Raw genomic sequence first — 72089 nt, 5'->3', positions numbered from 1 at the left:
ATGAAGAGACAGTTGTGTCAAGACTCATTTTATGCGCAAATTGAAATGTATCTATTAAGACCTGGAAGTAGACCATATTTGTTAAGTTCACGTACTTGCAGAAGTTTGTGAGTTCACCATAACATTTATTACCAAAAATTGCTATAATTTTTCATTAAAATTAATGTAGGTTTTAATACTCGTGATCTGTTTTTTGTTGTTTTGTTTTTCTTCACTGTTAGCCGGGCTGACTTAGTAAATAACAGTAACATAAGGAAGTGATGCTGCATTACTTTTTCTGTCAACTGGAAACAACAAGAATTTTTGTCCAAATAGAATTGCGCACCCAAGATCTTCAGTAGAAAATGAGCCGAAGTAATAATCTCTTAGTGCAGAATAGTCTACGCTAAGTAGAGCATTACAGTAAGGTTCAGAAGCTTTTGGACTGTATTCCTTTCCCAACATGCAGTGATCTGACTTTTTATAGTTGAGGGACAAAGAGAAGTGAGATCTCAAGGGCACTTACACTGCAGCCATGAGGTGTCTCACTGCATTTCACACAGTGAGTTCAAAATTACTGTAGGTATTTCTCTCTCAGCTTATGACAAAAAGATCATTTCAGGCAAATCACCTGTTTAACCAAGGCCACAAGTATGTTTATCAGCCCCACCAGCTTCATGCCACCCCTGGCTGCACTCTCTGTGCAGCCCAGCTGAATATAAACATGAGCTCAGCCATGTGATGCCTGTGCTGTGGATGCTCTCTGAGGGCAGGCCCAGCTTCAAGATCACAGAAGAATTTTAGACTTTCTTACTTCCGCAAGAAAGGAAGTAAAAAATCATATCTTGTGCAATAAAAATATTTAACAAAGGTGGAAACAACTACACGCAAATGAATGCAAACATAGAGTAAGCATGTGTCTATTTGACGAATTAGTGCCATAATAAGTATTATGTCCACTTACGGTGTCATTCTTTCTGGAAAGCATAGAAGGTGAAGGGCAATGTCCTGGTTTCATCTGGGGCAGAGTTAGTTTTCTTTCTAGTAGCTGATGTGGTGCTGTGTTGAATTCTGAGAGAATACTGTTGCTAACACACTGGTGTTTTAGCTGTGGCTGAGCAGTGCTGTGCAGAGCCAACATTTCAGCTTCTTTTACTGCCCTGCCAGCAGAGGGAGCTGGGGCAGCATCAGGAGCTGTGAGGGGGCAGAACTGGGATAGATGACCTGAACTGACCAAAGGGATATTCCATACTGTATGGCTGTTTTCAGCAATAAAACTGGGGAGTGTTGGCTGGAGGGGCTACTGTTCTTCATGGACTGGCTGGGCTATGGTCAGCTGGCATCGTGCATTGCTTGATTTTTATTCCTATCTTTATTGTTAATTTTTTGTTTGTTTGTTTTTATTATATTGAACTGTCCTTATCTCAGTTGTGGCACTGAGTGACATGGTCAGTGGGCATGGTGGGGGTGGGCTGACAGTTGTACTAGATGATCTGAGAGGTCTTTTCCAACCTTAACTATTCTATTATTCTATAAGATCTCTCACTTAGGGGAAGTGAATTAATTTCTGTGTGATGCTGAGCTGCCTGCTGAGTTAAACCACAACAGGCAGTAATATCTCTCTACCTTATATATCATCTTAAAAATCAACCAGTATGTTGCTGTCATTTGCTGTATTGCTTTTTTCACAGTGCTGGAGCAACATGGGGTTTCACAGTAACAGAAAGAGAGTTTCACATTAGACAAGGGTAATGAACAGATTAGAACACCTTTGGGAAAATGGGTAGAGTTTGTAGCATTGACAGTAAGATCCTTTTGTAGTCCACATCCACTCTACAAAAGCAAAGAAGCCATTTCTGAGAAAAGAAAAAAGGAGGAGACTCCAAAGGAGCTTAGGCTGAGGCCAGATTTGAAATGACAAGTCGTACAGAAAGAGAGGGTTATAGAGAGTGACTTACTAGGTCTTTTCCTATCTCTTTCATGATTTCTCTTCTGTAAGCTTTAACTAAAAAATTTCTTCAGAGGTTTAAGTTATCATTGTCATTTAGAATAAAGGTATGATGCAGGTAAACTGCATCAAGTAAAAACTGTGATTCCTTTGGACAAGTCAAATTTCAAAATAAAAATGCAATTGAAATCTAAACTTGAGAATAACCTCAGTTCTCTCTGGCAGCTTTGATAAGTCCAGGAAATCAGATAACTGACTTTATGAAAAGAGATTAGTATTGGTACCTCTTTGGTGGATAGCAAGGAAATATCTGTAGGTAAAGATTTGGCCTCTGGTCACTGCCACTTTACAAATGAAACAATGAACAGTTTAAAGATTCAAAGATTATGTGTTGTTACATCTCTGAAATTCTGTGATACAGGAAGACTGCTTCAGTCAAATTGTGTGATCTTGCCTATCAAGAACAAACTACAGTTGAACTGGGAGTTTCAGGAAAACATTTAAAATCACCCATTTTCCCACATTCACAACCAGAAAATCAAACCTGCAGGGTAGATTGAGAGCTAAATGGAGGATTATAGTATCCAGAGATGACTACTGAAGCAAGGAGTATGGTATACTCACACCTAAACAAAAGGCATGAAGATCCTTACAAGCAAGGTAATCCTTGGTATCCTATTTGCTCTTGCAAGTATACGCCAGCAGAATCTCAAACAATTCGCTACTTCCTTGCTATCTTCATTTGCATGTTTGTCTTCAAGGGAGAGTCTGGATGGTCAACAGCTCAGTCAGTGTTAAGGGAAATGCAGGAAAAAATGGATAAAGTATTAATCACCATGATGTTTCTATCTTGCCACTTTAGGGTGATCTACAAGTTGGATGTAAGCACTCGAGAGTTGGGTGTCTTTTTCTGAACTGATTTCCAAGTTCGGTCTGTACAAATAAATTCCTGCAAAGGTGTACGGGGTCTACAGGTAGACTGAACTTGTGCTGTTGGTCAAACAAAACCACCAGTCAGCACTGCTGACACAGAAGAAACATTATGGGAGCTTCTGTTGCAACACTCTCAGCCACAGCTACAAGTCAAGAATCACACTGAATTTTAGCCCACGCCTTGGTCTCACTAAAATGAAGCATTAATTTAGCCTCAGATTTCTCTGTGTTAATTCTAATGCTTCTACTTCTCTCTAATGTCCATATTTTACAAATAGGCCTCCAGCTATGTATTTACTGCTGCCTATCATTTCAAAGCTGAATACAGACACAGGTCAGCTGAAGAAAACAGTCTGTAATGCGATGCAATATGTTGCATAAAAAAAAGACTTTAGTTACTTTCTGAAGATGATTAAATTCAATGGATGGCAAAGATTTGAAAAAAAAGTACAACCCTGGAGGTAATAGAACTTCTCATTTATCTCTCCTGTTTGATCATTGAATCACGTCTTGTGATCTGGCTGTGGCATAATAGTAAAATTTTATTCGGACTGTGAAATTTATGTACATTTCATCTGTCAGCTGACATTACTTCTCAGTGTTTTACTGTGTCTACCAGATATATCTCTGTAGTCATGTATCCAGCTAACAGTTCAAGCAACTATCATTTCAGATTAAGGTGATGAAGTGAAAAAAATATGAGATTACTAATCAAATGTTTTTCAGCATTTGTGTAACTTTCTCCAAACAAATATTCAATTAGTTTATTTAATCCTCATTATCCTTGTAAAGCAGGGGATGATCATCATCTTAATTTTGCATCAGGAGAAATGTCAGGATCAAAGGTTACATCAGTGCTCAAAATCTTATGAACTTGCTTGGCAAGCCTAACTCAAATCTGTAGAACTTTATGATTGATGTCCTTCCTTGAGGGCAAAGAAGCCGTCATACTAACAGAATAATGGCTTTCACAGTATGGAAAACGCAGCATAAAATTTGTTTCCTTATATTAAGTCCCTTTTCACTTTAAACTGCATCATTTAATCCCATTCAGAAATTTGGCAGTGTCCAAATGAAAACAAGTTGAAGTTCCTTGTCTCTTGAAGTAGAAGCAACTGCAGAACTTTATTCCTCTGATGACTGGTCCACTAGCTTCCAAACTAGATTTATTTATAGCCACTTTACAATCCCTTATTCCCGAATTTACTCAGTAACCCTCATTCTCTGGTAGTTATCTTTTCTTCATACTCAGACACAGCAATCAAATGACCTTCTGTCTTCATACTGGTGGGCTAAACCAGTTTGGTTCTTTTAGTTTGCAATAAGGATCAAGGCTCCTCATTCTTCTGATGTCAAAGAGTTACAAGCATCTTTAATGCTTTTGTTTATACATAACAAATCTAATTCTCAAAAGTACACAGTGTCCTCAATGCTGTGCAAATGCCAGTGACCATGAATATGCCCAGTTGCCATCACTAATGAATAGTCACAGAAAAAACAGCCCTACAAATGTCCTGACATCAGTTTATTCCCTTACTTTGTAGGCAATGGGCCCTTTTTGTGGTGCTGGCTCACAGTGAGCAAGGCAAGTTCTCCAATGAACAATGCACTGGTGTCATAGAGCATTTCTGGAGTATTTTTTCTTTGAATGAATCTTCTAGCTTTCTAACACTGTGAAAAATTCAAATAATAATAACAATAAAAATATAACCTTATTGTTAATCACAGGTGATGCCATGTATTTTGTCTAGGAAAAATCTTCTTAATAGTACACTGAATATTAGAAGAGGACCAACACTATAGGAGATATTTCTTGTTTCTGTCATCTTGTCTACAATGTTTAATTACTTTCATTATTGCAACCTTCTGAATTTGAGCAAAAACCACCAACAACTCAACAATGACTTCTTAAATCACTATACTATGACTTAATTATGACCAAATTTACAGAAATGGATGTAGATAAATATATAGGGATCTACTATATAGGGTGCAGCTATTATTATGTGTGTTTTGTGTGTCTGTCTGTATTAGCAGAATGTCACACAGTGACACAGCCACAAGCAAAAAGAGCTTGAGTGATTTACGAGGAAAGATGATAATGATATGATGCTCTACAAAAATAATCTAATGAAAACTAGGGATTTGTATTTCCATGCGTGTTCTTGATTTCAAACTAAGTGGAGTTCTGTAAGACATACCTGGAAGAACTCTTTTCCCTAAACATGCTTTGCATACAGAGCAACGAAAAGACAACAAAATCACAATTTTATAATTATTTGTTCAGAACTGGGTCAGAAACATATCCATCTAAGTCCATCACAGCTAGTTGGAATCTTTTTATTAAGCCTTGTGGATTGATTCAGAGTGCATGGGTAAATGTACAAGAAGAAATGGGGTAGACAGGAGAGCATATTGATGATGACGAAGTAAACACATACATTTTTAAAGATACAAAACATTTTTTTGTTATGTTTTGAACTTTCAGCAAAATAAGAGTTATTTCAAAATGATCTGGAATCTCTCATCGCATATTGCAGTAGTAATAGAACCTTCATTTCTTCTCATGAAGCATAATGTTACTATAGAGACCGGTAAATGTATTTCTGCCTCTGTCAGTCAAGATCCATCAATCACACTGCAAAGCCCTGAACAATTCTGACCTACTGAAATGAGAAAACAGAGGCAGGGTCCATTTTCTTGCTGTTCACCAGGTTCTTTGCCTGTTCTTTTTTCTCATGCTGCTTTAGTAAATTCTTCTTCCCTAAGTTCCTTTTAGATAGGAGGAAATTACTTCACATATGTTGCCATTTTGTATTTTGTATGTGTTTTAGTAGCGCTATTTAAGGGCACTGAAGACTTGGCTTGAGATAAATATGACAATCGATCTTTTTTATCCACAGCAATAAACCCCGTTGAAAGCATCAGTTCTCTCTTAAAACAATGTGCAATGAGAACATATTAGGGTTGTTTGTGCAGTGCTTTCATGTGCACAGCCAGACTCCTGGAAATTCAGCAGTCATGCTTGTTACATTGAAGTAAATATAACAGTTTCTCCAAATTTGTTTCCTCATGCAAAATAACTATTCCCAGTTTATAATTCCTGCAGCTTTGGTCTCTGGTTTTGTTCACTTTATCAGAGTGCATTTTACACGAGGACTTATCTCCAGAGTACTTTTAAAAGAGAATTATTTGAATAGTACGCTGTATTTATGAAAACATGATAATATTTCTCAGATACTGAGCTGTGCTCTTTTGTTTCTGCCATCTCTGATTCTCTACCGTGGAACAACTTTGTTAGCATTATGTTGGTAACAGTTTATTGATTTGCTTTCTTCTTCTCTCTACTGTTCTTGGGATGCTCCAGCTGTTCATTAGACTGCCTAATGGCCTCATACCTCTGTTCAGCCCCATGCATTTTTAAAGTCTAAATTAGGTCTACCAAATAGCTCATGATTTCATTTGGGTGGAAGTGCTGAAAGTTACTGGAAAACAACACAGCGCCTCTGGGGAGGCATTTTGCTAGGGAAGGAAAATAGGGTTGCTTGATCCAGCAGAACACTTATGCTTCTTGTCCTCTCTTCTGAAAAAGCAGACTCAGAAACAGGCCCTAAACAGAATTTTCCCCACCTTTCCCTCATGGTTGTCTGTCTTATGTGCCTCCTGGCTCATACTCATTGTAGGCAGAAATACTGGGCTTAGGGGTAGACCACAGGAGTTTTTAGTTTGTAAAAAAGGTGTGTTATGTTTCATGCTATCACGAGCCAAAAAATCCCTCCTACTGTCTGTCTTAATCCACATTGTAAATTCCTGGGCCAGGAACTCCACCTTGGTCTACAAAACATGGGACAATCTACAAGTCACGAACTCTTGAGGCATATTTATGTTATGTTTACTTGAACTATTGTAAGAATGATGGAACTATGCTGACAAGACTTCCATCAATATGGAAAACAATCTTCAGCCTCCTGTTTTCCCTTGGCACCTCACCCACACAGAAGATGTGCTTGCTGTTCATGGTGGCAATGGTGAGGATATAGCCAGCACGCTGCGTGCAGCAGCACTCTAGGATTGATTCTGGAAAGGGAGGCTGTTCGGAAGGCAGGCCAGAAAGATATTATAATAATGAAGTGCAATCACAGCCAGATGACTGGGAGCAAGGCAATTAACAGCAGCTGACAGCTTAGAGTCAGAACTGATAGCAATTTTTCCCTCTGGCTGCTCCCATAAAACCAAGGCAGATGTGGTATTTATTGCCTGTCCTCCCGAACCCCTCAGGGTTTCTGGAGTCTTCTCGGAAGTGTATAAGGAGCTGTGGCTACAACAATTATCCCTTATCTGTCAACATCCTGCAACCAATAGGATATTTGATCTGCATTTGTCGACGCGCAGAAACAAGTCATCAGAGGAAATGGGGTTTCTTATTTCAGTTATTGTAGAGACAAGTAGAAGCATGTGGAGGAAGTTTTTCAAAGTGTAGCAGTGAGATGCTAACTCTGTTGGCATTAGAGTTTACTAAATTTAATGGGAGCCACAGAAGAAGTCAGTTAATATTTATAACTCTACCACTGTTGTTCATTTTAAAATTACATCCCACAACAGTAAGCCTGGCAGCAGCAAGAGCAACAAATGAGTTGGGTTCCTCCCTAAAAAAGAAGTACTATAAAAAAATAAGAAAACAAAAAGCCAAAACAAACAAAGTTATTATTAGGGAAAAAAAAAGCAGCATTTCTTCATTTGCATCTGGTGCAGCTCATCTTTCTCGCTGCTTTTACTCTGCCCTGATGAGGTTGCATCTGGAGTACTGTGTTCAGTTCTGTGCTCCTCAGATCAAGAAAGGCAGGAAACAGCTGGAGACAGTTCAATGGAAGGCCACAAAGTTAGTGAGGGTTCTAGAGGAAAGGCTGAGAGATGTGGGGCTTTTCAGCTTGGGAAAAACAGAGGAGATCTTACGAATGCTAATACATATCTAATGGGTGGGATTCAAGAGAGTCAAGGCCCCTTTCAGTGGTGCCCAGCAACAGGAAAAGGAGGAGTAATGGACACAATCTGGAACATAGGAAATTTCACATGAACATTAGAAAAAAAATACTTAGCGGGTGACAGAGCTGCCCAGAGAGGTTGTGGAGTCTTCTTCTCTGGAGCTGCTGAAAACACACCTAGATACTTTCCTGTGCAACCTGCTCTAGAGAACCTGTTTTAGCAAGCAAGATGATCTCCAGAGATTCCTTCCAACCTCTACATTTCTGTGATTCTCTGTGATTCTGTGATTCTCCCTCCTTCCTTGCTGGGTTTCATCGGTGCTTGTTTTTCCTCATCCTTCCCCCGGATTCCTTTCCTCACTCATGTAACTTTTAAGATCCCAGAGATTTCATCAGCTAAAGATCCCCTCAGTGATTTGTCACAACCTATGTGTGCTGTCATTTCTCTAGTGGCAATTCTGCTTCTGGGAAGAAGAACCCACAGTATGACTGCATTACAATTAATTCCTTGTGAACTTAATGCATCCTTATACATCAAACTTAATAAGCATTTGCTTGAATATTAGCATATTTTTAGCAAAAAGAAATAGGACATGCATTTCCAACTTGCCTTGGATAGCAATGCATGAAGCTTGAGCTCAGGCTGTACTTCCTTAAGTTCACTAATCCCTTCCTTAAATGCACTAATCATTTTCAAATGCACTATCTGCAGTAAATTGCTGCTGTAAGAAAGTAGAATCTAAATATATACATGAGGAGACACACATTGAGTAGATATTAGGGTTCAGCAGATACATCTATGCTATTCTGATGAAACAATCAAATTATCACCCACCAGTCACTTTGAAAAGATCAAGACGATGAAAGGGCAACAAGTGTTAGTGGACTGTCCATATGACTGTTCACCCTGATTGATGATGTTGTAGTTGTCACATTATATGGTTTTTCATCACAAATCAAATGACAAGTTATGCTTTCCTTTGTTAAGCTGTTATCAAAAAAGCCTATTCTTGTTAAGACATAATGTTGGATTCCTTGAATGGATCGCACAGCTATTTACTTAGTTTATTAGCATTTCAAGTACAGCATCAAATCACCAGAGCACGACATGCTTAGAGTGCTTGAACATCCCAAGAAATGAACTGCCAAATGAACTACCTGCTTGGGTAGACACATTCATTTAAGAATAAAACTGCCTTTGGAATGTTCCCTTGTTTTCTGTAGTTTACTGAAAGCAAATTTTCAGTCTGTCAGTCCATTTCAATTTGAGATCAGTGACAGTTACATTCCCTGTTTAGCTGTCTGCAGTTCAGTGTTATTCACGCAAGCCAGTATGAAAAGACAAGCACTCTTAAACAAATGAAAACCAATGCTTTATTTACAGGAAAAAATCTGTACACTGTGCGTACATAAAAATATACAAAATCATAATAGAAAATATAAAAAGTGTTAAAATGTATACAAACACTTCTTAAAAATGTGACTCCTGTAAAATCTTAAGCTTTGTTATTAGAGTACACATTCGTTTAAAAAAATCATCATACAAAATAATTCTCAAAGCTATTAAAAAAGTACACAGTCTATATTTGAATAGTTCAATGACTACATAGTCTAGGAGTGATGCGATGATATGGGTAAACGTAAGGCTTTTACACACAACTCTTATTTAAAGACCAAAACTCTGAATCTGATCACTAAGCCAGAGAGAAGAAATTTGCAGTATCAAAGCTCATTTAAGGACGCAGGCATGCCCAGACACGGGCTACTTTAAATTTCAACTTAAATCAGGTATCCTCCTTCTGTGTGAGAGAGAGGATAGCTTCCAGGAAAGAGCCCGGTGCTTCTACTACAGGTTTCCGAATCACCTACTTCAAAAAGCAATTTCATTTATTTAATATGTGTGTCAACTTTAAAAAGCATGTCAGGAAAAAGAGGACCCATTTATTTTTGCAGTCTATGTGTTTGATATTCCTTTCATGGTACACCTGCGTCACCTTTCAAGTGGCATTCTCCATCCTTAAGAACTGCTGAGGAGGAAGGGAATGAAAAAATCCCTATGAATTGTACTTTTATTTGGAACTACTTGGTTCAATCCAACTTTAAAATGAGTATGCTCAGTCTGCAAAACCATTTAGTGTATGTAGATACTACTCTTCATTTTAGTAAAACGCTCTCTTGGTTTTGTTGACTTTGCCAAGAGGTCAATAGGAACAAGCTCCAGAATTTGTTTATCTGTACAGAGAGATTGCAGATCACAGTGTGTAAACAAGCTCCTTCTCTTTCAAGGTACAATTTCTTTTATCATTGTAATTTCCCTAACTTAACCAGAGTTTCACTAGCATAAAACTGCACAGTGAGGTAAAAGAAAAAAAAGTAGTATTCAGTAGTTTAATTAAGAATTAAACTGAGCTGAACTGTGAGTCTACGCCCAGGTAATCTTTAGAACTATAAAGGAATGGAACAATTAGTAATTTACCTATAGCAGAAAGATTTTGGCTCAAAATGAGGCAAAACCTGTCCTATTTTTTCTTTCATAAACAGAAGAATACCTTGACTTAACCATTCAAAGGTCGAATGCATAAAATGATAGAGCACCACATGTCAGAAAGACTAAAGAATTCACAGTGGAGCTTAATGAAATTCAAAATAAACTCAGCACGTTTACTTAAGATGCTGCTGTGTTTCTGCTTAGTTTCAACTGAGTGCAACTTTTGTCCACAGTACCAGGGCACAGAAAAGGGGCTCTCTGGCTTTTGAAGGCAATTTATTCCTATTTGTCAGTAAAACTCCACAAATTTGAAACCTGAATCACTGTATCAAGTCTGAAGGGAGCTCAGGCACCAACTAACAGAGGTGTTTGCTTTGCTGATGGCATGTGTCAAGAGCTGAGTCAGTGCAGACCTCCCTTGTCTTGGTACCATTTCTCTCTGCTAGCGTGCAATAGCTGCACAGGAGAGCTATGAAGCCATGCCCACATCTACTTCCAAAAACCCTGTGATCTGGGTGGGAAGATGCATTTTCTTTCACATTGTCTACATTTAGTAAGTATCTATAAACAGCACTCTCACGCATCACTGTTATTAAAAGACACACAGATTCAGTGTTACTACACACTCATTGCTTCAAGTTGACTGGATCTTTGCCCTTGTGAAGGACGGTGAAATGCCCACAAATGCAAGAAATACTTGGTGGGCTCCTATGAAAGCCACCAATGCCAAAACCACAGAGAGTGTAGGCACTGGTGATAGCAGTACCTCTACAGGTCCTTCATGTTCCCTCTTCATTTCCACCCCTTCCCCTTTTGAACGAAGTGGAGGAGAACCCTCAGTTAGCAAATCAGTTGTATTTGCACTTGCATCAAAAAACAAAGGACAAGAAAGACAGCAGGGGAACAAAATCTCTTTAAGCAGTCATCAGCTGTTTGACCAGACAGACCAATGTAAAATCACAGTGGAAACCAGTGCTACAAAGCCACTCTAGGGATCCTTGAGTTTTCAAGAAGATGGGGATCATAAATTGGTCTTCTACCCTTTGCAAGCAAGTAAGTGCCAGCAGCACAGTTCTGTGGCATCTTCTGAGGTGATGGTGCCACGGCATCCACACTGAACTTATGGTGGAGCAGTGACTGCTATATAAATCAGAATACATCAAATTCTCCTGGAAACAGTTGCACAGATATCTCAAAAGGTTGAAGAGTGTCAGCATACCAGCAAAGAAAAAAAATCCGCTGAAAGGCCTTAAATGTGCAAAGTCCAGTACAGTGAAAATATATAGCTTGTTTTCTGGTGTCTCAGACCTGGTTCTACATCATGACTTAAATGATGCATTAAGTAGGTATGATAGCCCTTGCTGCATGGAACTCTGCAAAAACCACCTTGTTCTGTGCAACAGCTATGTGGACAACTTACTGAAGAAGTAATACAACATAATCTTGCTATGGATAGCTGAGTAATACAGTTACTATTTTTTTTAATGGAAATCAGAGTTTGAGGTTAGTGGTTGCAGACCAAAGTGATATGCTTTTTTTCAGAACTTGAGAATTTCCTGCTTACAGAAAGTAGCAGTTACTAGTTCTAGAAAGGTAACCATCTTCCTTCCGTTACACACATGTGGCAGCTAACCCAACATGCTGGAAAGGCAGATATATTCGGTAGTACTTGCTCAGACTTCAAATGTTTTGCAGGCACCTTACCAAACATACTAAAAAATAGAATAGTAGGTTATTTATCCTCCACAAGATTAAATAACAATGTTATTAAGAATAAAAGTTGCTGACATACATCAGTAGCTAATATATCCAGAGTCTGAAGCTAATATAAATAAAATCTGTTCCTTTTTATATGTACCAAAATGATTAATGGACACAGTTACACACAGAATGTAGAAGTACAGTTTTTAGACCATCTGGACATATTTCCTGTCAGCGAGAGGAATCTTAGAGGATCATAAGGCCCAAATTAAGAAGCTACATGGGAAAAGAAAGCTAAGCCCCATGCAAGAGATATTCTTTCCTTTTGAGGAGAAAAAATCATTAGACCCTAAGAGCAGAGGGAAAAAAAAAAGACTCTGTGATGATGCTTACATTGCTATCAAAGTGGAAATAGTCATTCATACCATTTGCACACTCACTGTCTCACTGTTGCATAAGACAAAACACAAAAGATACTTTCCAACACAAACTCTCAGTTGCTCTTTTCAGTGCCTTTTTGAACTGTCTGCCTTTTCACTGAATGGACATGAAGAGGATACAGCTGTGTTCTACTAAATTTGACCTATGGGAAAAGGTACAGTCATGTGAAAAAAAAACAAACACCGCCATCAATGGAAAGAAAAACAGCACACAAAAATCCTCCTGCCACTCAGGAGGCAATCTGAAACTGAAGTCTTCATATTTTAGATGTCTTAGCGTTCACGTCGATTTTCAGAATTGCCTTTAGAGAATGTTCTCATTGTGTGTCATGAAGGAAAATATTAAATGATCTCCACATGCTGTCCACAGTCAGTTTGTTTTTGCAGGCATTACAGCTTCTCTGGGGTACAGCTTTTCAAACATGCAGTAAAAAAATGCTGATATCCTCCTCTTTTGTCAAACAACTCCCATACTTTCTTAAGAGCAGTAAGTTGTGAGCAAATGAATTTGATTTTGATCACAGTGAAATACCTCACAAATGATGTCTGTAATCCTCAGTGCTATCTTTGCTGCAGAAAGGTGAGCTCCCTCTACATTTGCTTGCAGCGCAACTTGTGTTTGCTACACAGTCTCCCTTGGCTTTCTCTGGATAGTTTTTATCTGTGCGTAGTGTGGGAAGGCATCATTTCCCTCTCACTTACGCCCTCTTTGTAGGCCTCTCAGGGAAAATATTTTTCTGAACAGGTTATCAATGTTTGTTGCTTCCTACAGTAACGAGAAATTTCTCTTTTCCCTGTACCCCGCTCAGTGTGAGCAATGGGATGTGACACCAAGGGTGCATCCAGTGATTTAACTGATTTAGCTGCATGTTTTGCCATCTACATCTGCACTGATTTTATAGCCACCATAAGGCCTCCTGTACAGTTAGAAGCCCGCGAGTGAACCAGTGTATGAATAGGAATTAAAAGACTCCTCTAATCAATGAATATTCAGCTCAGAGTAGCAATTACTTCATTCTTGGAGAGTGTGAAAATCCCATGGAGCCATGAGAAATGCTGCATTGTTCAAATGGCAGCTCTGTACACGAGCGATACAGGCTGCTACACAATGCCAGATTTAACAGTTAAATAAGTTCATTTAAAAAAAGTTACAATCTAGCATATGTGGCATAAGAGACCACTGACGAATTCCGACGGTCACACCCACAACAATACATTATATTTCGGCCTAAGTATGTCCTCTGCACCTTTTGTAAGCTAAGCTTTTTGTTTTCTTTAACTATTTGCAAAGCAGTAATAAATACTCAGGCTCAGAAAAGAAGTATTTCTCATGCCTGCTACTTAATTACAATTTAAAGACTCAAGACTGGATTGGTCTAAGATACATTTTTCAAGTATTCTCTCCTTGTTTATAGTACGACAGTAGTACCTTATTGCACATTGTTTGTGAAGGACTCTCTTCTACAAGGGTGGGAAATCATTTCGTTCTGGGCATTTGACAGACTTGAACCCTGGCAAAATGACCTTCCCCTTTCGGTACAGATCGTCCTGCAAACCTTTGTTCATCCTCTGCACCAACAGCTTCTCATAGAGCAGCGGGTGATAAGCCCCTAAGGTACAAGCTGCATCGTAGTAGAGTTCGTGGTAGTGACATAGGTCGGTCTGTCGGACTGAAGGGATGTATTCGTACACGTGCACTTCGCTACACATGGACATCATGATGAGGATACCTGGAGCAAAAAGTGAAAACAAGAGTGAACTTATACAGACTGATCCCTATAGAGTTGACAAGGCAGTACATGAAGCATAAGGACGAAGTAAAAGGCCTGTAAGTGCTTGCATAGCATCAGCCTCCTTGAGGAAGAAGACTGCTCTCTCCCATCTCCCTGTTTTCCCCACCCTGTCCACAAAATATCCCACACAAGAATCAAGGATCTAAAGCAGCTGTGCACTAAGCCAACTGATGACGTTTCATAGTTTATCATGAATTCTTGAAATTGTTTACCAAGACAGACTAGGTATACACATTCACTTGTACAATTCAGATTATGCATACATGCAGAGCAGTTGCCTGATGTTTTTAAGGAGCTTTTCTTTATATTTCTACCAAACACACAGCTAAATTCTGGCCTGTTATGCACAAGAGAACTAAAAAATTTCCAGTTATTCCCTTTCCAGCCAATGCTGTGCTTTAAGATATATTTGTCTTGCAAACGTTTACATACATTTTTATCTTCAAGGCTCTGGAGAATCTAGGAGAATACTATTTGCCCTTTCCTTTTTTTGTATATAACGGCAACGAGAAACAAAAACTGAAAAATGATCCAGTATCACCCATGTTTCCTCACTTGGCACGTTTTGAATGGTTGCTTCCAATCATTGGCAATACTGGGGTACCAGTGTAATCACTGAAACATCTACACCTTTTATAACGTTGGTCTTTTTTGGCCTGGAATTGAAGCAATTCCCCTTTTTCTATTCACCTGCTTCTCTATAGACAGGAAGACATTGCAAGGAAAGCAGCCTAAGTACATGCAGAAGAAGCATCAACCAGTATTGGTGGGTGAAAGTCCAGAGCTTTCTCAGAATTTTCTGGTGGACTTCATGGAGAAAGACTCAGAAAGGTGAAGTCCCTCTTAGAGCAGTGTCTTCAAGAGGAAAAACCTCATTCCACCTTCTGTTCAGCAAGGAGGAACCTACAAAATGCTAACTCACTCTTTCTTGCCATGTCTGAATAGCAGACAATCACCTGCATTGTCAATAGCTGCATAGAAAGACCATAAGGAAATGTTTAAAGCCCCTGTTTAAAGCCAGCCAAAGGTTAGCTTTAACCTTATGTGCACTCCTTAGATGCTGTTGTTACTCTCCTTAATCCTGTGTTTGGGATGAAAAATAAGACCAATAGAGGATCTGGAGGAAAACAGGTGCTTAGGCAGACGTTGCTTCCCCATGGTACAACTGTAAACCTGTACTACTAGAAGGTTTTTATAGCTCTGAGAGAAACTTATATGTAGCATTTGCACATTTTTGAAGGGACTAATATGATATATTGATCAATAGCACTGCCTAAACTGCAATACTTTCACATCAACTTCACATCAGTTTACAAGAACCTCTTCCACCTCTTCCATTTTATATAACATATGAAAGGAAAATGATTAAGCCTTGTTGATACTTTTTTTTTTTTTTTTTTTTTTTTTAAGATGCAACTTTAAAAATCAAAACATATAGAAAATTTATTGAAACACTTCTTGCACTGCTGGTAACCGCATCTGTTGAACATGACCGCCAGCTCTCAGAGGAGACAGCTGGACTAATTCTGCTCATTTTGCAAATACAAATGAGAACTGAAGTCATTGGGGGTTTTTTTTCATTACAACAGTTTTGGAATCAAAAAGCATCAAAGGTGTTTTGGATGATTGTCAAAAGTGAAATGAATTAACATAAAAAATTATTTTGCTTCTTTAATTAAGCAAAGCTGTTTTCTGAAGCTCAGTTTGCAGTTTGGGAACATTTCAATGGCTTGTTAATGAAAAGAACCTTATGTTCTTCCTGCTGTGTATCATTAGATTATCAAAATGATATTTTTCCTCGCCTGATGCGTGAAGTAACTGAAAACCAATTACTTCTGTGATTAAATCTTCTTTTATCACAAATAAAAGGTTCTGAAAACATCTCACATTCTTCTACAGCTTTAAAATCTACACAGCCTATGGCCTTAGAAAGGCAAAGCGTATCAATTTCAAAGGAAAAGTCCACAAATTTAAGTGAACTTTAATCTTAAGCAGCAAGATACACAAATTCAAGGTGAAAAAATGTCTACTTTCAATGTGGGTAAAAAGCACAAGCCACACTGCCTTGCCTCCATACTCTTACTGAGATGCTCTATATTTCTAGCCTGCCTAGCAAATATATCTAGAACTGTTTGTTTGTTGTTTCAGTTTTACAAATGCTTTCGCCTGCTTTTCCACTGTGAACCTCCTTCCTCAACTGATGGAGAGCCCACCTGCCACTCCAAGGTAACCGTTATCCAGCTGAATCAGAGAACAGATGGTGGAAAGGTGTGCAATAATGAACCATGTCCAGAAACAGACCATAAAGTCACTTCTCTCCTGCACCCAGAGTCAAGCCTGGAGCCAGCTGCAAAAGCTGTACCACCACTGTAAGAGGAAAATTGATTCTGATGGAAAATACAAGCCTTAAACAGAAAATGTCTGATTTCACTGTCACGTTACCCAGCTAACCTTAAAATTACTAGAGGAAAATGCCATTTGTGGGATAAGAAAGCTGTCAAGAACAAAAACTGAGACTCTGTTATCATTTCCTTAGTAACAGCAAAGATGGTATGGTTCATAATGACAAAATTCCAAGCAGTATCATTGACTTTCCTGTAAATTAGTTAATGGAGCACTCAGAAATGGTAACGTTTTAGTTCTCAGTGACCTGTGGATCTGTGTCCTCCAGAATCAATCTAAAAGATACGTACTATCTAATTTAGCTTTTTGCTTTTCCTATGTCATTCTACACAGTCCATTCTTTGTGGTTTCAGATTAGGTAAATCAGATAACTAATTTCTGGCAGTCAATTCAATTTTTTTGCTTGTATTGGCAGTCAATTCAAATTTTTTGCTTGTATTGGACAAGGATGTTTTTAAGGATTAAATGGTGACTCAGAGGGCTCGTTTCTGAGTGGTAACAGTTAATTTACAGCAACACCTTTGCATTTAAATCTAAGGTAAACGAACTGGAAGATGAGTTTGACAATGCCCCATCCCTGGAGGCGCTCAAGGCCAGGTTGGATGATGCCCTGGGCAGCCTGAGCTGGTGGGGGGCAGCCCTGCCCAAGGCAGGAGTTTGAGCTGCTGGGCTCTGAGGTCCCTTCCAACCCAAACTGTTCAGTGATTCTATGAATCTGTGAATGACTAGAGACTACCATACACTGAGGTGTCTTTGGGCCACAGAGGTTTATCTTTCCTGGTGGAAATGTGAGTAATCCTGAGACTTACAGACCTGATGCACCTGTCAAATGCACAAATCCAGCAAAAACAAAAAAACAATGGTCAGTGCCAGACTTTTTTTCTTTAGCATCTTTAACACCACAGTCAAAGAGACCAATAGTGTGGTACAGCCAGCACTTTCATCCCAACAGCTGATGAGTGAGAACCCAAGACACTCAGGATAACACATTTGATCTACAGGACACACAAAAAACACCCCCCCAGATGCTCTTTCTTGGGGGGCAAAAAAAAAAACCAAAAACATTTGTGAGCTGCTTTCTTTGTATGAATTGAGTCCTAATTAAAATAGAAAACAAATAGGTTCAGTACTGTTCCATACCTTCTAAGATATGAACTTCCTCCACATGGGAATACCTCTAGATCTTATTGCCATCTAAGTTTACAAAAAACATCTTTAATACAATAGCAGCACTTTAAACCATGAGGACATTCGCACTAGTACTAGGATGGATTCAGTTTTTCTCTGCTCTCTAAACTTGCTCATGTTATTCTGCTTTCCTTTGAATGTCCAATCTCATTTCCATTTGTAATCTCAATTATCTTTACACATCTTTTTGTGTTATTGCTTCCCTGGTTTCTCCTCTGCAGCTGAAATTTTCTCCCCCACACACTGACTTCAGTTTCCAGGTTTCCCTTCTTTAATTCTTTTCCGTGTGCTGCTCAGAGTACATCTATTTGCTTCTTTCATCTATGTAATTTTCACATCACTGCCCAATGCAATATCATCTACAAGTTTGTTTCATATCTCATCACTCCTCCTTGATCATCACCATAAAGGATAAACAAATTTTCTGATAGCCTGTAAGGCAAAGAATTTCCATATAATACACCCAAACACTGGTCTCTGTTCACAGTCCTTAAGTTAGCTTTCAGACAGTGCACAATTACTACATATAAAACAGAACCAACTGGCTCACTCAGCACCTAAGTAGATGTTAATGGAAGATGGAAAGAGAGTTGCTATCCCATAACCTTGTAGTCTGGGCAGAATTAATCCCACAGAGATGTACATTCGCATTTCCAAGCAGTCTGGTCTACAGTCCTCTTTAAAGACATTGACAAGAGGCAGGCACTTCTGTGGTAAAATTCATCAGACTTATTTTAGATATCTGTTTCATGATGGGATGAAATTGATCCTTATAAGTGTTGTTTTTTCTCTTCAGTGACTAGGTAGAAAGTGAACAGACAGTCTGGTTCTTGATATCTGTACCTTCTCCCTTCTAGATCTAAAGCTCTTTAGCTTAGAGAAAAATCATGTAAATACTTTTTTCAGGAACACTGGATGAAGAAATGAAAACAAAGTGTGATTCATCTGACCAAATTTGCCCAATGATGCAGACATCTACACCTCAAATAGCTATCACAGATTCCTTTGCTGTCAGTGGAAGAAAGTGCATTCTCGGGATGCAGTGCCTGTCAACTCATCCTATAGTAAGCACTTAAACACGGATCATGTGAAGACGTTCCTTCCATGACGATGGGAAAAAAGGAATGGTAGCACAGATAACTTGTATTTCTCTTGTATTATACCTCTCTCTCAGTACAAGCCAGGAGTTTTACACGTAGAAAGGAGCACAGGTCTAACAGCCATATTTACCCTTTGCTCTGCTGTGTCTGAGGCTGACAATCACACTATCACAATCATAATGTGGAGGCATCTAAAGCTAGGACATATGAATCCTGCACTCTGACTAACCTGGCTATGGACAGAAATCAGTTTTATGTGCAAGGACCAAGCTGATGGGAGATGGCCTTTTTTCACTCATAAGGATGTATGGGAATCAGAGTGAAAGGAACAAATAACAAAGTGTTTAGGGAAGACCAGAGGACAAGGCCAGATTGGATGGGGCCCTGGGCAGCCTGGTCTAGTGTTAAATGGGGAGGTTGGTGGCCCTGCATGTGGCAGGGGGGTTGGAAATTCATGATCCTTGAGGTCCCTTCCAACCCTGGCCATTCTGTGATTCTGTGATATGCACGACTTAAGAAAAAGTAAAACAGAAGGAGCTATCTACAGCAGGCAAAGAGCAAAATGGAGAAGTACTCCTTAGAAAGGTGAATACCAAGTAGAATTCATGGGACACACACACAAAAACGCCTTTATTTACTGAATAATCTCAGTAAAATCTAGATTACCTAGATTAATCTAATTAATCTACTAGTAGCAGTATTACTACCATGCCTAGGGAACTTGATCAAGACCCCATTATTGTACAAAGAGTATAAAGAGTAGAAATGCTGTCAGTTTGAGTGATGAAATCACAGTGTGGTCTGGAGGGACCCATGGATTACTTCAGAGGGAAAGGGATCTCCCAAACTTGTTGAGTCCAATCTCTCCCATCAGATCAAGTACAGCTCTGAAGTTAGATCAGTTTTCTCGCAGCCTTGCCCAATTCAGCACTGAGTATCTTTAAGAATGGAAATGAAACTCAAATATTTTCAAAAGTTCACTGAAGCATTCAAAAATAACATGATAGGCATGATCGTGGAATCAGCAAGCAGGCTGGAAAATGACTTTTCTTCCAAGTCTGATGATTATGTTTTAATAGCTAGATCTTAATTATCCAATCAAAAATTCATAGAAAGGAAAAGGTCAAGCTATCTTGTGTAATTTTAGCTTTGGCAAACGTGACTGGTACAACCATACATTCAAAACTGCAGCTGAAGATATTTCTTCATTGAAAAGAATATTCTCTTTTCTAATCTACGGTAATACCCTTGTTGGATTTTCCATCTTTCAGAAACCCTTTTAGGATTACAAATACAAGATGGAAAAATGCATAATAATTCTGCTTGTGTAGGGGAAACTTGTTTTATAGGAATCACTCAAAGATGTGCTTCATTAACGTTTTATAGGTGAATGACAATGCTCCTAACTACTGTGTTGAAAAAAATACAGGACTGTGAGCCTTAATTTGTGAAGTATGCTACAATATATTACTCCAAAGAAATGACGTTAGAGAAACAGTCAACGTGCAAGTTTCTTAAAGCAGCACAATATCAGATGCCAATGAAGTATGGTGGCTTTCAAAATATGATATATTAATATTTCTAAGTCCTCAGAAGGATGTGTGTCTTTTTTTTTTCTTTTTTTTTTTCTTCTTTTTTTTCTATTCAGCAGACTTTCATGATGTTAGGATGCTTAGGGTATGGTTTAACTCAGTCTGAGTGGCATAAGTAAATTCCTGGAATTTTACAATCTGTGCTGAAAACATTTAAAACAAAATTAAATTATTTGCATGGTTTACAGAAATAAATTCCAACACAAGCCATTCTGTGACTCTATGACTCTATGATTATGGATTCTAATCAAAAGGAGAAAATGTTTCTTAATTTGTTCTTGGTGATTTTAATGACCCAACAGTTATCCAATTTCCAGCATGGATCTTTTGTACAGTACAATTAGGCTTTGTGGTTAGCACACTAATTTAAAAATGTTCTCTAGATTATAAGAAAATAACCTATAGCTTAATGTACCTGAATTCAACAGATGCTGTACAAAAGCATCTAAATTAATGTACCACTCAAACATTCAGCAAAAGTTCAGCATCACTTTAACAAAATTTAAGAGACTCTGGAAAAATATGAATAAGCGTAATCTGATTATTACACTCACAGTGTGACTCACTTCACAGACAGCACAAGTTTATTTACAGGAAAGAATTAAAGCTAGATGCACCAATATGTCTGTGTTTGATAACACAAGCACTTGAAAGCATTACAAATGCACATAAAGTGTTTAGAAACTATAGTTCTCTATATGCTAGGCTACTTCTATCAACTCTATTTTTTTACTCTTGAGTAAACAAAGTAGCTTGTTGGATTTCAGATACCACAGGAAAATCTGTTACTCCTTGAAACAGGGCCAAATTTGCCTCAGGTATTCTTTGGAACACACATAAAAAGAAACTTTGAACTTTTAAAACTATTCTGTTTCTTCAAATGGGTTCTTTTACACCTGTTGATGTACTACGACAAAACTAACTGAAATAGAACATTACCTAAATTTGCAAAAAAACAAATACTTATTAAGGAATTTAATAATTACCAAATGCCTAAGCCTAACAAATTGTGTAATACTTGTCATCTTAGATGTATAATACTCACATTATGTACTAGAGCTAGAAAATGACATATCTGTCACAATGTGGAATGCAAAAATCTATACATTGATCACAGTAATATACTCTGTAATATGAGCATAGACTGGAAAATATTGACCAGTAACATCCACATATTTTTTAAAATATATTTTTAAAATATATTATCTAAATTTGGGTGATGTGCCAGAATATTGAAGATTTTAATGTGATTTGGTTTTTAATTTTTGGGTTTTAATGTGATTTGGGTGAAGAGAGAAGTCTGTTTTTTTATGTCTGTAATTTAAGATAGTAGGAGTAAGTAAGGAAGGAAGTAGGAGTTTAAGTAAGGGAGATGCTCAAGCTCTGTAATGTTTTTAATGTAAATGAAAAGAATTATGTATTGGAAAATTATGTATTGGAAATATTATTTCTCTGCATAAAATACTGGAACAATACTGAGCTGAAAAGCACCATTCAGTTCTTCAACCAACCACTGAAGAACAGCTGATTAAGTAATAAAGTGATAATTTAAGTGATAAAGGCAAGTCTTATTAAGTCAAATCGTTTCTTTCAGCTCATGGAAGTGTGTTTTTCTAAGCAGAGCTGGAGATGAGCTGTACTCTTCTATTCAACACGCTCTCTGAAGCCATTTTAAATTTAAACTCTTAGTCATATACTGAACTGCTACTACTGCAGTGTAATGGTAGTCTTGCTTGTATGATTGTCTCAATGCATGCACATAAAGACTAAATATTAATGATATTAATGATGCAGAACTGTTTTGAGTCTGTAATGTGAACTGTAAAGCCTCAAACGAGCCTCTTCCTTCTCCTAGCAATAAATTAACCTGGGCTTGGTAATCATTTTGCATTCAGTGGTTCATTTATTAAGCTAATAAAACGCAGAAACCTACACAGACCACGTTCAGATTTGGGAGTTAAAAAAGCCAACAGACTAACACTGTCAAAAAGACAAAAGCTGCTGAAAAAAAGTGACAGGTATACAAATGTGAATTTCAGGTAAAATCACTTCTGAAGAGGTGAGTTAGAAAAATGTGCCAATGGACTACAGAAAGCAGGAATTCATACAAAGGGGTCTTCATTACAAAACTGTATATAATCCAGATTACATGAGATTTGGTGGCTGGACTCCTACATTTCATCATGTCTGAAAAATATGCAGCAGTTCACAGTCCAGGACTGGATGTAAACATATCAATATTCGTTTAACAAACCCAGTTTTCAACCAAGTGTGAACTAGTGTTGCCAACTGCAAAAAGTCACCAAGGCAACTTGTTGCCTAGGGCTAATGCAAGACAATGAGAACACTAGGCAGTCTTTTGTTCAAAAGCATGAAGGCGGCAGCCGCAGAAACAATGCAAAAATATTCGGGAAAAGGATTCTCAAAGCTCATCTAAGATTAGATTAGGGACACAAAGAGTGAATAATTTATAATGAGGAATGACATTAGCTAAGATATGACATGCCAAAAGACAAAGTTACAAGCTAGGAAAAGTCTTCATCAGTGTCTTGCAGTGTCTCAGAAAACAAACCAAAAGACTCCCAGATTAAAACAAAAGATTTATCTTCCCTTGGAGCACTGATCCCCCAAAAAACAAAGCAAAACAAACAGAAAAATCAAACAACAAATCTATGTTCTTGGTCATTATTCAAACCCCTCGAGGCAGCTCCACTAGAGAATGACTTGTCTGTGCCATACAAAGATGACATACCCATAAAGTAACACACTACAAACTGGATGCAATTTGACAATGCGTTCAGTCTGTTTTCAATGATGTCCTGAACTTATACCTATCATTAAGCTGGACAGGAAGCATTGTTAAACCAACAGCAAATTCAATGCAAAAGACTGCAGTCAGATATTTGTAGCACTGCTAAGGTGCAGAATGGCATCTGTGATGGATGGGTTGCTGCAAGGTGACATCTCGCTTGGAAGAAAACTGAAAGCAGGAACATCTGCATGCTACAGCCTGATGCCATAGAAACTGGATGAAGTTGATGTGTATTGGGTAGTATTCATTTCACCTGATTTTAATAAAACCTCCATAGTATATGCATTATAGTTTAGCATTTCAGAAGTGGCTAGAAGCAGTGACATATGTAATTACTGCAAGATTTAAATCTGTATGAGAATGTACATAAAATGTGATATTATCAAAGCATTCCAGACTTGTGCCTTATTTTCAATGTAGCCTGTAGCACATTCAAGCCTGCTCCTCCCCACAGACCCTCCACACCCCTTTCCTCCAGCAAAGATGTGCACTATTCTTACCTCACCTTAGCCTTGAGCTACTGCAGTGCGGATGCCTCAACTCAACAACATACTGAGCTAATACAGTGGGGCCTGGGGGAGCTTGGGGCTCCAGGACAGAGTTATGCTGAAACAGAGCAACCCATAACCCAAAATAAGCACAAAACTTGTCCTTTTCAGCTCCTATGCAGTGAAGTTACCAAGGAAAAGGTTCCAACTCTTCCCACTCAGGTAACAATATGTACAAGACTACCTCTTCCCCACAAATGAACCACTTGCCCCTTTTCCGAAAGGATTAATAATATTGTGACTTAAGTACCTTCACATAGCTATTTAACAGTGTTAAATGATTCTCCTGAATCTCTTGAATGTTAAAAGATTCTCTCTACTGCTGAAGGATGGGTGACTCAGTGCTGCAGAGAAACACCGTGAGAACACTTTCCATCCCAAATCCTCCCTTTGGGAAGACTCAGTTTCTTGTAAATAATACTAAGCAGCAGAAATGGATATAAATTTCAGGTTCAAGATGTAATTGCTGAATTCTCTAAGACCACCCTAAAATGTTCCTGACATTCCTGATGTATCCACGATTTAATTTTTACAATTTATCCAATTTTGTAAACTGGGACTAATAAATAGGAAGAAGTTTGATAGTCAGAACATGTTTCGTACAGGTGCACTCAGTTGTGTCTTTCAGCTTCAGTTCCAAATGGATATTTGCTGCATGAGTTGTTGAGAGATACCTGACATGAAGACCAACATGACTTTTCAGATTTCTGCTGAGCTGCATTATATGCTCTATGCTTTGTCTTGCCCTTCGAAAGGATATAGTTGCTGTTCCTGTGCTCTCTCCCAGTTTTTATTATATTATATGTGCAATGGATTGACATCTATTCAATAAGGTTTCTAAAATAGGAAGCCTTTCCCTAATGACACATTTAAAATGCATCTATCAAAATAGTAGGTAGTTATCAAACGAGGTGCGTATGACTCTCAATGAGCATGTCTTACTGTCTTATTTTCTAGAAGCTAATATTAGCATTGCTAAAATATATAAAAGTTTACTTTGGACAAGAACCAGATAGATAAAGTAGTATATTATAAATAAATAATAGGCATTCTTATATTATAAATAAAATAGGCAAATAGCCTAATCTAAATCTCCACACACTTATTACATGTAACTGTGCAGCTTTTGTTGCCAATGTTTTTGCTTCTTTAGCAGTTAATGTTTTCCAAGCATTCTCTGCTTGTAGTATATTTTTGTCAGGAACATTTAGGTTCGGGGTTGAAGATCACTGTTTTATTCTTACAGTGAAATTAAATCATGTTTCTTCAAAGAAAGCTTCTGAAGTGTTTCTTATATACTGTGGAGAGTACAGATTGACAGCACAATGATCCTCTCCACTATTCTTATGATCAGCAGCTGTTATCCTATTTTTATCAACAACTTCATTACTCCAAGAATTGCTTTTGCAGAATGTGAATGCTGCTGATGAGATCATTCCACATGAGCAGACTTCTCCTTATGAATTTCTACACACAGGCACCAAAAATCTCACTTCAAGAAGTAACCCACTGCAAAGCCATCCTTCCCCCACACAACCCTTTTCTTCTTTCCACTCATGATCCAGACAAGCACAGCCAACTCAGGACATCAATGGACGCTTTTTCAGGCACCTTTATGTTATCCCTCTCAGAACCTCAAGCACTCTCCCTATAGCCCTTGGTGAGCTCCACAAAACCATAGGATGCCACTACTGCATACGAAGCCTAGTATGAGTGCTCAGAAATGGTCTTCCCATAGCTGATGAAATGTCATATATCATTGTTTTTAGATTCAAATGAAAAGACAAGTTTCCAAGGCAGACAATGGCACTTGGAGTTCTATTGATTCCTGTGCCTCTAGATGCATAAATAAGGAAGATCCTGACTCGGTTTTGCTCCTCTGAACTACATGCGTCCTTTCAACATTCACAATAAGGACTTGCTATGTTCCAGATAATGCTCTCATTTACGACATTAGGCAGCATGAACTGTGGTCTCAGTGCCAAACTGTCCCCCAATAAATATTAACAAATGATGGAAAAATATGATGAAATTCTATTGCTTTGAGGGTAAGAAGAAAGGGAATGCTTCAGCCTCTTACAGACTTCACTGGAAGCTGTGACAGGGAAATTTCATTCCTAGGCATGTGCATGGGATTACAGTCTGGTCTGTCAGACTGCATCAGTGACTCCACCCTCACAGCATGATGTGCTGCATGCTTTCACTAATGGTCTTGAGCACCACTGTTATATGATCTCAACAAAGAACTTCAGAATTGAGTTGGTTGTCAATGGATAAATTAATATGGAATAATATAAATTTCTCATAGATGCGTGTATTTTAGAAGTATGATACATATACTATGAATATGAAGAGTGAGAAAGCAGAACAGTAAATTCACCCAACTGTTTTACAGTTCTCATTTCTTGTATTTTGAATAGCCATTATTCCAGTTTCGATCAAGAACAAAAAATAGATGTACATACATGAGATACTCATGAAACATACACATTTATAGTTTTGTTTTTATCTAACATAGGACTGGGCCCATCCTTGATGCACCTACCAATAAAACCTGAAGAAGGAGGGTTGGGCTGTATTTTCTCTTTAGTGTTCTCCTGAATGATGTCCCAGAGCTGCCATATAAACTTTGGATGGAGAATGTAAAAAGGCTGGTTTGGATTCTTCCTGCGATGCTGTACATAGGGAGTGAACAGATTGTAGTCCGGCTTCTTATACCACTGGGAAGAAAAAAGCAAGAACTTTCTTAAATCTTATGTTATCCAATGTATTTTGAATGCTACATGAGAAACAATGTGAATGAGCTTGAATGCCCTGGAGGCACTCAAGGCCAAGCTGTATGGGGCCCTGGACACCTGAGCTGGTGGGGAGCAGCCCTGCCTTTGGCAGAGAGTTGGGCTGCATGGGCTTTGAGGCCCATTCTAATTCAAGTCATTAGTGATTCTATGAAGGCAGCTGGCATTGGTGAACATTTGTCCTAGAAATCCTCATTCTAGGCCACTCTTCTGCCTTTTTTCACACAGAGACATCCAATAATCAACTAAGTGCAGCAGGACAAGCCAACCCCGACTCCCACTCAAGCCCACAAGGCACATCAAACATCAGCACGTGAAGCAGTCCTGTGACAGCCTATGCAAGAAGCAGGCAGTTTCTGGCATCTGCTGCCATGGGAGTTGAGCAGATGAAGGTTTCTTCCTACTTACAGCCTGCTCAGCTCCCAGCTCCCCCTGCCAAGAACCATCAGATCAACTGGTCCACTGGAGCTGCAGCACTTGCCTAGGCAGAGGCTCTCCAAGTGACAACCAGACGAACGTTGGCTGCTCTCAGAGAGGAGCACAGATGGCTGTGGGGGAGCAGATGCAAAGGGGAACTGGTAGAGGGAGGCCTGGGGCACAGGGAAGGGGCACCAAGAGAGATTGTTACTGAGTATTTCGTCTGGGAAGGTGGGAAAAGAAGGATGCAATTTGTCACCTTTCTTGATAAAGCCTCTTTCTGAGATCTAGCAATATCCCTCCTTTGCAAATATACAGAAAATTCACTGCCACATAAAAATAGTAGCATACCTAAACGAAAAAAATCCACACCATTCATCTATTCTAGTATCTCAGAGGAAGCCACTCTAGTACAAGTGCTGGCTACAAAAAAAGCATTTTAACCAATAAGCTTATTTTGGCCAGTTCAGGCATAAGTAGTGAACCCTGCTCCTCAGAGAATGACCTTGAAGTTCACTGTGGTGAGAAACAGGGAGACAGGAGTACTAAGTAGACAAATTTTGCCCAGTATTTTGGGACTGACTGGGAAGAAAGGAACAAGGAGACATCTTACCACATTCAAATTCGCAGAGTAGGGCGCAGGATCCCAGGCTACTAAGATAACATCTTTGTACAAGGAGCTGTCGACAAAGTGATGGTTTGGGTTGGTGAGAATCTGCAAATACACGTGCAAAAAAAATGCAGTTAAAAGCAAATGGGACCCAGTAAAAGGGCAAAACCCTACCCTAAAATAAACAGTCATCCCCACTCTGCTCTTTGTTCTAATTTAATTTGGCTTTAAGCAACTTGTTCTATTATATATATATATACATATATATGTATATAAACCCTTTTATACATAATACCCAAAAATAGTTTTTATACATTGTTGTTTTTATACATACATATATATATATACATACATATATATATATATATACACACACATATATACATACAAAGAGCCTAGCCATAAACAGCACTTATGACAGTTTGAAGTAGCAGTACTCTGAGTTACTCTCCATCTGTGATGTGACGAGACCACTTGAGATTCTGCATAATTGTACATCAGCACTACTGCGTGTTCTGGAACATTACAATGAAAGCTACGATATTTCACACTGCCTGCAGGATCCTCTTTTTGGACATAGACTAGCTTTCTTTGAAGAGATGCAGCCCCAAAGAATACCCTTGTCTTTGTATTTTTCTTTTATTCCCCCCCCCATTGGTTGTTTTCTCATTTCAACAGCAGCACAGTGTCATGTGAAGTACCTCTGAAAAGGAAAATTAAACCATGACAGTAAAAGCTCGCATACCTAGAAAAAGAATTCCAGGAATAGACGTGTGATAGTACTATTTTTGAAGTAACTGTGATATTGCTCTAATCTACTGCACTCTCATAGCTTCATCCCACCTTTTCTAGTACTCTGCTGGATCCTCCCACCCCGATGGAAGTTTCCCTTCCACTTCTGCTGGCTTCTTACCCAGACTCTCTGTGTCTAACCAGATCTCTCTGAGCTCTGGTGCATCCAACCCAATGGAAGGACTGAACTGAATGATTTCTGCTCTGGTTGATGCAGCATGAATTTAGCTCCAGCTGTTAAACTAATCAACATTCCAGACAAATTCATACTAATTTTCATTTCCCTTTAGGATCCAATGAGCCATATTTGATTATGCATATTTTTCTTCAGAAAAATAATATTGTTGCCATAGCAATATTCTTTCTACCATAAACTTTGAGCTTAATGACTTTGCACCAGCCTTCTACAATAAGAACAGAATTAGTCTTGCTGCCATCAGCATCCCTAACTCCATTTCTCAGAGCAGTTTTTGCCTGAGAACATAAACTTCTTTTATAAGACTACAGAGTAAGCATACCAAAAGGTCAAGCTTTTTAGAGCTCAGTTCTACAGTTATCACACAAAGGAGCTCTGCTTGCCTTTCAGCAAGCAAGAGTCCTTCAGAGGTGTTGTCCATAGAAATTTCACTCTTAGCGAACATGCATTCATATGTATGAGATGAATTTCCTCTGGAATAACAATATGTGTTGTGCTTGCACTGGCTTCCTTCACATCCTTTGGGTTTTCATAGCAGGGAATGTGAGGGAAGGAGAGGGCCACAACAGCCTTTTAATCAACTGAATGAAGGAATTTCCTTCCTCCAAGTAAGGAGAGAAGGAGGATCAGAAAACCAGTATGGATTACACATCTTCAGTACTGGTAAGGAAAGCCAGTTCTATTAAGTGACCTGTGCAAATTTCTCTCCTGGCAGGGAAAGGCCAGTTTCTCAGCACGAAGCTTCTGACCTCTCTGAAGGAACAGAAAGGTGATGGGAATACAAACGTTTGCAAGGAAGCTGTGTGAGATGACTGGAGAAGTAAAGCTCAAATCACTCCCTGCAGGCATTTTTTTCTTTCTCTGTAAGGTCCATAGTTAGACTAGTCAACTAAATCAAGTTTCTAAGCTCTTCTTCTTGCTTTGGGACAGGGGCTTAGGCATGGTCAATAACTAGGATGTTTTGGCAAAAAGTAACCCAAAGCAAAATGAAGAACAGATGGGGGAAAAAAAAAACCAAAAACACAGTTGAGATAAACGACACTAAGATGTACATCAGTTACATCAGCACTCTCCAATATATTACTAAACCCAGAGTAAGATTTTATGTTCTTCACCATGAATCAGCACATACACAAAATGCTGTGTGGCCAGCCGTACCCTTGGCACTAAGTAAACTCACCGTATCAGTATTTTATAAAGCTCTTAGCAATTCTGTTATTACACTTCGGCTGCATTTCATAAAGATGAAAGACATTTAGTTTGCCCAAGGCAACAGTTTTTCAAAATTAAAAAAAATACAACCATCAGGTGTCACTATAGCTCAATGCACGCTTCATTTGTTGGCACTGATGTGCTGAAAATCCCATTTTCTATTTCTGTTCAGATGAACAAACTCATCTCAGGTGTAACATCCAGTGGATACAAAAGTTTTTCACTAGATTGCTCCAAATTTTTAAAGAACAATGGCTGTCAGACAAATCAGTCCTCATCCTCTTCACCTTTCAGTGAGGAAATAATTGGGGAACAGGAGAAAAGAACAAAGCTTTGGAATTCCCACAGATCAGGTTTTACGAAGATCCTGGAAGTGGTGTGGCAAAATTCTCTGTTACTGAGGACTGTGGCACCTTGCACAGCCTGAAGAGGTGCAGAACACATGAGAAGCTCTGCAAACCAATTCCTTGGAAAACGGATAACAAGTAACTACTGCAATCATTCTGAACTGACGGCTTGTGTTAACATCACTGTAAGGGAGAACTTTTACCTGTTCTGTATCATGACTGTTAAATTACTAGCTGTTTCCCAGACTACCCAACATTTTCTCAGAAGTCATTAATTTAATGCCGTATCATGCAGAAGCGACACTGACTTGAATTCACAAAAGGAAGAGCTTACCTGAGAGTTAATGATTCGCATCGTTGTTTTATTTCCAACATCTTTTTCATAGCCACGTGTTGGAGCAGAATTAAATCTTAGAACAGCATCATGAGAATCTGGGAGCACAAATATTGGGGTCATTTTTATTTTTCTTAATGGGATTGAACATTAAAATAAAACAAATTATCTCAACTAATATAAAACTTGCACATTTCTCCTGATCTTGCTATTCTAAGGATTATAAACATTCTGCTACAAGCAAACAAAAATCCACTTGCATCTGCCATACATTATTATCCATTGGGAAAAAAATATCATCATTTGTAAATTTAGCTTTCAATACTTAAAAATGTTTATTTGATAAAATTCACATAGAAAGGTTATCAGTACATCCAGCACACACAGTCACTTGCTATCTCTATTGTAAAATTTACAGTTAATCATAGAATCATAAAATGGCCTGGGTTGAAAAGGACCACAATGATCAGTGAGTTTCAACCCCCCTGCTATCTGCAGGGTCACCAACCACCAGACCAGGTTGACCAGAGCCACAGCCAGCCTGGCCTTGAATGCCTCCAGGGATGGAGAATCCACAACCTCCTTGGGCAACCTGTTCCAGTGCGTTCCATTACCCTCTGTGTGACGCAGTGGAATAGGTTGCCCAAGGAGGTTGTGGAGACTTCTTCCATGTTGCTATGCAGGAGCCCCACACACCTCAACACCTAACTTCCATCTGCCTAAACATAATTATCTTGATTGTGGAGAAGCTAGAAGACACTAAGTCAATAGAAGTGGCAAGTACTCCACATTTCTAGAGATGTAAAAGAAAAACAGAAGCCCTTTATGCCCGAAATCTGCTTATTAATTTAAAATATAAATAAATTCAGACAACTTTTTGACTATCTTTTGAGTGAGAAATTGGTTCAGGAAATGGGAACTTTATGGTTTCACAACTTAACTCAGAGACAGTGTACTGCATTTCTGAGATTGTTCACTCTGTTTTTTTCATATCATGATGAAAAAAACATTTCCTTGATCAGAAAGTATTTGATCAGGATGCAGTCAAACACTGATGACAATTGCTTTTAAATTAAGTGATTTTAATCTTAGTAAGTAGTCAAAAATAACTATTTCAAAGTTGCCAAAAGTTTGAGGTGAGATCATAGATCCCCACTACCTTCTGATTTTGCCAAAATAACTGTGTCTCCCGTTTAGTAGCATGATCACGTTGGGAGCATTTGTGGTATTGCATGTATTTCCACACTTGGTGTCCCTTACCCCATATTTCTCTCCTAATGAAACTAAAGGAAACATCAGTATTTTTGTCTGCATTTCTAATAGGAACACAGAAGAGGGAGCTAAAGGCCTATGAAGAGAATGATCCTGCACTGCTCCTTTCCTACACCTACATCTTTCTTTCAGGAGAGTAAACAGCAAGAGCCTTTGTCTATAGCAACTTCATCAAACAAGGCAGTACAACACACAGCCTCCAAACCAGAATTCACACGCAGGGTGTTTCTCCCCACTCCTGAATGAGACAGTCTTCCCCGTGCCTCTGTGGACACTGAAAAGACTTCCAAGAAGTCACAGTGACCACAAGGACCTGTGCGTCTGATGGCAGTCAGTCAGGCCCCACAGTTTGGAGCTGAATTCTCTGTTCAATCAGTTGTGCCTGCTCAAAGCCTGCACAACATTTACAAAAATCTTTTGTGAATCTTGTTGCCCCACACACTCTCCTGTCAAGCAAGCAGGCAGGAGATGAAAAACATCAGCGTAGGCCTTACACAGCAGCGTCTCTTCCTTTTAGGCAGCATCAGAATCATTTCCAATTAAACCAAAAGTTCTTCTGCAGTGAATGGCAAAAGCTTTCCATGCCCTGAGTTTTTATGACGGAATGGAAACACAGGAGCAAGAGGATCCCAAATCCCACACCTGGGCTGTACCCAAGCACATGCATGCCACGACGCATGCTGCTTTAATGCAAGTCACAGCCTGCTATGGATTCTCCAGTACATCACCCATTTGTACTGGCGTAAACTGGATGCAGTGGGAAACACTTGATAAAAGGAAATTTTGTTTCAGTCTACAATAACACACTGGAGAATGGTCAACACGCAGAGCTACCTCACTCCAGAATTTCTAAATCAGTGGAGCCTTCCACTGGAGTGAAATAATGGATTACCCTAGTTTGACTTCTGACTTTTGCTGTAGGACATCAGGGCACCTGGGTTGTGCTGGAAGCCTACTAGAGTAGTTTGATAATGATAGCAGCTCTAAAGTATCTCAAAGATTTAAAGGATACCCATCTGTGTCAAAGAGATGATACAGCACGATGAAGCAGGTATTGGAATGCGAAGTTGTGGAAGATGGGAGGATTAAAGTGCACATCAAAAGGTTTCTACAGTGCTAAAGGAGATAATTCTTCCTGCTCCAGAAGCAAAACCTGAGACATCCATCTCATCCTTCTTTCAGTGCTCTTAGCATACTGCATATATAGCACTAAAATGAACTACAAGGATGTTAATACAACTTGTAACACCCAATTTGGGGGGAAAAAAAGCTAACAAGAAAAAAAGGCAAAACAAGAACTGAGCCCAGTTTGTTTTATGGCTCCCCAATTCTTTTTTGAATAGCCAACACAAAACCCTCTGCTTTAAGCAAGGAATTGTATAATGTTGACATCTCAATGACTCACTGCAGCAATGGAGAAACAATGGGAAGAGATACTTGAACTCATTTAAATTCACACTTAGAAAAGAGGTCAGGAGACTTGATCTTGGAGAATGGAGTTATTGAAGGGCCTGAATTCTATTTGCTTGTGAGCTGTAAACATGCAGGAGATTAAGATTATGCTCAATTGCTTCTTGGCACAGAGACAAAGTTTAGCCTGGAACAGTAAAGCCACTAGCAGTTTCCTGATGAGTCACACCAAAATATGGACAGGTACAACACAGCTTTTTGGAATAGAATCTGAAAGTGGCTCTAATCCGAAGAACTAAATACAGTTTGCAGCAAAATGTCAAATACGGCAAAACTGATGAAACCAGTGCCTCCTTTATACTACAAGCTGTAATATTACAAGAAGTAATCATTGTTTTCTTTAAATCAAATTAGGACTTCAGGTTGGATTTTCCTTTCAGTTATACTATTCTGAAAGGGAGCTTCACTCAGCTTCACTGAGATCTGTATGCTCACACTCACATAATGCTGGTAAGAGAGATTAACCAGATCCTTTAGAGGCCAATGCTTGAGAAGTATAAATCTTTTGAAAGACAAACGTGAATATGCATATGTACATACTTATGCACATGAACAGATGTATTTCACCCACCTATTTCATCCCCTAGAGAGGAGTTCAGTATTGCACCAGCAGACATAACTACGGCACAACTCCCAAAGCCATGTGTATACAATTTGCCCAGTGGAATCTGAGGAACGTGCTTCTCCCATCCAAGAGTGGAGAAGGGAGCTTCCTTGCCATCTATTGTTCTCACATTCACCCTTTCTTTCAGCTCGCAGAAAAGCTGGTCGCCTGTCAGCTTCGAGTTTCGTTTCCCTTTGAAACGCACACCATGCTTATTGGTACTCAAATAATCTTTCATCGCCTTCTGCAGTCGAGGGTTTAGCATCTTGGAAGAGACATCTCCTTTCCAAAGCTTGTAAAGAAAGGATTTTGACATTGTAGAATACAGCCCATCCCAGTCATCAGATTCATCAAGCATCTGGCTTCTTCTGTGCTTTGTGCTCCTTCTCCTCATTCTCCTCTGACGGCCCCAGTTGTTCTGTAAAATATTTTCTTTTGGATTATCCTCATTGGCTGAGATGAATTTTGCTACCTCCTGAAAGTTGCTGTGTGACATAGGCTGACCAGCAGCGAATAAATAATCATCGTTCACTTGGTAGAAAGCACTTTTTGATTTTCGTCCTACCTGTGATGGAAAAAACTCGTCTTCGCTTCTAAAGGCATCTTCCAAATCAGTCCATTTCTTAATACTTCCAGTCTCTGATTTAAACGCGTCTAAAAGATCTTCATTAAGGAGTACCTCATTCCCATCAATGGCTTCAGAGAATGAAGGATCATGTATGGCTCCCATGATGACTCTCTGCTTGCCCTGTAGGGGCAGGAGCCTCTTCGTTTCAATGTAAGAAAAGGAACTGGGAACTGGCTCAGCACTGTTGCTGTCTGTGAAATAGATGAAGATCACTAGAAAAAGCAGACCCCATGCAAAGATTCCAAACAGCATGAGTTGTTTCCATTGCTTCAAGTTAGGTTTCATGGCAATGCCTTTACCAGCTCCTCTGTGCCTTGAAGTACTGGCGAAGGAGAACAACACCTGTAAAGAACATCAAATATTGATCAGGAATGGCTTTAAAAATAGATACAAATCAGAAATAACTTCACAAGCTTTGATAGAAGGTGCAGAATTAATCTCTAAGCTGTAGCACAGAGCACTGAGATGCAGGAACAAACTCCAGAGCCCACAGACACTGTAGGAGTGACAGGCTTTGGCTGTAACCACACAGTGACAGCTGCTAGCTACAAAAGAAGCTGGTGGCCAGTTTCTACAGTAACACTGGATCCTGCCTTCAGGGAGATCATGTGCCTGCCTGCCTCTGTTGAACAGAACATACCATTAGAAAAGCAAAAGCAAAACCCGTGCCTGGCTGCATGCACAGTGGGGAAAATATAAACTGTCTACTCTTTTGCACCAGGCAGGGAGCACAAACTCATCTGGACAGTCCTCCCCTGCCCACACCCCTGAAGTGGCACAGTACTCTGTGGATATCAGAGGGGGAGCAGGGAAGAGCATCACACCAGCAGTTCAGGAGCCTTTTCTTAGCTGCTGTGAACTGTCACAGTCTCAGTGAGCAAAATCCTCTGCTGGGGAGCGCAGCCCAGGATTGCACCCGAATAAGCAAAGTGCTGTTTGGATGCTCTGCTTGGATGATGTGCATGCCCTGAAGTGATATGAAAGAGTTCTTCACATCAAAGCTTGAAGAGTTAGTGTTTTCCAAACAGGGTGCTGACTGGCACCTCCAGCTAAATACATGCCTTTAGGATAACGATGGAGATTTACATAAGGAGGGTGGGGAGGAATGTCAGACCTAGACTTGGAAATCCGTGCTCCACTAATACCAGGGATTTTGGACAGCTTGTGTATTAATGGAGGGTTGTGTTGTCCAAAATGAGATCAAGTCTGAGCAAAGGGGCTTTGTTCCAAGGGAAATAAACTAATGCAATGCTGGACCATCACACACACCATGCCCTTACACAAACCCACTTGTGTAATGAAGTGCTGTTTGTGGGCTTTGGGGGCAAAACCAGCTGAAGAAAGTCTGCCCCTCCCTTACCATAATCCTTATCATTTCCCCCACTCCCCTGCCCCTGCACCATACTCATCATCAGCCACACTTTTAACACCACAGTGTAACTAACTCTGTATTCTACTTAGTGACACATGGCTTAGCTAATACAGTTTAAAAATAAGCCCCCTTTTTCTGGAGTTTTGTTCCTAACCCCATTTGCTCCAATGACCAATGGTGCCACTTAAAAGCCACTTGTGCCAGCCAGCTGTGGTCAGAAAAGGAGAAATGGAGCAGCGGATTTCAATAGCAGCCTGCACTGCAGGAGCACACATCGCATTAAACCCCACCCAAACACCACACATGGCTTCATGCACCTCTGATAACACCTTGGCTGGTTACACCTCACAGCCAGGAGGGACCAAACACACGATCACTGTACACTGCCACCTTTCCTCAAGCTGCTGAAGTATGTCATAGCTGAGTGTCAAGCTTAGAATGAAGGCTGTGTTCTCACATCGAAAAGAAATCAGCGGTGATGTTGGGGCAAGGTGTCCTCAGCCCTGCTCCTTATTCTTGCTCCATAGCCCTGCCATCTCGTATAACACCGCTGTGCAGAGAGCTATGCGCAGCACCGTCTGTCCCAATACACTCATACAGCAGGGGTAGAGAGCTGAGGGAATACATATTAAGAGTTGCTTTTTATAGGAAAAAAAATTTAAAAATGGGTCAGCCCCTTTATCCATGTCACTGCGGTCACACACAGTTGTTCCAGCACAGACCAGGAGATCACCTACCACAGTGCGGAGACGAGAACAGATCGCAGGTAGTATGAGCAAAAATACTTCAGACCAGCATTTCTGCTGACCCCTCTGGAACGCGAGGCCACAGCATCACATTTCTAAGACAGGCTATATTAAAAATCAAGGCGAAGTTTAGAACACTGGGGGATTTAAACAAAAAAAAAAAAAAAAAAAAGCAAGCTAACTTTGGGACTTACAGCATTGTCCAGAGAAGATTCAGTGTCACACATGGGTGACTAAATTTAATCCTCAATACGCTGAAAGAAACATTCATGAATACGATAACCCCGTGCCTCTGCACACGTTTGGCTCAGCTCACGGGAACCACATGGAAAGAAAAAGCTATTACTCCAACTGACCCATTTCCTAGCTGCATTCTGCTGTTGCTGCCGCAAGATCATTCTCTGCAGGACCCCGACAATCCCTCCCTCTCCCCCCGCTTCCAATTTTAAATCACTCCAGGCGATGTCCTGTGGGAGCCCACTCACAGCATATGACTGTGTGCAACTTCAGTCTGCCCTGAAGTTATTGCGACCAGCCCACTCATCAGCGTTCAGATGTTTTGCATTTTTAAAGCTGCATTCTTCGCCTGTCTGAACTGCTTTCATCCCTTTTTATCATTTTCCCTGCTGTGTTTCCCCAGCACTTTTCAACACGTGGCTTCCAAACCGCTGTGTAAGTTGGTCTGTGCTCAGTCAGATGTTTCTCCTGCTGAATTCACATTTCTCACCGGATCTGCAAAGGAAGCATCTTGCAGAATCTTTCTAACAGACAAGCTTGTAGGAAGTAGAAGCGACAAAGGAAGAAGTCACTAATACCTTCCACTGACACACGCAACAAGCTTAACTACAATTCAAGCACAAACCTTAACAAAACCTCACGTTTTTCACGGGTCTTCCAAGTTTTGTTTTATCTTACCGCCAGAAATTGATAGGAAAGGATTTAGCCTTAATTCAGGTGTGAAAATACGTAAGGTTCTAAAAGCCTAAGATAACGCGTGCTCCATGAAAAAGGCTGCTGCAGCATGAAGTGTTAGTTTGGGCTCCACCACCTGATACTCAGGCTACAATCTGAGAAAGCCATGAGTAGCATCATTAATTAATTTTAAATCGAGGCAAAAGATTTTTTGCCTAATAAGCAGACAGCCATAGAGCATACTTGTATTGGTTAGCATGCACGTGTGAGCATGCACAGGACTACATGTATTATGCAGTAAAAAATCATCCACATAAAAGAAATTATCAGTATACACCACTATATTTGTCAATACTGCAAGTAAAAGGAGAGACACCAGTGAGAATAAATCAGAAAACTTTACCCATTAGCTACTGCAGAAGCTTATCTACAATCCCTTGTTGCAAGTGGGGCCTCAAAAAGGATACTCAAATCTCTTTTAGACCGGAGCTATGCAGGCAAATCTCTATGCTGCTTTAATGTTTTTTACTCACAAGAAAAGCCTTGTCCTCCAGCAGCACAGCTGAGCTGGAAGCGAATTCAAGGTCATTACTGTATTAGTTGCAAGAGGACCCCTGCAACCTAGCAGGATCTTGAAGGCTGCAAGTGGAAAGCTGCCCTAAGCCCAAAGAAATATCAGTTTATCTTATCTCCCTCCACACAGAATACTGAGTCAGCTCCCCTTCAGCTCCTGGGGCTTCTCACACCTCACAGTCAGTGCCCTCAGCAATGTTTGGGAGCAGAGGGCAGCCCCTCCTTGCGTTCCCCCTAGCTGGTGGCAGAACTCTGTGGGGAATCTCCCACAAAACCACCTGAGGTGCGTGTTGGGTATGCTCATGAAGGCGGCACATCTCTGCTGGAGGCAGCGAACTTTTGGGTAGCAAGCCAGAAATGACAATCTTCATGAATGATGCTGGCCAAATGAAGAAAAACAGGTGGTCTCATGAGCGCAGCTACTGAAGCCTACTGGATCCTTCAGGAACAAGCTTCTGTCTCTCTCATCTACACTCATTGAACGGTTTTAAAGTCATCAAAACAAATCTACAAAAAATTTTCCAATTATCATTCACTTATCACATCACATGACACATCACATTATCATTGCTTCATGCATCCACCTTCCCATAATATCCAACTTGCCATAATAATCCTCCCTGCTTATGAACAATCATACAATCATTAAAGTTGGAACAGACTTCTAAAATCACCTAGTCCATCCATCAAACCATCACCATTATGCCCGCTAAACCAAATGGCAATGCTGAAGTCAAAGTTTACGCTAAGGAACAGCAGAGGAACCTGGTTAGGGTAGGGTTAGGCTTGCACTTATCCCAAGCCCATGACTTACCCCAAGCCAGGTTCTCATTCAGCAGAAGTGATGCACACATTAACTACAGAGGTAAAGATACCATTTTGTTATTATCTCATATGAGAAGGGTCTTTCAATCACCAGATGACTTAAACTTAAACAAATTACCACAAGGACAGAGATGTTATTCCTACCCAATCACAATGGAAGCCTTGGAAGGTATGAGGCAAGGTACTACTCTCTAAAACTCTCTGGGCATTGCAGAGAGGTGGGGGTTAGCCTCTTCTCCCAGGTAACAGTGATAGGACGAGAGCTAATGGCTTCAAGTTGCACCAAGAGAGGTGCAGGTTGGATATCAGAAACATTCTCATGGAGACTGGTGATGGAGTGGCACAGGCTGCCCAGGGAGGTGGTGGAGTCACTGTCCTTGGACGCGTTCTACTATTGTGTAGATGTGGTCAGTAGGCATGGCATAGATGGGCTGATGTCTGGACCAGATGATCTAAGAGGTCTTTCCCAACCTTAACAATTCCATAAGTCTAAGGCACAAATTAGTACAGCGAGTAGAGAGTTATGCATCTGCTTAGTACAAGTACTGGTGGCAAGTATGAAAAATAAAGGCAAACAGCAAGAGCACATTCAAAGTATCCCAGGAAATGAAGCCACCTCCCCAGTGGAAATTAAAGGCCAATTCTGCAAAAGAACCAGCTTGCAGGAAATTTCCCCACACTAAGATGCAAGATGGCAATGCATTCCTCACTCCCTGTATATGGACCATTGTTTGGCAACAAGGAGCACTCCTGATTTTTCTGAAGTGGGCCTCCTTACTATTTCTTAAGTGAGATGAGATGGATGAGGGAGATTTTTTTTTTAATTCCTTTGAAACATTCCTCCCTTTCAACACTGTCTATTGTTAAATTAATTTGTACAGACCCCAGTGGCTCAGGGGTCAGAATGGTTCAAGTTGATGTTCTAAGCTGCACACTGTTATGTTAAACAGGGTTTTTCTTGGCTGCAGCTTTGGAGTGAGAAGGTCACCCCAGGGTTATTTGGGGTAGCAAATGTTAGTTGTGGGCAACCATTCCCAGAGGACTGAGAATCAGATGGGGAGGGGAGTTATTTGATGGAAGACTTCGGCAGCCTGAATGCTCCCTTACTCTGTGTCATAGTCAGCTAATTCCAGGGTATTAAGAAACCTCTGGCACAGGGCAAGACAGCTGGAGGCTGCATTTCCAGGGTGGGGAGGCACGCTCATCCTCTCCTGTGGGAAATACCAAATCGGTTTTAGCATTATCAGATCATATCTGTGGTGCAAGCCGTACAGTAGGCAGCAACAGACAAGCAAGCCTGTAGGGAATGGTGACTGCCAAAATATGTATATTAGTCACTTGATGGCCCACGCACTTGTCTTATTGGCTGTGATGAGGCCTCCTAATTAATGAATCTCTTCTGGACAACTTCCTTGTTAGTCCCAATAAATCTGGCAATTTCCTCCAGTGTTAAATTCAGCTGAGTCAAGTTGCATTCTGTATTACTTGTGGCAACTTAAGAAAACATCTTCTGAAACGAAGAAGAAACATCAAAACAACTTAAGATTTTTTCTTTTTATGTTCAACATTGCTCAGTGCCTTTTTAATATATCTGTTTATCTTGTTCTTAGGGGAGATTCCTTGGGAGGGACAAATGATAGCACAGCTAACCTGAGTCATTTGTTTAATGCATGGCAAGCATCCCAAGCTGTAGCATCAGGTTTCAGTTTGCTCTTGGGGATGGACATAGGCAAGCAGGTTGCCTGTCTTCAGGTTCTACGACAAAACCTAGGTTTTTGAGTTGAAGGGAGATAGTGGGGATAGTAGGGAGAGCTTTCTTTTTTTTGTTCCCATTTGTTACTAATGACCCATTTCCAGTAGCTCAGGCTGTAAAACAATTACCAAACATAGTGAGACTTGCAGTAAAATTCACTCAAGCTGGCAACCCAGCAGCTGGAGAAATGCTCAGTGGGGCTTCTGCCAAGGAACGCGTCCCAGATTATTCTGTAGAAGCACAGGGACTTAGAAGTGTAAATCTCCAGGTTTTAGTGAGAGGTCAAAGCTATTTTCTGTGCCTCTGATACCCTCCCTCCACACCATCATCAAGTTCAAACTGTCTGGCACTGGGGCCAGCTATCGCTTTCCTACAGGCCACACACAGCACCTCCAGCACAGCCCAGAGATCACATACACATACGTGAGCATGGGTTGACAACAGGGAAGTAGAAATAACTGTACTCACTCTTAGCCCCACATGCAGGCTTTGCCAATGGCAATGAACACCACAGCATCAACAGCCATGGAAGACCTGGTACTGCAGGGACTGCCTGCACCTTGCAGGTCAATCTCCATCCACCCGACTTGCCACACCTTTTCTCATTCTCCAATTTACACTGGGATTCAACACTCCTGAGAGTGAAAATGCCATCTCTATCTTCTACAGACTGATTATGAGCTGACCACAGTCTTGGTTTCATAACTAAGGGTTTATACAGAAATGCACATTAACATTCATAACAACTATGCAGTGAATCACTCCCAGGCTCCCCAAAAACTGCAAAGTGGTGTAAGTATCATACAGTTGTACTGAAAAGTAATTCTCATTACATACTTGGCACCTACTGTACCTACCTTTCCAGGCGCCCCTCATGTATCCATGTACTACGTATACTCAGCCCTACCTACATGTGAGCTCTTAAGCCATTAGCTCTTATCAGTCCTCTGCAGTGCCCTGGCTTTGTTCACAGCAAGATGGAAAGGTTCAAGGCTGCTTGACACTACACTACATGTCAGCAGTGCCTGCTTCCATGACAGGATCAGACCATAAAGCAACCTATGTTCATCCCTGCACTACAACTGTGCATCTTTGACCCCCCTCCCTCCCACTCCCAAACTGCAAGTAGTACTGCAGAGTACTACTCATTCCCAGAGGACCTGATCAGCATCAGGCTCCTGAGAAGCCTAATCCTGTGCATTTGCAGGAAAGAGCAAGCTGGCTGGAAATAAGAGAGAAGTATAGAAACAAAGGCACTGGATTGATGACCATCACTTTTTCTCTGATCTTCTATTTATTCCTATGCACCTTGTTAAGGTATTTACTCTTAATGTCAAGGGAAGGTGCATGATAAAGTGAGCACACAGAAGAAAGGAAGCAAGAGGAAGGGAGAGAGAGAGGTTGGGATGGGCAGGAAGGAAGACCAGTTGTGCACTGGGCAGGAAAGCTGGGGTACCACAGCACCAAGGAAAGAGAACTGAAAGGAAAAACTTCCTCCCGTCAGAATCAGCAAATCCATCAGGTGAGTCCCCCTCATGCTGGCAGAGAGTCTGTCCCAGGAATCCTGCCCCGTGTCACCCAACCAGTAGACAGCCAGCATGCTCCTGTAACAACTGTGAGGTCTGGGTGAACAGCAGGACCCCTGCTCTCCTGCAAACCCATGCAACGCTGGGGACTGAGCTTTGCAATGGATTAGAATCCAGAACAGCTGCACACATTTTTCCCTCTTCCACCTGTGAATGTCACTTCACACACCATGCAGAGATGCTCCAAACTACAGCTAGGGTCTGCAAGACTGCAAGCAGAAGCAGGAGTTGCTGCCTATCTTCAGCACAGCCTGGTTTCTGGTTTCTGCAAGACTAATCCTTCCCTGCTCATAGGAGGTTTTAATCCCTTCCTCCCGCAAAACTGCAGTTTAGGAGTAGCCCATGCCAATATACTGATGTCACATGTAACCAAACATGATGGCATCAATTTCTTACAGCCTGAAACAAGACAGAGAGACAGAGAAATTGATAGTTTATTCAATGTCCAAAGAAACGTAAGAAAAAAGTTGAGACAGTACATATAACCATATTTGGCTTCTCCCCACTATTTTTGAGAGACAGCTTTTGATACTGTACTTGCAGAAACACATAATTCAAAAAAGGAAGGAAGTGCTTTGAGGGTGTTTTATTTAAAGCTTGACAGGATAAACGAATCACAGTCTCATTAAATCACACAAATCTCAGACTGCACACAGGACTAAACCACAAGAAATAGGATGTTACAAATCCTCATGCAGTTCTACACTGCGAGCACAACAGCTCATTTTATTTCTGCTCTTGGCAAGGTTAGGATAAAAGACATCTTTTCTTTGCTCCATAAATGTTTTTAGATTCTACATTATTTGAACTTAACAGAGCAGTAATTGCACTGAAAAAGGGCAATCTGAATTGCCTCCTGAAAGATGAAAGCATTTATACCAACGTGCACACGAACAGAGAGCACAGTGACAAAAGATCTGTGTCAACAGTGCTAAGAAACCCCAACCAAACTCACAAACTGTTCCAAACAGGAATAATTTGAGAACTTTGGCTTTCCACTCCAACACAATAATATTTCTGAGACATACGGAACGTCTCTATCTCAATATACCAGTAAACCTCACATCCACGCAGTGAGACTCAGTAATGCAAGTCCTATATGCATTGAGTTTTGCTTTCCTCTTTATTACTTACTTTTCTATTAGGCTCTGGTCTGTATTTTTATATTTGTTCCAGAAAGCAGGCAAGCAGGCTCTTGTTTTAAAACTCTAAAAAAGAACAATGGTAAATAAATTGTTCCCAATTTCTCAACTCTATCTCAAGCCAACTCCTATTTATTTATGTTAGCAACATAATTGTAAGATTGTAAGAGAGCATTCAGAAAAGTATCACTGTTAATATTTCATTTCTGTATTCTCACACACTTATAAACAACATTTCTTCTGCAAGCTTATTTGCTCAAGGCTAGAAATTTGAATGAAAAGTTTCACCCTGGGAGAAGCTCTGCCAAACTGAAGTATGAAGTCAGTTCAGCCCTTTTTACATTACAAATACAATCCAAAAACCAAAGTTTCCTGGACTGAAACACTTTTTCTCCTTTTTTTTTTTTGTGTATATTTTAATACTTAACATGGCTATGCTAATGAGAAGCCAACCTACACTAGCTGGGATGTTTTGTTTGGCTTCGCAAAACAAAATATAATGATATTTGTATTTAAGGAGTTTTTTTGTGGCTTTTTTTTGTGTGTTTTTTTTTTTTGTTTGTTTGTTTCTCTTTTTCCTCCTCCATTCTGGTACCATTTTATGTCTGGCTTATGACAACATTAGTTTGAACTATGACAAGATCAACAGAAATCTCTTCTGTGGGAGATACAGCTGTTTGTAACCTGATCCTAAACACCAGAACTTGCATTTTACCTGACTGGAAACTTTGCAGAGAAATAGGATCTTTGAGGACTACCATCGTGGGACCAGCATAAGGAATAGTGTCAGATCAAGGTTGTTGGTTGGCTTCTCCATAGCTTTACCCTTTGTGCAGTCATTAGTGCCTACATGCTGTGCGCATGAAGTATAGCCAATCTTCTTGCCTAGAGCTCGCCATTCACTCCCTAGAAAGTATAAAGGACTTTACAAGGTGGAAAGTTGAACAAAAAAAAAAATATCAGGGTCTCTGAAAGCTCTGACAGCATTACGACAGTGAGAAACTGAGGTGAAATGTGAGAGAGAGCTGGCTGGACTGTGAGACAGCCGCATTCGTTGTTTTAGCTATAAAAGTAGAAATAACAGGATAATATTTTGGTTTAATCCTCGTGGGATACATCAGTGGAATTAGCATTTGGTGCTAATTTTAACCATCGTAAGAGACAATGGAATCTAAACCTTGGTATTTTTAGATTTATGGGATACCGTAGATGAAACTGAGGAATACAAAATATGTTTGTTACTAAAATAGTTGGCAGAGGTCTTTGACATGCCTTTACCTCCAAAGGAAAAATTCTCAATTTAAATATTGACTTTGAAGTCTGAAGTTAATCAGTACCCATTTCCTCCCTGCAATTCTTCAACAACTGAAATTTTCAAGATTTTCATAAAATTCTTTATTGAGATTTCAAATGCTTGCTATGTCATCTTTGGTCTTCAGCCAACAGTCAGTTCTTTGTAATACTGCTGATTTCATTAAAAAGCCTATCTTTTGCATGCTCTGCATAGAAGAATATGATTCTCCTGGGGAAAAGGAGGGAGAAGGTAAGGGAAATGGTCTACCCCAGCAGAGAGAAGAATGCACAGGGGGAGCACTGGGGGTTGCCTCACAAAAAGAAGCAGCTCCCTCAAATCACTAATGGCATGCATTCTCTCACCATCCACCTCTCAGGAAGATGTCCGAAACTTTATTTCTCCTTTCCTTCTCTTTTAGTGACATCCTGGCAACTGAGTAGGCATGGGTGTAGGCTTCCTCCTGGCTGTTGCAAGGAGTAGCTGGGTAGCTAGAGTACAGAGTAGCTTACTGTTCCTTAGCACGATCACCTACTTGCCTGCATACCCCATGAGCCTGTCTGGAGCCAGTGCTGGCATCTCTTCAGGTTCCTCTCTTTAATCACAGAACGGCTTAGGTTGGAAGTGACCTTACAAATGATTTAGTTCTAACCCCATGCTGTGGGCAGGGACATCTACAAAGTTAGGCTGCCCATCCATCCTGGCCTTGAACACCTTCAGGAATGGGACATCCACCACTTCTCTGGGCAGTCTGCGCCAGTGTCTCACCACTCTCTGGGTAAAGAATTTCCTTCTAATAAATAATCAAAATCTTCCCTCTTTTAGTTTAAAAACCATTCCCTCTCGCTCTATGACTGCCCAAACATGTAATAAATCAGTCTTTTTTTTTTTTTTTTTTTAAATAGACTCCCTTTAAGTATTGAAAGGCTGTAACGAGGCCTTCCCAAAGCCTTCTCATCTCCAGGCAGAACAAACCCAGTTCTCTCAGCCCTTCCTTGGCACTATCCGTGGCACTATCTACCACTTTGGGAGCCTATTGACAACACTGACAGCAACCATTTGCAGAATCAGGAAAAATGTTGGTAAGAACAGACGAACTTCCACGTGTGTTTGCCCTTGTCTTGTAAAATACAGCCCCAATCCATGTCTGCAGCTTTTAAGTGCTAAAGGCAAAGAGTAAGTAATAAAAAGAAGACAATTCACTGCCCTAAATCGATCAAAAGAAGGTTTTCTCTGCCAGCACAAAAAGAGAATGTTCTGAGAAAGAAATCTTTGTCTTAACATAGACTCCGTAGCAACACCCAATCCTGTCAAACCTATTTTGCTGATGGCTTTGCAGTCTTGTTCAGAGAATAAATGAATGAACATTTAGTCTGATGGAAGAGCTCATGCTTAATGTTATTAACATTTAGATGATTCCTTTTATTTCCTGATTTGCATCTGTATTTCAAGTCAGTAATGTTGATAGAGAAGTTTTAGAGTTAAAAATACTACAGCAGATATGGGTATGCTACACAGCACCCTGCAAGCAGAGCAAAATTCACCCATTTCCATCAGATCCATTTTTTTTTTTTGAGCTAGAAGAAATACACATTGAAGTTCACACTAAAGATGGGCATAAAAAGACAAAAAATGTACTGGCAGCAATCAAATTATATCAAGCAGCAATGAGATTCTTGTTGTGGTCAACATTTGTCCTACCGATTATTATACGCACTGACTAACTGATTTAAAAATGTACCAATTCACTAAAGCAGAGCATAGGAACAGCGTATTTCCTTTATTCATTGCAACTTATACCTCATTTTAGTTATCTATGCATTGTATAATTCCACAGTATTTCTGGTAACTATAGTGAGTCACATGAATAAAAGTCCCTGAAACCTCATATATGGAACCTGGTATAAGCTCTGTGACCTCTTTCCAAGGTCTAGCAAAGAGTCATACTTCATGTTTTGCAGGAAGGAATGGCATAGCCCTGGGCATTCACATAAGCCATCCACACTTTGCTACAGAGCTATACTACAATCCTGCAGCATCTTAAGAGTCCACAAGTAGAAGACTTTAAGACTTTACAATTCAAAGACGAATTTAAGAAGAACTGTGTAGCAGATTGGTTTGCAATAAATGTAGCTTGTAAGTAAGCCAGATAGCCAGATAACATCACGCTTTTGTCTAAAGATGTTCAACTTTTACAGAATTTCTTCTATTTTAGTCGCTTTTTGAGATTGTGAAATCTCTTCAGATTGCTCAGAAGACAGGAATTATTAACACTGAACTAATTTGTGATGGAATGGACTTATCATACTAACTACTGATAATTTTTTAAGCTTCAATTGTTAGAATTCGATACAGCTCTTTATGAATCCTGTCCAACGTGCTTTCATGATTCTCAATGAATAGTATTTATCTGAATTATTTACTAATTACTTCCAAATTACAAATGTCCCTCAGGTATGAATCATTTTTGATGAAAGAACAAGCAGACTTGCACGATTTTTTTTACAATGAGGAAAGAAATTAAAGCAACAGAATTTCTATAGATCAAGTGAATAGAAACATTGATTCATTTGAACAGTTTGCAAACTTTATCACCGCATGCGGGTAACCATTTGTGTCTATTAAACCTTCCGTGTCATCACCGTGCCAAGGTCTCTGTTAAAGATAACCACTAAAAGCTATGGCAAAAGCAACATTCTAGACCGCAGACACTGTAAATGTCACAGTCTCCGTAAGGATACGGAGTGCAGAAAAGCACATAGAGAATAATCACATATTTTCAAGCCATTTACACTGAACATTCCCAAGTGAATGCTGTAAGAAGCCAGCATTAGGTAACACACAGTTTCCTCTCCAGGAGTCACAGAACCCAAGTGTATGCAAATTCTAATCCATTGCTTCTCTGCCAAGCACACTGTTGTAAGAAACAAGCACACTGGTGTCTTTAGTATAAAATCATTTTCACTTGGCTTGGACATCAGAAAATAGGGAAAAAAATAGACTCCTAGTATATGACATTTGCAGTCTGAAAGCACTGACTTTCCTGGAAAATGCAGCACCGTTAATATAATACACACTTTATGACTTTATGTACCTCTCTAGAGCTACTATTTCTGCAGCATTTCAGACATGACAGGTGAACGCTGACTCCATATTACAGTGGTGGGTATTTTTCCAGCATTACCATGTCACTATAACCACTCCCTGATTTTCAAAACCTTAGGAAGATCAGCAATCCTATCTTGAACGCTCTCTAAGACTTATGAACCAGTCACCCTTGCTGTAAGTCTTTACCCAATCTGCCTTTATGTTGACAACATGATTTTTCAGCATGTCTGATTCCAGGTTACTTAACATTTTCCTGAGTGCTTTTCAGGTATGAGGCTTGCAATTTTCTTCTTTTATAACCTCACTTCAGATGGGTGGAAAATGAGAGGCATATTTTGGTTAGAAAAGTATTCCATTTCAAAAATGTAACTGTTTCCTTTTGCAGATCTGAATGAAAAAAAAAAAAAAAAAAAAAAAGAAAAAAAAAAAGAAGGCAATTTCAGTTTAAATCCCATAGCCACAGTGCAACTGATGTGGTATCACATATTACTTTCTGAGAAACGAATGAGGTTATGAGCAATGCTCTTGTTGATCTGCTGCTACTAACCACCCTTCTCTGCAGCTGATTCCAAACAGTTTAGGAGAAGGACAAATCACATATAGAAAGAGAACTTAGCTTCACTGAGTTTTTGAGACAGATCAGACGTCTATCTTAGCCATGTTCAACTGCTTAATAGTCAAGGGAATGAATTACTATTGGCTGCTGCACCAATTAGCCATGGTACCGGTATGCTTTTCCAAGCACAGCTGGGGGTTGCTGCAGCAGCAAGCAACGCTATAACATTGCAGTTCAGCAGGCTATGCAGTTTTCTGTCCCTTCTCTCAGCTTGTGCAGTGAGTTTATAAGGTTCCTTGGAAACTTTCATCTGCAAGCATAGGATAAAGCAGCACCAATAGTAACTCAAAGCTTTGCAGTTTGGCAGTCTGCAGATTGCAGACACACTACTCCTAGAAACACCAAGACAATAAAAATGCATTAAGGTGATTTCTTCCACAGTGGCCTTTCTTAGAGAAGAAATCATTCAAGGATTCTATGCAGAACACTGTAAGAGACACACAGCAATGCCTCAGCTCAGTAATCAAAAGATGCACACTTGTACCTGTATGTCTTGTTTTCCACTTCCTTTTTGGTAACTGTGGCTTCGCTAGAATTACCACCAGAAGAATTTTCAGGGCACTTTCAACTCAAAACAGTTGATATTTTAAAAGTGTAAGAGCCTGTGCTGTACGACAAAAGTAAAATTCTATGTCTACACTGTGTAGTAGCTGCGCCTTATTTATCTTATGACCTTGCAAACTCAACATATACTGGGTAACTGCAAGGTTTAATTATTTTAATTTTGTGGTTCGGGAGTTTTCAGCAGGGTTTCTCTATTGCTTGCAGCTTTTGCAGAGTGTAGTAGTATATCTGATCACTGGTTTAAACAGCAGTGATCACATTACACCCATCCTGCACTCTTCTCATTGGCTGTCTATATAGCAGCAGATTGATTTTTAGCTGGCTGTGTTCATCTTTTTAGAGCTCCTATAATAAAACGCCTGAGCAAATAGAAAACCTCTTGATGCGTATTTTATGCAGGCACTCTCTTTCAGGAATTAACCCATGATAATGTATTGTGTTCAATCTGTTTTTTGTACTGGGGTGTGTTAGGCAACAAGCTACGCCCTCCAGTACAGGTGGCAAACAGCACAAAGTCTGTCTGCACCTACTTAGAACAGGGCTTATGAAATTCAGCAAGCACCAGCAGATCTTGCCAGGAACAGACATGGGATCTTCAAGAAGCAGCACCTCCTGACTTCTCCAGAGTGTTTCCTGGTGCTTTTAGCTCAGGAAAGAAAAACACAATCAAGCATAAACATCAAACACTCTCAAGTGCTGCCTCAGGGTGAGGGCTCATTCCAACTTGACATCTGTTCTGCCCTGCTATAATGTGACTCAGTCAAATTAATTCAGTGTCTTTAAATACAGCACATTCACATGCTTTTACTCATTGTCATCCCTTTGGCTTTGCATAATGATAGCAAGTTTCTGCAGCATCATGCTTTGGTCCCCACAGCATCCAGAAACCAGCACCTGGAGTGGAAGAAAGGGATGGTACATAACAGGCCTAACTCCTATATAGAATAAAATCTCAGCCAAGGCATCCACAATTTGAGAAATAAGAAGCACTTCCAGGATGATATCTGTTTTCTAATGCCTATCTACAGTTTTGTAATTTTAGCCGCTACGCACTTCAGACTATGCTTGTTTAGAAACAAAGAAGAGCAGTTCAAGACCATACATGGAAAACACTGCTGCCAGTCTTAGGATATTGGCACTTTTGTGGCTTTCCATGGCAGGAGTAAGATGGACAAATTAACCAACCGGAAATTTTCTTTCAAGTAAAAGCCAGGTTGACAGAGAGACTCCTTTCTATCAAGCATAGAGGTGAAACCTGTATTAAACAGCAAGCTCTCAAACCAGATATTCTATAAACCTTTAGCCAATTATAACAAGGTGAAAGTAAGACTCTCTGCATCTCCTTCCCCTATGCATATAGAGATAGAGCTAATGTTTCTGTATCATCACATTTGCTCATACACAGCCCTACTTCATGTGGCTCCAAGCTATACTGTTCTGAATGCACGCTTCCAAAAATAAAGAAATCTAAAATAAATAGGAAAAATACAATCAGCCTAAACAAGAAATAGCAGTGATCAATTAGGAAGGAATGAAGATCAGCTATGCAGAAATATTTCTAATGGAGAGATCAGCTTTCTATAACAGCCTTCAGTTTTAACCTTCTTAACTTCAACAAAGTAAAGCCCAGCCACATGAAATTTCACAGTCACGATCTTGTGCCAAGGAAAGCTTCTCTGGAAAGTTTGAGGTAGATTGGCCAAGGCATCTAGGAGATATGAGAGTTCCAGAAAAGTGTTCTCCATTTCTTGGACTATTTCCTAATTTTTTTTGGCTCATCATAACTTTAAAATGGTTGGTTTAGACATTCCAAATTTGCTTGGCTACCACTGGTGCCTTGGAGTAGTTGTAGGCTATTTTATTAGTCAGTGTGGGTTTGTGCAAATTCTGAGCGCTGCAGTCGTTAACACCTCACGCTGGCTTGTATATACTGTAGACAAGTCAGTCTGGCCTAATGCAGGCTCCTTCATCACCTCATCAGCTATGCTCAGGAGGCAGTGCCAAAGCCCACAACCCTTCCTTCAGGTCCAACAGGGTGTAAGGACTTGGCCAGACTTGACGGCCTCCACGGGAGAGCTACATTTTCCCAGGTTGAAGAGAAATGGTTCAGTGGTGCTTCCAAGCTTCGCCAGCATACCAAAGTGCTTCAGTGGAAAGCTAAGCACCAAGCATTGATGCTTTTCTCCTCAGACTCACTGCTGTCCACTCACCACTCCTTCAATCCATACTTAGCCTTACTTTTCCAGAGAACATCCCCATAACTCTGAAGTTCCCCTCTTCTCTGTGGATTACTGATTCAATCTATTCTCCATTTCAATAGCAATTGCAAACTCCTTGCTGTGATCTCTGAGCTTCTTCTGCAGCTTATTTCCTCTCTCTGCTCCATTCCCTCAGTCTCTGAAGGCCTGCTGAAAATCGGAAGCCACGTACACATGGTCACAATACACCTCATTAAGCTTCTGGGTAGAAAACCCATGGGGAAGATCTCAGCCCAAGAATCAAATTTCCCCTGAGCAAACTCAAAGCTCTGACAAACCCAGGAAAGATTCTGAGTAAGGAATTTGCTCCTGGTGGGAATGGCTCTGTTCACAATCTCAATTTCGATAATAGATACTATGGCAACCTCATGCATCTCCTGACATAGCCTTTGGCATGGTCAACCGCTTCAAATAATTCTCCTGTCTTTGATATTTCCTTTGACAATGGGTATCACCTGCAGAGTCACCAGGAAAAATAAGCATTGCACAGCTGATCAGTAGTGGAAAACCTCAGGACACTAAAACCACTTCTGAGTGAAGTAGGTTTCTACACAGCCAGTGTCTCAGTTACAAAGAGGCCTATTCTTTTTGAGATGCACAAATGCGTGACTCCCATTCATAGGAGTTATGCGAGTGCATCAAAAGCAGAATAGGCTTGAAAGTGCCTACATTTACCAAACACTGATCCCACACAGAAGAGCCTTTTAACAACCACACATTCTTTGACCTACTGCAACTTACTTCTGCTCTTCAGAAACAAAAGGCTTTGCAACCACCACAGTGCCTACATTTAAAGATTTGTAATATGAACACAAAGAAGTCCATATAACAATCCGCCCAGAAAATAGAAAGAATTGAAGTTTTTCCCACACTTCTCATCCAGTTATGTATTTGTCAGAGCTCTGTTTTGTCATCTTTTACATGCTGATAATCACAATCAAGCCAGATACGGCTTCAAGCAACCCAATCTTGTGAAAGGTGTATCTACCTGTGGCAGGCAGTTTAGAGCCAAATCATCTTTAAGGTCCTTTCCAAAAACTCCACAATTCTTTGATGATACCACACTTTGCTTCTTGGGAGAGATCATGCAAATCTCTATTAAGGCTTATAAAAATACACAACCTTAGAGTGGACTGGCACAAACCTATGGAGCTCCAAGGAGAGCTGTAGTAGAGGTTCTCCAGGTCTCCCACAGAGCTCCTACTAGGATGCTCCTGTGCCCTCTGGGAGGATATGCTACACTGCTCTACCTCACTGTCTCAGTGCATGAGCTAATGAAAAGAACATGAGGAGAGGTGCTTTCCTCCCCCAGTAATCCACAGAGGACCAGCCACAGCCTGACCCCAACTTAACACTTGGGCTGTAAACTTACTTAACACTTGTATAAGAATTTATTTTTTCAAACATACTGATGGCAGCATATGGCCCATCGACAGGTTTATTATTATAAGACACTTTTTCCACCAGGTTATAGTCTTTTTTATAAACATATGTTTCAGCACATAATAAAATCCCTAAGAACTCTTTCTGAAACATAATCACTATGCAGGCACGGAAACTACTTTTCAAGGTTTGTCGAGATAATGAAAGAAACAAATCTTTTAAACGGACTTCCAGTTCTCTAAATATCTTTTCCGAAATGTCTTTTAAATCAAAGGCTATTAAGAGCCATGCATGTTCAAAAAAGAAAAAGGATATATCTCCACTTTGTCAAAGCAGTCATTTTTATATTTTGTAAAACTTCTCCTTCCACTAAGCAGACCTTTTAACTATGCTTTAAATCAGAACATGTGTTTTATGGGTGAATGATAAGCTCCTGAAAAAAGGTGGCATATTATGTAGAAAATGTCAACACCACACAGCTACTGTCACACAAACTCATGAGTGTAAAATTGCTCAATATTCTGTGCCCTTCAGCAGTGCTGTGTGTGGAGTCAAGGGGATCAGATTGTGGCCCTGCACCCCCATGTACTATGCTACAGCAGAGTTCAGTCTACAAGCATGTGGTCCTCCAAACCACATCTGTATTCGTAAGAAATAATGTTTCTTGTTTATGCAGCTATAATGCAATTTCTATACTAGAACTACAGTTTCCAGAAAGACCCCATACTGTACAATGCTTTCTTCCATAATAACAATATACAATTTTCTTCAATAAACTCCTGCGCTCCTCTTACTCTCAACGCTTCTATAATGCCATATGATATATTTAACCCAAGCAGGCTTTGCTTTCAAACCAACTTTTTCAGTACATCAAAATATGACCTAACTCATGTACGCTTCCTAGGAGCTTTGCTTCCTACCACCCAAGTTTATTGTCTCCTTTTGAAAAGAGCCTGCGGCCAGAATACAAACCAGGAATAACACAACTTAAACCCACAGCCTACCTGAAGCCAGTGAGAGACCTCTTACCTATTTTAGGGGACTAAGGATTAGGCCTAGCATTTGCTGAAGACACTAGAGCCCTTCCAGACTGTACAACGCATGATGTTTAATATTCCTTAGGCTCTTGAAAATATTTTGTAATTACTGTGAAAATTTCACTGGTATTTAGGCTGTTTTGGGGAAGAACGGGCACTTGGTTTTGTTTCTTTCCTCCTACAATGAGGTCGCCCAGAGAACATAGACACTTGAAAAAAAAAAAAAAAAAATCAGCCACTACCAGGTTTGAAGTTTAAACAAATAAAATAACCTCAATTTTATCATAGGCATACTATTGTAATTGGTATGCATGAGCATACATTCAAAGGAAACTCATTTGTTAAAATTAATCACTGAGTTCTCCGCCAGACTATCACTAACTACTATCAAGTCTGGACGTGATTAGCTTCACCAGGACATACAGCATGCCCTCCCTAATGCTTCCACAAGCTGAAAGCCTAAACCCAGAAGCCTTTGAACAGTCTGCAAGCAATTCCAGCTGCAGCCAGGACCTCATCAACACAGTTGTGCACTCTACTACTTTCTACCTTCATGGATTAAGTCTTTATAGGAGAGACAGTGCATTGTTGGCCTTTCTCCGCAAGCAGACAGAGCACGATTAGCAATCACACTTCGCTGTGCTGGAAGTGTTTGGAAACACTTAGCTAACAGGATGGGTTTTCGGCTAAGACGAGGCATGATGTCCTCGTTAGCCACTTTAACAAGTCCTTTGACAAGGGGGCTGGTTCTGCTCAGCTAATTGCCACGGCTGCTTCTGGAAACCTGTCTATTAGAAACCACATTTCACAAGTGACTGAACAGCCATCAGATGGGAACAGCTTTCATTTATTACTGACCCATTTCACTACCACAGCATCAGGGTGAGATGCGCCATCTCCCCTTTCCAGTCTTGAGCTGAACAACTGCTCTGCATACTGAAACATAAAACATCAACAACTTTTTTTCATATTTGCAAGCAATTTTGTTAAAATTGTGCTTTGAACCAGCATCTTCTTATTCAGGAACAAGTCTGATGACTAATACAATGAGAATACAGTGGATACTTCTTTACTGATAAAAGAATGTTGAATTCTGCATTTCTTGGTGATGTAAATACCTGAAGAATGAGGGCATTTTGGACCCTTACTATAGAACACATCATTATATATCTGCAGACAAAAGGTGTTTACATTGGTTCTTGTCTAAAACCTCCAAACCTTCAAAGACAGCATCACAGGTAGAAGAGAACTGGAATTTTCTAGACAGTATCAGAGCCTTTGGCGAGGAACAGGTAAGACTGACCAGACCAAAAGTTAACCTTCCAGCAACAGACTGAAAGGCAACTCCACTACCAAAATAAGGAATAGCACTCAGAGTTACTAGAAAATGAGAAAGCTATGAAGATCCCTTATCAAATTTTACACCTGGTGACATAAACGGAGTCACAAAACTGCAGAACAAATCACCACATGCCACTAAGCCCTGCACACCTGGTGCATCATTTATCTTCAAGCCAGACCAACACACATTACAAGGGAAGGAGCAGCTTTCCTTCTCACAGTTAACCACCATTTGGTTCACATGATTTTGTGTTCAGCCTCCAGAGAGCACTCGTAGTCACTTTGCAACCCTAGCTATAAAACATCCAAATCTCATACAGTTTTATACAATTCAATACAATAAACAGATGACTGTACCAAAATGGAGGGGTACAATGACACACAATGACAATCGCAGAGCTACGCAGTGAAAGCATAAGGCAGCCGCACACATAACCAGCTGTGAGGGACACCTCTTCACCAAGATGTAACAGCAAGAAGGGCCACCACGTCCTGGAGCCCAGCTCTGCTGCAGTTCCTCAGCTCCCAGTGCATTTCTGGCAGCATGGAAGAATTGGCCCCTCCAAAGCAATTGGCACAGAAGAGGGCTTTGAAGGCATGTAGACAAACATTCTCTGTCACAGCATCTGTTATGAGTAAGATCCCAAGGTCAAGGACCCTCATCAAGAACACTGACAACAGCTCCCTGACATTTAACTCTTCCAGCATTTTCCCTCAAGAAACAGCCAATCTTTGAGAAATGTGCGCAGCAAACATAATGATGTTGGCATGCTTTGCCCTCAAGGCCAAGTATCTGCTTACAAACATCCATGCTGCTTACAGTCTATGTAAAATTTCCAGGCCAAACAAAAAGAAAGAATCATTTATTTTCAGCATCTTCCCCAGATGAAGGAAAAACAGTTTTCAGTGCTTACACCACAGAAAAGACTGGATATAAAACAATTCATAACAAATATCAGTTTTTTTCCCCATTATTCTCCAGTATGAGATGGTAGTTGCATTCAGCTTCGCATATGATCTTGTATCCTAGATATGTCAACAGGAGTCCTACTGGAGGAGGATGGCATTCATTATGGAATTAATATATGCAATTAAATACACAAATAAGTTTTTGCTGCATAGTGAAGAGTTTGCACAAATTCTTTGTACGGCAGATTTCATCTCTCCTGCTACTTCGACATCTGCTGGAAGAAATAACCTCAACTTCAGTAACTGTGTAAGAGTTCTAAAACTTTCAAGAAGAAACAAATCAATAGCAACTTTCCCACTTGTGCCATAGTTTTGATGGATTCTAAATATGAGGGGCAAGAAATAGGGAAGATCAAGACATACAGTGCAACAGCACGCAGAACTATTGCTTTGTATGACTGTCAACAAAATCACGCAGCAAGGGAACACTTTTTGGCTTTGCAAATTGGAAACGCAGTGGCACAGCTACAAATGAGAACCTAAAAAATGCAAAGTTCAGGGGGGGAAAAAAAAAAAAAGCCATGCACACAGCTGCTCCAAAAATAGGCATGGTCAGATAAAAGTCTGAAAGCAATTATTTTGGCCGAATATTGTACACAGACCACTGCGCTAAGCTTCTATAATTAAACAAGACAAAAGGTCAGATGGTGCCTAACAAACCATTTACTACATTAATTACATTCAAGCGAGGCAGTCTAATGCTTCAAAATAACTAACAACAGTGGAAATAACTTAGGAAAGTATCTGATGCCGTAAATTTCTTTCTTTCCCATTCATCAGTACCAATGCTGGTAGCCAGTCTTTCTAGCACACTTGTAAAGCACAAAAGGCATACCGCTTAGTGTCAGGAAGAGCTATTTAAGGGCTGTAAACCTTTACTCAGAGGAACCCAGCAGTCTTACTTGACAAAAATTATTCCTGCACAACAAAAGTAGCGGTAATGCCAGATTTTGTGCTCCTTGAATCAAGTGCCTACGCCTTTGTTCCAACGTTACCGGGTCACCGAGTGCTCAATTTTTTTGTAGCAGCAACAACATTTCAACAGACCATCACAGATCGTACCCGGTTTCCTTCTGACCCTATTCCCCACATTCGCCTTCACACTGATCACAAATCACTGGTATACATCTGCAGCTCTAACAGTATCTGAAGCAGCTTCTTATCAAGATAATTAATATTAGAGAGGTACTTAATGCATCTTGGCTCCTTTTAATGTCATTAGTAGATAAGTACAAGGAAAACGAGCCAACGCCATATGCCCAAATAGTTCACTGGAGATTGCCTGCCAATTGTAAACAGACCCCAGCAAATACAGAAAAGCGCCCAAAACACAGCCTGAAAATTACTGCAGAGAGATCTACATACAATTTCTGATGGGCAAGTAGTATTCCAAAGACTTATGTAAAACCTCACTAGTATATGAGTGACACATCCAGCATCAATTCACAATACTATCCTTAGGATGCTATCAACAGGATGCTGCTTGATCTTATTTCATTTCACATCAGCGAAATGAAAATGAAATCCATTCAATAGAATTAATTTCTATTTCCTTAATTTTTTATCTGCAAAACACTACATCCAATTTTATTCATATACAGCTATCTTTAAGAGTGCAAAGGAAACAGTCACTGTGCAGATTTCAGAGGACAGAGATAAGGTCAACAAACTCATATTTCATACTTTGCTGCTAGGATGCTTACATACGCAACCTTGACATCCCTGTAAGCACATTCTGTAAAGTTTTTATAATACTTTTCCTACTTGTTTGGCCTTTCTGTCCCTTTCCTCAGCAGGAAACACATCACAAAACATAGATGCTAGAGATTTGTTGCAAAGCAGCAGAGCTCTACATTTTGAATGCATCCTCCAACTCTTTAAGCGCAGCGTGGACAATGCTGGGAAATCCTGTCCTCTGCCCAGATGAACTGTAAGAGAAAATAGTTTTCTTGCTACTGCATCAGGGGTTGGGGAGGTCCTAAACGCCATCACCGAAGACTTCTGCCTACAAAAAGCTCAAAGTCAACACTTCCCAAACAAATGGTGAGCAGAGCAAAGGTCTGCCAGGATGATGCCCAGTGTGTCAGCTGCAGAATTGGTGCTAAATATCCATCCCCCTGTTGGTGCACACAGGCAGCCCCTCACCTCCAAACTATCTGAATAGGCTTCTCATCACATCTTCTACCAACAGCACAACTTCTGGTCTTAGCAAGACGCACACAAAACCAATGGGTAACCACCACAAATATTATTTAAATCTGAAAGCACTTACGAACGAGAAATGCCTCTAGGCTGTATTTAAAATAAAACAAAATAAAGGAGAAAAAAAAACTCTTTGAAAACTTGTAATAACTTCATCTGTACATGGAAAACTGCAGTAATTCTTCCCCCCTGCCCCGTCCAAAGCCCCCACTGTATCAAAACCAGCTGAATTACTTTTGCGTGAGCTTTCCAAAACAAATATGTAGACGTGTTAGAATTACCTGGATGCAGACACCTCGTCTGGCAAGTTTCATTGCAAAGGGTTAAAGATCAGAAAGTTTGCAAGACTGGAAAAAGGAAAAAAAAATCACCCTGAGAAGCCAACAGAAACCTTAACCCCCAGGTCTGCCGCTGTCCCCAGCCTCCTACTGAACATTTCCTTCTAGATGAAGCAATGAGATGCCTAAACCTTGTCCCAGCAGTTAGCAATTAAACTGCTCGAACGCGTCACCTCGATGCATTCCCCCCCCTCACCCCCCCAGGTCCAAATGAAACACATTGCCATGACGGAACACGCTACAGATGATAGCTGAGCGTTAGGAATGATAAAGCTCCATCTAACGATACACGCTGCCCACAGAAGCGATCCTTGCTGCTTATTAGTGGTAAATTCGCCGAGACCTTCTTTCTTTTCTCCTTTGAGGCTATCGATTTCTATATACTCATTACTTACAAACGCAGTCTACACAACACGGAACTAACAGAAAACCCCCTGAAAATCAACCATCAGGAAAAAAAGGAAAAAAAGGAAAAAAAAAAAAAAAAAAAAAGAAAAAGAAAAAGAAAAAAAAAGGAAAAAAAGAAAGAAAGAAAAAAGAATAAAAGCTCTCATTTAAATTCCTGGAAAGCAGCGCTCCTCTAAACGTATCTATTCAGGCTCCCGGAGCAGGCGAACCCTACGAAGCACGCACACACACCCTGCACGCTCCCCGCCTGGGAGCTGCTCAGCCACGAAGCCACTGAGCTGTGCCACCGAGAACCCACATGGCTTCGCCTATAGGATTTTCCTCATAGAAAACGCTGCACGGTAGAAACCCTCCCCCTTGCCCTCCCCCCCTCCCGCCCCCCCAACCAACCAACAAACAAACAAATAAATAAATAAATGAACAAATAAAGGTGCCGAGGGTGCCCCACGTACCGCACCGCTGGGCTCAGGGCGCTGCGGGGCGCCCGACCCCCGAAGCGCAGCAGCAGCAGCAGCAGCAGCAGCAGCCGCCGGGGCGCTCCGCCCGGCCGCCGGCCACCACCACCCGCCGCGGCTCCCCCCGCATGCTGCCGGCCGCACGCACAAAGCGCAGGGCGCGGGCGGCCGCGGGGGCGGGCGGCACCCCAGCTCCCCGCCGGATAGCAGCGACGCGGGAAGGGAGGGGAAAAGAAGCGAGACGGGCGACTCCGCACCGCGCCACCCCCCTCAACCACCCGCGGGAGCCGCCCCCCGCCAAAGGACGGCCCCCCGAGCACCCCCACCCCGCCCGCCGTTACCTCTCGGCCGAGGCAGGCATGCCGGCGCTGCCCCGGCTCATTGTTCGGGGAGGGGCGGCACCGGCGGGATGGGCGGGCGCTGCGGAGAGGGGCAGCCCGGCTACCCCCAACGAGGGCCGCGTGGGTCGGTTCCGCCGCTCCCGCCGGGGGGATGCGTGGGGATGGGGGTGACGGTCGTCACGGGGCTCCGATGCCTGGAGGAAAGTTGGAGGCGCGGTGATGCGCCCTGCCGGGCCGCAGAGAACGGCTCCGGCACTCTTGCGGCGTGGGAGAGCCGCACACGGCTTTGGCTCTTGTAGATTAGGCTGCGTTAATTAAGGAAATATTTTAAGCCGAAAGGTCTCCTGAGAAGAAACGCGTTAAGTCGTTCGTAAAAGCGGGCAGGAACGCAAGGCGAGGCAGCGCCGTTCGAGCGGCGAGCACAAAGGAAGCAAGAGCTCAAGTGGGTGTTAGAGGAGCTCCGGTGAGCGCTGCTCGCACCGCTGTGCCCTACACCGATCGCCCCGCTGTGCTCGCAGTGCTTCCAGCCACAGAACGGGAACCGTTGGCAGTGCAATTGTTGCAATCCTTCCTCGCCTTGCTGAGCGCTTAATACCTCACAGTGTATTTTACTGCCTTTGTTCGGATCGAATAGTGTTTTACTTTGCAAATAGCAAATAGCCTAAGTAAGTTTTCACGTACAGATAACTCTGCAGCGCTTAGGTAACAGTCATTGCGCCAGGTCTGTCCTTCAAGTTTGGGGAAAGGCATCCGGGACTGAAGCTTGATTGTGCCCACATTTGCAAAGCCTAAGATGATGAGAACAACGCGGCTGCAAAAGGCATGCCTGCAAAGTGAGAAGCAAGTGTGGAGAGCTACGCAAATAGTAGCAAAGCAAAAGCGATGCAGTTGGCTGAACTGAGATGCGGCTTTGCAAATAGAAGGGGAGAAATGGGTGTGAAAGGAAAGCACCTTCGGGAATGGGTTAACGTTTCAAAAGATGAATGTTGAGTTAGCCCTCCGTGCCAAAAGCAAATGACTGTAAATCCCAGAGTTCATCCACTTACTTATTCCACTTAACTGAAAAGTTTCATGAATTGCAGCACAATTAATGAATAAAAATAATATGTTTTTTTTTTTCCTCTCAACCTTGGGCATTGGAAAACCAGATTTCAAACCTGGAGCTAGTTTCTTCAAAATATAAAAGTCAGGTTTCATGGAATCATAGAATCGTTTGAGTTGGCAGGGAGCCTTAAAGGCCATCTAGTCCAACTCCCCTGCAATGAATAGAGACACCTATGGCTACATCAGGTTGCTCAGGGCTCCATTCTGCTTGACCTTCAGTGTCTTCAGGGATGGAACATCGTCAGTGTGATGAATGCCATGACGCAACTGGGCTGATTGTCTCACAGACATGACATAAAGGCAACAAAAATGCTGTAGATAGGGACTGCAGTGTAGGATACACATATTGGCTCTATTGACACCCTGCTTCTTGAGGGATAGTCCTGTGTACTTCCATCAAAAAATCTAAATTTACGTGTTGTTTATAAAATGACGTGGTGGCACATACAACGAACCACAAGTACATGTTTGAAGAAACAAAGGAAAAGGTGGGTACAGCTCACTCAGGTTTTTAATCAATTTAATTACTTTTAAAGTAGGAATCTAAATTCGTAGAGCTCTCCGGAATCTCCCATCTGTTAGTGTTGAAAAAATGTGCAGTTCTTCAGTGGGCTCATTTTTAATATAGGTGAAATAGAATTTCAATCTGGACTAGAATGTAAATGAACAGCATAAATTAAATGGACACTACAGGAAAGACGGTAGTGCTAAGATATTCTACGTGGGAGACTAAGATGGTTTAAATGCTGTATCAGGAGAGTTTGTCACCCAGAGACTCTCCTCTCTTTCAGCAGTTCCAGAATGAGCTCTTGGCTTGGTGGCAGATAATGCCGGTTGAGCACAATTCTTATTGACTGCAGTGGAAGCTGTACCTACACATCTAAATGTAAAATTTATCTACAGGAGGCAGGTGGAATTAGTCTGCAATCTGCTACGGTTTGCTTATGCCTTTGACATTTTGCTTTTGGCTTAGGCTCTGGATGGAGGAGTTCTGCATTCTGCATTTCTCACCATTGGCCTGATTCTGTCTTCCATTACAGAGGTGTAATTAAGAACGTCTTCCCTGGAAATCAGGAAAGGAACTGGGATAAGGTCTGTGAGATCAGCATCAGGCCCCGCTGATGCTGAAGCAGCCTGCAGGAAGGTCTGAGATCAAAGTAATTGCTGGAGAGTAAAGAATTCATTCTCAGGTGTTCACAGCTTGGGGAATTTGTCTTTTGTATAAATGGATAACAATAGGGTTAAGTTACACACAGATGCTGCTTGTTTGTTATTGAGTTTAGCTACTGGTATAAGTGCATCTATCACTTTGTTTTGTTACAGTGTTAGAGCACTGCATATAAATAAATGGGATAAATAACCTGATTTACTATGGGTACGAGTCACAGTATATTAAAAATTGTGACACAGAGTAAGCTTTCGCTTCTCTTGGAGAAAAGTTTTATAACAGATCTTTGCAGTCATCATTTAAACTGGCAGGGTATGATACACAAAGAGCCTTAAAGACCTGGCACAAACTCATTCCGCCCTTTCAAAATATGTCCATGGCTACTACAGCTCCATTGAAGTAGAAGGGTAATTTTCTCTCAACTTTATCAGGTTTTACCTGAATAATTGTGATTTTGTTTTAGTGTTATGCTGTTCTGAACAAAATTGGAGCTAATAAGGTTGCAGCAGTGAGCAGGAACCTCCAGACCACACATCACCTGCTTCTTGTTGTTTCTTGTTCGTACAGTCATAGACTCATTAAGGTTGGAAGGACCATTAAGATCATCTAGTCTAGCTGTCAACCCATCTCCACTCTGCCCATTAAATCATTTCCTTCAGTGCCACATCCACATCTTTCTTGAACATCTGCAGGGTCAGCTACTGGGCAGCCAGTGCCAGTGCCTCACCACTTTTTCGGAGAAGAAATGTTTCCTAATATCCAACACAAACCTCTCCTGGAGCAACTTGAGGCCCTTCCCTCTTGCTCTATCTCTGCTCCCTGAGAGAAGAGGCTGACCCCCACCTTGAAACAATCTCCTTTCAGATCGCTGTAGAGAGCGATAAGCTCTCCCCTGAGCATCCAGACTCCAGACTGAACAATCCCAGCTCCCTCATCCATTCCCCATAAGACTTGTGCTCCAGTCCCTTCACAGCTTCACTGCCCTCCTCTGCACACACTCCGGGATCTCAATGTCTTTCTTGTAGTGAGGGGCCCAAAAATGAACACAGTTCTTGAGGTGCGGCTTCACTAGTGCTGAGTACACTTCCCTTCTGCTGCTGGCTGCGCTATTTCTGGTACAAGCCAGGATGCCATTGGTCTTCTTGGCCACCTGGGCACACTGCTGGCTCACGTTCAGCCAGCTGTCAGCCTCAGAGGATGTGTGTGACAGTTTACTGCTCTCTTTCTGAAAATCCTGAAATCCTTTTCTGTTTGAGCAGGGAAGGAAGATGCACACCACAGCCCCATCCCTTCAGCATCCCTGGAGGCGGTGAGCCTGGATCATTGAGCTTAACTGCTGGACCTTGTTCCTCTGGCCAGACCTCTTCTGAGGAACTCACAGTCCATCATTAGTGCTGATTATCAAGTAGATTTTCAGTAAACTGCAAGTACTGGTGTTGGCTTCTGTGCATTTCAGACACATTTCGATGCTGCAGTGTCAGACAAGGATGTGGATTTAGGAACGGAGCCTATTGAGTTCAATTAGCAGGTGCCCTTGAACAGAGAGCGGGGTTTCTTTTCCTTGTGCGGGCTCATGGCAGATGAGTGGTAGAATTGCTTTCACTCAAAAGAAAGCTGTTTTGTTGCCCTTCAGAAGCATCCTGATGGGCTCAGTGATGAGATGACTGAGTTTTAGTGATGTATATACATTCAGTGGGGCTCTCAGTGGTTCCTGCATGCTGAAGGCTCTGGTGCCCATAAGATCTCCATCTTTGTGCACAGAACAGATGTGTGAAAAGAAGGGGAGGGTTCTTGCCAGCATGACATGGGGCATCACTGAGGGAAATGTGTGTCTTCTCGCATGTGTCTGGAAGGCTGGCACAGATACAGGCTGGTGCTTGTTCTCCCTGAGTAAGGTGTAGTAGGAAATGCAATGGCATTGGGTTCAGAGTTGCCACTGAGTGAAGCCGAGCCATCCCTAAAGCTGCCCTGGGACTCAAAGATAAGAGGGACATTTCTTCTTTCTGGTTTTCTCTGCTCTTGAGGAAAAAGTGCTAACTTACTCCTGGCCTCACCTGTGTTAATAAATAATTCCTGTCCTTCAGTGCTGACTCAGATGTGGTAGAGGGTAAGCAAGTCACAGATTCTTCTTTGCTTTACTCCCCCCAGTATTTGCCTTAGGAAAGAATCATGAGCTCCCATGTCCACAGCATGGGCTTAAAATCAGACAAGGGTCACCTGTCCACTTGTTTACCCCCTTGCATAGTCCAGTAGTTTGAGCCAGAGCCCACTTCTGTGGTTTCTCTCTTTCAAGGAGCCAGCTTCATAAGAAATGATAAAAAGCTGAAATAAAAAGATAAATACACCAGAGCTACCTTCAGCTTGTGTTTTCTTCCAGTTTTCCTATTATTTCAGATGTCAATCACAAGCTTTGTAAAAGGTTAAATTCAGTTGATAAGAGGGTGGGGGTTTCAGTGTGAGCAGGGCTGGAAGCCTTCTGTCCCCTCTGGTGTCCCACCCCACCAAGCCCAGCCTACATCCTTCAGGTAAAGCCACAAACAACATGAAGCTCCATCCATCCCATTAAAGAGGTAGCAAAGCCTTCATGAGCAAAAGACTATAGCATCCCAAGGATGCGTACAGTAAAACATTCACAAAGTCTGGTTCCTTTGAACAACTCAGACAATGAACTCATCCTCATTTCTGCTGAAATCCTGTAAGCTTGTCTGTTTACTCCCATTAGTATCTGTAAGAGTGTGCCTTGATTCCTTGTTGCTTTCAACAGAAGCTGAAGTTGCTAAACTAACTTGTAGCGGTTAGAAAAATCTTATTAAAAATCAATCACTGCAAAACTTTGCTGGGTATTCCAGATACCTAGATAAATGCCTAGAGGTATATGAGTTTTGAAGCAAATTTTGTACACAGAATTGGTCAGAATTAATCTCTGGATGAACTGTGCATGATTGTGATTTATGGAAGCGTTATTGACAAGCTGCAGTGGGCTGGCTCTTCAATTGAAAAGGTTAACTGAAATAAACATGTTTATATGGAACAGGTTTTCAAGGGAAAAAAAAAAAAAAAAAAAAAAAAGTGCCACATCTGTGGAATCATCAAGAAAGGAGAAAGTAGGGGGGAAAAATGGCTTTGAAATGACAGCTCTCTCAAAGTACAGTGGGGTACTGCCTTCCATAGAAGAAATACATATTTAAAAGGCTGGCGTTATAGCAGGAAGGCAAATAAATATTCATTCCTTGACTCTTGCAGGCTCACTGCCCTTTCTCCAGGCTGCATTCTCAGAGGCAACCTGACCTCTGCAGAGGTAGGGCTGGGGTCACCATTGCAGGTTATGCATCATGCCATGGTGCAGCAAGTTGTATGCCTCCTCAGAAGAGAAGCAGCCTCATGTTTTGTCTTCAGGTTTGAAGGAGTCTATACTGTTCTTTAGCCCATCCTCATCACCACAACCAGCCTCAAGGCAGCAGGTTGCTGGTTTATCCAGCGTAACTGGAAGGACTAAAAAATGTGTCATTTGATTGGAAAGCTCTCAACAGTTCATCCTCAATGCCTGCTGCTACTTCCAGCATCCCCCCTCATCACATCGCATCATTTGGCCACTAACCATGGGCACTTGCATTTTAAGGTCAGCATGGAAAGTTCCCACAGGTAGGGGCATGTCTCTCGAATCAGCAACAAATTGAAGAAGGAATTCATAGCCTGAAGTGTGATAGCACTATTTCAGAAGCAATAGATATAGTTTTTACCTGGTTAGGAACTAAAGAAAGTTAGGCTTCTGGTAGGAGTTGCTTTATACTTTGAAAATGGGTCGGCTCCTTCTTGTTAATTTGAAATGCAAGAGAGCTTTCCCGGGTAGGAGTAGCTTGGTTGCTGGTTATTCATGGCTGCAGAGCTGGTTATTGCTAGTATACTGTTTCATGTAACTTTGTAGCTGGACTGGGAAATGCTGCCTTGCTTTCTGCTGTACACAGCCTTAAAAAAAACAAAGCTTGTTCTCGACAGGAGAGTGCAGATAGATCAGCATAGCAAAACAGTTCTCGTCACACATACTTTCCAAATGCTATAAGACAAATAAAGAAATATGAACGGTGCTGTGGCTCAGTGGCTATTTGCATACATCCAGACTATGTATCATGTTCTGTGCATGCAAATACATTTTTTCAAGATAGCTAAAAACACAATTAAAGTTCTTGTTTTGTAGCCAATTACTGCCACAAAAAGAATCAGCAATTTTTATCCTCCATTGTAAAAGGGAAGGGTTGGCAAAGCCCGTTCCTATCTTGCTTTGGTACTTTGAGATTCGAACTTTACAGTGCAAACATTACATGCTTTGTTTAAATAATAGAGGCAGGAGTTCTGACATTAATCTGGGAAAATAACCTTTAGTGTGTTTTGTGTTCCCCACCTTTTTGGCAGCACAAAAGATACCGCACAACTTCATTCTCCTTTCACTCCAATATGTTGTAGTTACATCTGCAAATGTTAAATATGTTGCAGAAACTGCTTAAATAGAAGCTATTACATGCAAAATGGGGAAGTAAATAGAAACATACAAGAAAAACTGTGTTTTGAAATGGTGTCACTTTTCTGCAAGGAACAGGCTTTGGAAAGACAACTTTAATTAAAGCCTTTATTTTCCAGCACATTTCACAGTTTAAAAATAGTAAACAGCGTAAGTAGTATCACCCACTTGCTGATAAAATTTACTCTTTCCCTGGGAGAAAAAAAAAAAAAGACCATTTTTTGTGCAGGAATTGTTGTGGGATTCAGGCACATATCACCAATGCACTAAACACATAACCCTTTTCTCAATTCTCCTGGCCCAACTGAAGCTGCCCAAGTCCCCATCTTGCCCTCTGCTGCCTGTCAATTCCCCTCTTCACAGGTGGCTGCTCCACTGCCACTTCAGCTAGTGGGAAAGGTGGGACAAAAATAGTGCTGATTTACCCTCTGCCTCAGCTGGGACTTTAAGCCTTAAAATGGGTTCCTTATGTCCGTGGACTGAAACTGTTTTCAGAAATTAAAGGTTTTATCCTGTTTTTTTTTTCATCAGAGACTGCACATCTTCCAAACTTTCCTGCAGCTTTCTCACTGTATCAGTGGCCTTCTGAAATTTGCAGTTTTCTTTGAGCCAGAAATCTCTGTTCATGGCAACTGGCGGAAAAAAAAACTGTTAAAACACGGTTGAAAAAGTTTGATTGAAACAAGCCAATGTTTGAGAAGTATTGTTTTATTTTTCCTGTTACTTACAAGGAAATGATTCAGGTAGAGGCAGTTGTGGACCCAGTAGGGCAGCTCCCACCTCCTAAACATTTATTTTAGCCACACAGGAAAGGTGGCGGAGAGTTGGGAGAAGGGAATTAATGTTAGGGTTGGCTGGAAAATGAAGTTTTGTTCTGAAGAAAGAAAATGTCAAGCCTTTGTTCTTCATTGAGGTGAAACAGAAACCTTTCAAGTGAGCTCAAGGAAAAATACTTTCAGAAAAGCCAGTCTCTGAGATGCACAGGATTTCAGGTGTGAGGTCTTCCTCACCAAGAGCAGAGTCATATCGCATCTGGACCCCACGACCACTGCCTCGTCTCTGTTAAATGCTCCTCTTTCCCTCTGGGTTTTGAACAGAGAATGGAAATTTCACTGGATGTAATGTGTTTCTGTTTTCACTAAATTGTAGTTTTCTGGCAAAAACAGCAGTTTGAAAAATTATTGGCAAGATCATCTGAGCATAAATAGCTCTCAGAATAGAGGGAATGCTATAGAAAGATTTTTGGATCCAAACTCTATTCTCAGCTTGAATGGCAAAATATCAATGCAGCTGAGGGCAATGTGCCCTTTGATTTGCGAGGGAGGTAAAGCTTTTCTCCCAACAACTGAAATTAATACTGTGTCCCTTTTAGTTCAGTGATGTTTACACAGTACTGTTTATTCTTCTCTTTTTTTTTTTTTTCCTCTCATCCATCATTCACAGTTCAGATTTCTACAGCGATTCCACCAAGTCAGTTTACTGTACAATGCGAAATGAAAGTCAAGTTAATTTCGCGCTCTACCCACCTCAGTCTGATTAACGCAAATTAAATTTTGTGCTAATAAGACTGAGTGTGTGATGATAATTGGAAACCCTCGAGTTCCCTTGACTGCAGGGAAAGTGCTGCTTTTCCCCACATTATGAAAACATTTGAATCATAGCATCTGGGAATTTTGCAGGAAACTGTGGTATCAATTTGGGGTCTCTATAATACGTCCTCAGGAACTGTGAGTACATATCCATATCAGATTGCAGCCCTTGGAATATTTGGCCCACCTGCCCACCAGAGAATGCTAAGGGAGCAGTGACAACACCTCATAAGAGGAAACTTACGAACATCTGTGTTTCTCCATTACATGGAAATCCTCCTGGGCTAATAACTGGCTGCTCTGCCTTAAATAATTGGACAGTTCTTTAAGTCTGTAACTGAAATCTGAACAGATCATGTCAGATAGAAGTGCTGCTAAGACTGGAAGCTATCATCAGCCATTTGGAGAAAGAGGGAAACAAAACTGGAAGTGAGAGCTGAAGAAGTGGCTGTAAGGGAAGGTGAGGCAAAGCAATGCTTGGATCTAAAGATAAAGAAAGCTTCAGAATGATGAGGAAAGCATTTGGTAAATATGAGTTTGAGTTTATGGTCCTATTCCATTTCAACTTAGTCATTTCTTGTACTTGCTAAAGCAAAGAGTGATAGCTTTCCTCAACTCCTGGAATGCACTCTTGTTCCAGATATCAGCTGGTCCCAGAAGAAGGTAGTAAACTCAAAAGTAAAACCACAGCAGGTAGGATTTGAGAAGAGGGTCACTCTAAGGTCTGGGATTATGTGGGAAGCTGCTACCAATGAGGTCATGCACCTACTGACGATGAGTAAGGCCAAGGAAATGTGTTAGTGGGCCTGGTGCCAAAGATGATACAAGAGCACAAAAAGATTAAAGTAATGTAAAGGCACATAAATCCTGTGTTCTGAAATCCAAAGAAAGAAACATAGTGACTGCCAGATGGGATGGGAGTAATTGTAAATATATAGAGCATCTACACTTCCTGACAGGAACTCATGGGGTGGTATATCATCTACAGCTACATCATGACTGTACAGTAAGTTTATTAAATATGAGACAAACATCTTACAGCATGCCACCCTAATGAAGGGCTTGACAGTCAACCATGTCACCATTCACCAAAGAGCTGTTCAGCTGATATTTTGAAGTTAAGCCCTGCTCTCGACCCCTGGATTCGATGGGAATTTTTTATTATTTTGTATGGAGGCAGGATCAAACGCCTAATTGGAAGAACTGTTGCACCACTTCTGTGAGTCTCTATCAGGTCTGAATTTAGTTTTAGCAATATAAAATGGGCTTCTCCTATTTGTCCTCTGTCTCTCTGACAAACAGCCTTATAAAGTAAACATTCACTAAGGAGGAAGAACACACTGTACATAGCTATAACAACAACATGTTTTTGGTCTGACTGTCCTATAATATATGAAAACAGAGTACAAAAGAACAGTAAATAAGACAGAGTTCTGAGCAGAAGCTAATCTACTTGTACATCATTTCTACTGCAAAATGAAGCAAAGGGTCCTGTATTTGTCTAGCAAATAATCCTAAATTTCTTCCCTCCTTTCTACCACGGGAGTATAATTTAGCCAGGGAGTATTGTCTGAATGTGACATCATCTTGAAACAACAACTTTAAAATTGGACACAGGTGATAACACCCATTAATTATATTCCACATCTGTAAAGTGTATGCACTGCAATATGTATTAACAGAGCAACCTTTGGCAGGGAGCTTCCTGGATATCTGTAGCCAGAATTCCCCTTTACAGTTTTCTCATCATTTTGTACAATGGAAACTTAGTGATCTTTAGCAGTGGGTAGGGAAATGGAAGATTTCTATGAGGTATAAGAGAGAAACAAATAAAGAGGTGTTGATTTTCTAGTGCTGTGCACTGTCATCTGCATTTGTGAATCGTCTGAAACCTGGTGACTGATACTGTGACATAGGCACAAGATGCCAGCATTAATGGAAGCTTCTTCTTCTTTTTTTTTTTTTCCCCTCTCATTCTCATTTTACTTTGGGAAAATGATTTGAGTAAATAAAACACACGCACCCAGGTACCAGGTATGGAATTGCAACACCAGCAGTACTGGCAACAATGCTACATTTGACTATTTGTGATTTGATTTTGGGGTGCAAATGTCTGATGAATCCTTGCTTTAGGTAGCTGTTTTGCTGCCACAAAGGTACAGGGAAATTTTGTCAAGAGCTAAAAATCTCCTTTGAACCTCAGAGCATAGGGAGATTTTGGTTTTTCTAGTTCTCAGGATTAAACTAAGCATGGTGCAATCTTAACCCACTGATCGCTGTGTCTGCTGATATTCATCAGGCTGCTGAATGAATAATTTGTCAATCTGTGCAAAGTGTCTGCTATCAACTCCCATAGCCCCGCTCACTAGAAAGGAGGCTCTAAGTCACACTGCTCTGCTCTTTTCCATGTGCTCCCTCCACAGCTCTGCAGGCATTTCCAGTCTCCCCCCCTGGGTTCAGGTCCCACACAAACAACCCTGACCTTGCACTCTCCACCCTAAGGCTGGAGGATAAGGCAAGAATGGACTTCAACCCAATAAGGCTGTGTTATACTTCTGAGAGGTTTGCTTGGCTTCAATAGAGAAGTCACATTTTTTTTTTGTCACTGGCTGACTTTTGCTAAATTGTCAGCTTGAATGTTACCAAAGGGTTTTTGAACTGGGTATGTGATTGGGCTTTTAACAACCTGTGGCATAAGGGAATATGCATTAAGTCATTGAGAGTATTTAATCACAAAGGGACTTTTAAAAGAACGCATCACATACACCTGCCAAGAAGCATCTCAAATAATTGAGTTGATGATAGTGGAATGAGTAGAGTGTTTATTGACAGACTGACACCACATCCAGTACACACTGGCCTGGCATTATAATTAATTAATGCTCATACCTGCATCCTTAGCACAGATGCTATACTTTTTTATTCTTCATCCTTTGACAGTGGAATGTATGGGAGGTGAAAATAAACAGTCAAATGCTCTGTCATTTTTGTCATGTCTTCTTTCTATTTAATGCCTCATACAATTGCAGGTTTCAAGGTCACCTTATTTACTGATGATTCTCTGTCAACAGTAGTATCAAATTTGTGCAGAAATGAATCAAAATATGTTTACTGCAACACTCCTTTTGGCTTCCTTAGACCTTCTCCTTTCCTAGCAGTGATAAAATAAACATATTCAATTAACATAAAATTAAAATTTGCATAAAGTATGTGTTTCAGAGCCCTGGTGCTTAATGACTAGCCACATTATTCAAATAGTAAACCAAATAGGAATAAAAATATTTACAGATGAGCTTTTTCAGATGGTTTTGCAATACAGCCAGCATGGGTAGTGTATGATGAGATTCCACAATTGCCTTTCTCCCACACACATATTAATGGAAACCCTTGCAACCGAACACAATTGCATACATCTCTTTTTCAGTCTGTGCGTAGGTTATTACTATAGAGATGGAAGACCTGAATACATAAACCACTCACTGCCCTAACTGCAGTAACAGAACCACAAGTCATTGCATGGATGCATCCATCTGAATTTTTATTAGTTACTTCATTTTGATGAGGGTGGGTTCCTGCCAGCACCCTGTTGAAACTCAATCTTCAAGAGATGTTTGTGCTACCCAGACTTCTGAAAGGTAAGGAAAGAAGTTGGCAAGATAAACTGCCAACCCTAATATCTTTTTTTAAGTTGAACATACATTAACAGTAGCACATCTTGCTGCCAATTTCTTAAGGTTACCCTAAAATGAAAGAACAGGCTGAAAATTTTACTCTAGTGATGCACTCATTCCCTTCTTAGCAGTCTGGAGCATGATACAGATTTGCATCGTATTGTATCCTGCGAGTCAAAAGTTCTCAGGTGTTTTTCTACTGGAATGGCTGTTCTATACAACCAGAAAATTAGGCCC

The 72089-nt window shown here is 40.8% G+C and overlaps 1 protein-coding gene across 1 annotated transcript; it reads right to left on the bottom strand.

Annotated features, from left to right (window-relative positions):
• Nucleotides 1–13932: 13932 nt before the first annotated feature.
• On the bottom strand, nucleotides 13933–58576 carry ST6GAL2 (ST6 beta-galactoside alpha-2,6-sialyltransferase 2; the record flags this gene model as incomplete). Its single annotated transcript, XM_079536683.1, has 6 exons — nucleotides 13933–14201; nucleotides 26453–26627; nucleotides 27733–27834; nucleotides 30611–30708; nucleotides 33924–34926; nucleotides 58544–58576. The coding sequence occupies 6 exons, from the start codon at nucleotides 58574–58576 to the stop codon at nucleotides 13933–13935; spliced, it is 1680 nt and encodes a 559-aa protein (XP_079392809.1).
• Between the last annotated feature and the right edge of the window lie 13513 nt (nucleotides 58577–72089).

Source organism: Tetrao urogallus (genome assembly GCF_951394365.1).
Source record: "Tetrao urogallus genome assembly, chromosome: 1".
NCBI lineage: Eukaryota > Metazoa > Chordata > Aves > Galliformes > Phasianidae > Tetrao > Tetrao urogallus.
The sequence above is the reverse complement of the archived record's forward strand: the minus strand, read 5'-3'. Positions and strand labels throughout refer to the sequence as shown.